The following is a 55,062-nucleotide window of genomic DNA, read 5'->3' as shown; positions in this document are numbered from 1 at the left end:
TAGGGTATAAACAAATCCTGCGAGGAAACCAAACGATTAGGGTATAAACAAATCCTACAAGGAAACCAAACGATCATGTTATAAACAAACCCTGCAAGGAAACCAAACGGTTAGGGTATAAACAAATCATGCAAGGAAACCAAATTGTTAGGGTATAAACAAATCCTGCAAGGAAACCAAACTGTCAGGGTATAAACAAACCTTGCAAGGAAACCAAACGGTTAGATAATGAATACAAACAAGTCACACAAGTAGCCTTAGGTTTAAAGGCTTGCATGAAGTTCAAACGTAAGTACCGTCCCCACTGAAGTTTAGTTGGTTCAACCTGTCCTAGATAAAGATCGGGTTCTAAGGAGCTCATATCATTGACCTTTCTCGAAGGCGCTTATCTCAGTTCGGCGATCGAATCACCAACCGAAAAGGTCCCGAAAGTCCAGTCCATATGAGTGTAGCTTCGAGTATCAACCAACTTCAGTCGGAACCAAAGTCAGCCATCTCGCTACTTTCTAAAAGGCCAAAGTTTAGTTCAATTAAGGTTCTAGGGGCGAATTAGTGCTTAATGACACCACGCGGTAGCCAAGCATTTCCTCAGGTCGGATCCCAAGGAACACCAGGACAAACCAATGTGTCACACTAACGATGGCCATCAGATCAACCACATCAGTATACGCTGTGCAGTCTCCTTGATCTCATGCCATTTACCTAAGGTACTCAGATCCGGGTGTAGGATCTTTCACACAATAACAAACCCAAGCATTTCCCTTAAAAATAAAGCATACAAACAAACAATTAAAAACATTTACAATGAACTAAGCCCTAAGGTAAACCCCTCTTAAAGAATCCCCAGCAGAGTCGCCAGTTCTGTAATACGGTGAACTGACTTTTATAATCGAAAAATGTCGCGGTTAAGCAAGAGTCGCCACCGACTTTTATTTTGTCCAATGTTAGGAAAGGTAAAAAATACAGAAAAAGACCTTTTAGAAAGAAAACGGGCTCGGGGGGTAAGTTATGAAAAGGGAAGGTGTAAGCACCCTTTTCATCCGTAGTTATCTACGGGCTCTTAATTTGCTTAGCTCATGTTTGTTTGTTTGTTTTGAAAGGAGCATAAGGACTTTAGCGTAAATGCGTAGCCTTAGTTTTTTGAAATAGTAGTGAAAAGATGTTCTTTTATTGAGCTAGGCAGGTTAAGAGCACTACCCTAACTACTTGGTCCTTTTCTATACTTTTTACGATTCCCAGGATCATCCATACTATATAGAAGTAGGAAATCCTGGTTATATTGGACGTGCGGGTCATCGAAGGGTCATCGAGGTCGTTTGAAGGCAACAGGATAGAGGTACCTTTAGCAAATTCGAAGGGGCAGTCGTCACTTTTTCGTAGGCAACAATCGAGGGATTAGATCATATCATCGTAGGCAACATCGTGGGTCATCGAGGGACTTATGATCTTTGCGATGATTTTTAATCGAGGGACTTCTGCTAATGGATACCTCTACATTCGAGGGACACGACCTTATTTCGAAAGGCAACCAGGAGGGGCGTACCTTAAGCGTGAGTGTGTGAACAGTAAAATAGGTGTGTTAGATTCAGTTATTTGATCTTTGAAATTAGTGAGCTAACGGTTCCATTTTAATCTTATCATACAATCCTATTATCATTCATCTAAGCAGTTATATAGCAGTTTATATGGTGCGGAAAGTAAAAGCAGAAAGGTAAAGTCCTAAGCTATTACATGGCTTTGGGAGAGGGGATTACAATAAAGACCTTGCGGGAAAATAAAGTGCAGAAAGTAAAGTCCTAAATTAAAACTATTACGTCCCTTAGCAGTTACAATTATATGTATAGAATGTTAAGCGAAATTTGTGAATGTCCATGAAGATAAACCAAACGCTTCAAGGTTAATACCTCACAATCAAAGATAAAATGTTAGTAATAACATATAGCAAAGTTATAAATAATTATTGATAAAAATTAAATGACAAAAGAAAATTTAAATAAAGACTGAACAAAATTTTAAAGAGAAAATAAGCATTTAATTAAAAACTAACAAAACGTTTTTGTATTATTATTATTAATTTGAATTAGATTAAACTAACTAAATGAATCTAATTAGTATTAACTTAACTGAAAAATTATAATAACTAATTATACTATTTACACGTAAAAATTAACTCAGACTAAATGAGATATATACTCTTGTAGCTTTACTTATTTTTTATTGTTGAGACCTGAGACTAAATGAGATTTGACCGGGTTTATTGCATATGAGAGGCCCACCGAAATTCAAATGAGAGAGAAAAAAAAACCTAAAGATAATTGAGGTGGTCCGCCCCCCATTATCTCCAATCTAATCCGTTTCACTCTGTTTCTCTTCAATCGACTCTCCCCTATTCTTCATCAATAAACACGTAAAAACAAACAACAATCCTAACTCAGACTCCTACTCTCTCAGTTCAACTCTCCTTTTCATCACCAACAATTCGAACAATGAAGAAATCGACACGGATAAGATGCAAAAGCGACATCAAACATACAGCAACAACAATTTAAATCACAGAGCTACAAATGAGTAAAATAGAGTTGAAAGTACCGGATCGGAGTCGAAGGATGCGTCGAGTCTGTTATTGTTGGATTCCGACGGTACTTCCACGTTGTGGATCCGGTGAGTCCGCGATGGCTGTTGTTGATGAAGCGTTGTTGAGCTTCGTCGATGAGAAGCAGTTGAGATTGCTGCGAAATTGTGAACGTGCGTATGAACCTGCAAATGTGTTGATTATTGAATCGATATTCTGTTTTGCAGGTGCTTGCTTTGCTGAGTTTGAAACATGTGGGATCTTTAGTCACAACTTCTTTGCGGCCAGATTAAGATGCACTTTTCGTGAATGTAAGGTCCTGCAGTGGCTTGAGGAGATTGTTCGGATCGATGATGGATGTTGTTGAGTGATGTGGCATCAGTTTCCAGATCTCCTTCTTGTTCGGTCTCTTCCAGTTTTATGGTATGTATTGGGATTTTGAATCTGAAACTTCTCTTCTGGACCAGGATCTGCACCATCTCCAAACTAAACGTTGCTCAGCCCTTCTTCTTATTCTTTCCTGCACAACAACAAAGGCAACAACACAAGTGATAAAATTGAATGTATTGGCCGAATAGATGTTGTATTGAATTTGCAGATTAGTGAATGGTTAAAGATTTAGAGTTTTAAGAATCTTGTGTTGTATTATGTATTTACAGATTTTACTATTAGTGAATTCGAATATGAAAAGTATTGTTAATGTTGTGGTTTTAGATAACAAACAAAATTAATTAGAGTTAGTAGATATATATAAAAAAAGATTCAATAACATTTAGATGATAAAAAAACCAGTAAGAATTATTGACGGTAGTAAAAACATAAAAATTAATACATTAGAAAGACTAGTATATTGTTAGATCAAACGGAAAAAAAACATTAGCATAGTATTTGTAATACAATATATACGTAAAAATAAATATTTTTTAAAGAAAGAAACCATCAGGTAATTGTCATCACGTGGTTAAAAGCTCAAAAGTAAAAATAAATTGAGGGGCCTCATATGCAAAATCATCGGCCAAAAAGATTGTAAAATCATTTTTTTTTTTAAAAATGAGGCCTCAGGTGTCATCATTGGCCAAAACAAGGTTAAAAAACCGTAGAAATTGTTTGTGTAAAAAGCTTAAAAAATGTGGGTGAAATTTGAGAGAATTGTTAGAAAATTGTTGGTTTGAAAAAGGTTTAGAAAAACGGTGATTGGAAGAGAATGAGAATTGTTGGTAATTGTTGATGAAAAAAGAGGGTGGAGAATGCCCTATTTATAGAATAGAATTAGGTTAAAACCACTCCTAAAAAGGAAATGATCCAACCCAAAGGCCCATGGACCTTTCTTGATGACCAAGATTGAGAACCTGGACGTCCTTGTGTCCAAGTTCGTCCAGGTACAAAAAAGATTAAAAATAGTTTAAAAAACTGATAAAATGCACCCAGCGGGATTCGTACCCGTGACCTTCAATATGCAAGCCTTTCCTTCTTACCAACTGTGCTATGTTAGTTATTTGAAATAAAAAACCAATTGAAAGTGTATGAAGCATCAGCTAGTATTTTTCTATTTACTAAAATATAAGCAATTTAAGAGTAAAATACTATATTTTTAAAATAGACTTTAAATCGAATATTTATAAAATTCAGGATGTCAGTGTAAATGAACCCAAGATTTTTATAAAACCCAATTTTTGAAATAGTTTTGAATTTTTGAAAAGTGTGGGCAAATTTTGGGGTATGACAGTGGTCCTAATGTTTGAAACCGAAACATTGTTTAATCTAAAACCCTAACCCTAAAATTTGTCTTATTCAGGCCAGCTATTGCCCAAAAAGTTAGGCTAAGGATTCACCATCGTGGTAAACTTATTCATAGTCCTGTTAAATGGTACATAGATGGGGTTGTAACAGAATTGAATTGGGCATGGGATGTTGATTTTATATTATACATAGAACTAGAGAAATTGATTCATGAGGTGGGATATACAAGTTTGAAGTGTATTTGGTATGTAAATCCTAGGTTTAGTTTTGCCAGGGGTCTGACAGCTATAGAAAATGATAGGGATGTACTAAGATTTATTAAAGATGTTGAGGGATTTGATATTGTGGATGTATATGTCAAGCATGCTATTGATATACCTGAAATAATAGATGAGGGTGCAGACATGGATGAGGATGGTACTAATGTAAATGTTGAGAATATGGCTGAGGGTGAAAATATGAGTGTTGAAGGAGTGGATAATGCTAAAGGTGAGAAAAATGCTGAGGGTGAGGATAATGTTGAGGTAGAGGATAATGCTGAGGGTGAGAGTATGAATGAGGCTGATAATAATATTGATGGTGGTACAGATGATGATGGTGACTTTGTGCCTGATTTTGATGAGGAGTCTATAGAACTGGATTGGACTACTATGTTACCTACAAATACATCAGCAATGCCAACTGAGAATGTTGTGGATAAGGACTCATATCAGCTATACACTCCACCAGGTAGTGAAGATGAAGAAGAGTATGAACATTTTCCAAATTTCCAATGTAGTGAAACTAAAAAGTTCAAGTTAGGGTTGGTGTTTAACAACAAGGATGTTATTAAGGATGCTGTCAAAGAGTATGCAATGGTTAACAATAAAAAAGTGTAATTCAAAAAAATGATGTAAAAAGGGATGGTGGTCAATTGTGAAGAGGGATGCAATTATCATATGAGGTTTAGTAAGAGGGCTGGAAATCAGTTTTGGCAAATCACCTCTTTGTATGAAGAACATGATTGTGTTAGAACTTATGTTTATGTAACTCTTTTAATTGTAACTTTATACATACATTTTCAGGGACTTGTACCAGCTGTTTAAGGTATAAGTGAACATGTTGAGCAAAGGTTGTGTGTAAAGCATCTGTATGGAAAATGGAAGAAGAAACATTCAGGGTTGGTTTTGAAAGAGGTGTTTTGGAGTGCAGCTAGGGCTACTACCATCCCAGAATGGGAAAGAGCAATGATTAGGCTTAATGCATTAAATAAAGAGGCTTGGAAATATATTAAGGAAATACCTGCAAAATTTTGGTCTAGATCACACTTCAAGACACATGTTAAGTGTGATCTTCAAGTTAATAATTGGTGCGAGGCATTTAATAGAGCTATTATGGAACACAAGGACAAACCAATAATAAGCTTTTTAGAGGGAATTAAACATTACATCACCAAAAGGATTACAAGTCACAAGGAAATGATGCAAAAGTACAATGGAGTAATATGCCCTAATATCCAAGTTATTATTAAAAAGAACAAGAAGCATGCTCATGGTTGGGCTCCTACTTGGCATGGAGCTATTCTGGAACACAAGGACAAACCAATAATAAGCTTTTTAGAGGGAATTAAACATTACATCACCAAAAGGATTACAAGTCACAAGGAAATGATGCAAAAATACAATGGAGTAATATGCCCTAATATCCAAGTTATTATTAAAAAGAACAAGAAGCATGCTCATGGCTGGACTCCTACTTGGCATGGTGATGATGACATGGCAATATTTGGAGTAACCAATGGGAGAGACACTTTCTGTATCAATCTCAAAGAGGGAACATGTTAATGCAGGAAATGGATGTTGAATGGGATTCCTTGCAGCCATGCAATCTCATGTATGTGGCAAATGAAGAAATCTCCAGAATATTATGTTGATGATTATTACAAGTAAGATTTATAGATGTTTGATATGGCTGTTATTAGTGTTAGAACAAGATTTGTTCTGATCAATATTCTTGTTTTGATGATAACAATGTATATGAATTTTGTATAAGACAATGTGGTACTCTAATCCTTTGCATTTTCTATTTCAGGAAATATATAAGGAGTATGCACAATTCAGCGCTAAGAAGCATTGACTCAGAAGGTTCAGGATTGCAACATCAGAACATGCTCTCGCAAGACATCAGAAGATGGTCAAGCAGAATCAGAACATGGTCTATGAAGCATCAGAAGAACATGAGATCAGAAGCAGAAACACTGAAGTTCTTATGGTATCACACTCAAGCTCTTCAAAGTCAGAAGACAAGAAGATGCTCTGCACCAAGCTGAGACTCTGATTATTCAAACGTTGTATTCAAACATGAGATCAGAAGTTAGTACTAGATGACAGACTATTAAGTCTAATCTCTGACTGACAAAAGGAACGTTAGAAGCTACAAAATGCAAAGTCAGTAAAAGCAGGAAAAGCATGGCTCGAGGTAGTTGACAAAATAGTGAAAACATTAAATGCAAAGCTGTCCAGTCACGCAACACATTAAATGCAATTCAACGGTCATCTTCTCAAACGCCTATAAATATGAAGTTCTGATCAGAAGCAAAATAAAACAACACTTGCAAAATACTGAAACGCTGCTGAATTCAAATCTCACGAACTTCATCTTCAACCTCACAAACTATTGTAATATTTAGTGAGTGTTAAGCTTAAAACTTAAGAGAAATATCACAGTTGTGATTATAGTTTTCTAAGAAGCAATTCATACTCTTGTAAACATTTATTTTTACATTGATTGTAAAAGGTTCCTAGAGTGATCAGTGAGATCAGTAGACTCTAGAAGACTTAGAAGTTTCTAAGTGGTGATCATTGATCGTCTAAGAAATTATAATTTCCAATAATTAAAAAAAAGTTTTTTCATTGAATAAATTTCCGCGTTCAATTAAAAAATGCTTATTTTGTGAAAAGAAAAAAATTAGTAATATATAATAAAATATTAAAATGGGGTAGTTTGTTTATATATAATTGAAGGAGAAAAATAATGGTTTATTTAATTATTTTAGTGGTATATAGTTGTAAAAATTCGTTTAGACTCGTACCGGTTAATTAAGAATAAAATTATGTTTAAATTGGAGAAATATAACAAAGCAGAATGGACTAAAATACGATTGAATAAAAATGGAGCAAAATGAAACATAGATTCTAAAAGTTTATTCTTTATTTATGTATTTTTTTTAATGATTTGACAGAATAGAACAAAAAAAATTAATTTATTCTATTGTATACACTCCAAATTGAATGAGTGAAAATTAAAATATTGGATAAAATATGATAGAATGCATTTCATTATGTTATGTTCTATTCGATTCATTTTCATCAATCCAAACAATAGAATATATCATTATTTCACTTTACTCCATCATGTTTCATCAATCCAAACAACAAAATATAACATTATTTCACTTTATTCCATCATGTTTCATCAATCCAAACGTAGCCTAAGGGGCTGTTTGAGAGTTGATTTTTGAATGATTTTTTAGCGGAAAACTTTGGAGTAGGGGTGTTCAAAATCAAACCGCCCCAATACAAAACCGCAAAACCGAACCGAACCAAATCAAAACTGCAAAAAAATATATTTGGTTCGGATGTGTTTGAGCATTTTTTAACAAAACCTCGCAGTTCGGTTCGGTTTGCAATTTGTAATTAATAAACCGAACCTAACTGCATTACGTTACAACCAACATTCACTTAACCCTCATCCAACCAATACTCAAACCTATTATGCCTTAGTCTCACGATTACAAATGATTTTTTCTTACTTACATTAAAAGTTTTAGTTTAAGTCTTCTCAAATCTCACCTAACGGCATCGTGTCTTTTTCTCATCTTCTTTTACAAGTACATATCACCTCTTCTTCTCTAGTCTCTCATCTCTTAAATTCTTTCTTTTTCATCTTATTATTTTTATTTTACTGTTCTCTCTTCCAATTACGTTTTTAATACTCCTCTTATTCTCTAATCTCTCATCTTTTTTGTTATTTCTTTTTCATCTTCTCTAATCTTTGACTCATCTTCTTTTTCTATTTCATTACAAATGTTTTTTATATTGTTTTATGCTACTATTTTATATTTTTTTTATTTCACTTTGATATTTCTGTATATTAAATGGAAAATTGTTGTCCAAATATGATGATTTTTGTTGTTATTTGATAACACATATATGATTAAATACAAAATTATGTTGTCATCTATATGTGCATGTATGGTTCAATAATTTTAAAAAAAAATCGAACCAACCCAAACCGCATTGATTTGGTTTGGTTTAGTTCAGTTTTATTACTAAAAGTCAACCGAACCAAACCAAACCGCCTAAATCGCATCGCGAACACCCGCTACTTTAGAGGGTTGCATCTATATCTAAAAATATGTGATATTTTTTAAAAATTAAAAAAAATACGTAGTATATTATTTTTTTTACTTTTTAAAAATATCAAATATATTTTTAAATATAGACGCAAACCTTCAAAAATTTTCCCTTTAAAAAAGTCAATTCCGAAACAACCCCTGAATGACCAACTATAATTGTTCTACGGCTATATATTTACGCGACCCAACTCGACCCGACCCGACCCATTTCCTTAAAGCATAGGCTTAAAACAAAACTATAAATTAAAACCCTAAAACAACGTTGGTCCGTTTGGAAGTTGTTTGCACTGAACTACACGGGAGAAACCCGCTGCCGGAATCGGTCGTTCGCCGCCGCGAAACAGTTTGAAAGTTCAGCTTTTAATACACGGTTACGGTTCAGTAGGTATGAAAAAGCATCTCACTCCATTGTTCAACTGCTTTTGGTGCTTTCATTACTTTTACCGTATACAAGTCATTTGTTAATTTTACATTGAAATTGATTCATTCATAGGTTAGAAACTGAGAATGGAGGAAGAGAATAAAGAAATTGAATCATTTAAGGATTTGGGCTTGAATGAGTCATTGGTGGAAGCTTGTGAAAAGCTGGGTTGGAAGAATCCGCTTAAGATTCAAATAGAAGCAATTCCTCAAGCTCTACAAGGTTAGATGTAATCTTTGCTTCTATATTGATATTTAAATATGTGTGGCATTGACACCATAGTTTCTACTTGTATTAAAATTATAGTAGCGTCCTAGAATTGGTCTCTAGTTAGTCATTTTCGTTCTATCGTTAGTTATTAGTTAATTTGGTCATTGTTCCGTGCTGGAACTAGAGTTAATTGGAAAATATGAATTAAGAGTTTGTTACGAGCTTCTAGTGAGAGGGGACTGACTTGTAAGTTGTAAGGTTAACACTCCAACGCTCAAGTCAGTGTGAGATTGAAAAAGTGGTGTTTGAATGAGAAAAGATTTGAATATTTGTCAAGTGGTGTACTTTCGTCTTTAAATAGGAGAAATGGTGGATAATTGCACACGCGCCGTGGAGCGGTGTGGGATGCGGTCAACCGTTGGATTGAGCTGGGCGGTTAGCAAGGCATTCGTGTGAGGGATTGCCTGCTCTACGGAGAGAAAGAGTATACCTTTTCCGCGTTCAATAACTCGTTGCTTCATCATTGGGCCTGTCTTCAGTCCTCAAATATATTATTAGTTTGTCACTTTGGTCTTTAGTTACAAATAGAAGAAACATTGAGAGATGTTTTTGTAATTTTGATGCAATCGGAGATTATAGTTATAGTAATCTGATTTTGAACCCGGAATTTTATACATGAGTATTTTAGTTTTTATATTTTCAATTTCATCGCATTATTGTGTTCAACGGTGTTCTATTTCAACCTTTATATTTTCCCCATCTTTAGTTCTTGAGGGTGGCAGTTTTAATGATAGTTAATCTATATTAACTTTCTGGCTATTTATATTTTGTGTTTATTAGGGAAAGATGTGATTGGAATTTCCCAAACGGGTTCTGGTAAAACTGGAGCTTTTGTTCTTCCTATATTACATGCACTCTTAGAATCACCATATTCTCTCCGGAACAATTTCTTTGCTTGTGTAATGTCTCCCACAAGGTTTGATAATTAGATACCCGATCATGGATTTAATATTCATATAATTCAGATTTATATGATGTAATTATTCTCACTGATATTTAACTAGTGTATTTCTTCTCTTCCAACCTTTTTTCGTAATCTAGGGAGCTTGCTTTTCAAATTGCTGAACAATTTCAAGCTCTAGGTTCTGAAGTAGGTGTCAAGTGTGCTGTGGTGAGATTCTAATGCTTTTTTCTTGCATAATTTGTTATGCATGAATTTCATGTTATTTAGTTCATTACATGTTTGTTTTGTTGTTTTGCCCAATCATATGGTGGTTATCGACATGCATTACTAAATAATCTATTTTGATTGGTATCTTTTCCTTTTTCTATAGCTTGTTGGACAGATTGACATGGTAAGACAGGCCATCGAGATTGCAAAGCGACCTCATATTATTGTAAGTGTTATTGTTTCTGTAGGCATGCTTGATTTCATTTGTTTTTTCTACGAGTATAAAATTAAGATTGTATTTTGATTTAGTGCTACTTTTAGTCTTCTAATTTTATCAGTCCTGTGTTTTGTTTTTCCTGTGTTTTGATTTAGTGCTACTTTTAGTCTTCTAATTTTATTAGTGCTACTTTTAGTATTTTGATGATGTTTTACTCTTGAAGGTCGGGACACCTGGACGAGTCTTGGATCACCTAAAAAACACCAAAGGATTTTCTCTTGATAAACTGAAATACTTGGTATGATTTCTACGATATTTTGATTTAAGCTTGAGTTTTATTTTTCATATTGAATTCTAGCAGGAACCAAATTTAATGTTCATATATATTGACATTATTTTCTGCATCATAAGGAGATGTTGATAAATTTGTGTTTGCTTTGTACAATGCTTTACACAATGTCTTTTTCAAACATGCCATATAGATGTAAGGTGTCGTGTTTCATACATAGTTGCATCTTGGACCTATTTGCAACTTTACAAAATAAAATATTTAAGTAATATTATGTACTTTTCTACCATATCATATTCTAGTCCACTTTTCTATGTATCTGGTGTTAGGTGGCCTTGTTTGATTGTTCTGCATTTTGAGCAGGTCTTAGATGAGGCAGACAGACTGTTGGATGAGGACTTTGAGAAAACGCTTACTGAATTCTTAGAATTTATTCCTCGTGAGCGGAGAACATTTCTTTTTTCAGCCACGATGACAAAGAAGGTAAATATGTAGGTTTATTAGTTATGGGGAACTTAATAGAATATTTATTGTTAACCCTTTTTCCCTTTGCATTTACCGGATGTGATATCTTAATATTCAAATGAAACCATTTTCTTTAAACATTATGAGATATGGAACCTATTACATGAGCCCTTTTTGGGAAGATTTTTAGCATCTAACATTATTCAAGTTAACAACTTTTGTATAGCTGTATAATAGTTAACGTGTATGCGTAGCTGCATAGTTGGTTATAACAATTGTTGTTTGTTACAATTGCTGTCATAACAGAATCTGACAAAGCCTCTGAAGCTCTCATTCTGTGAATATTCATGTACTAAATCAATCAATCTTTTTCTTTCATATTCACCTAACAATAACAAACGGGATTATCGTTTTTCTCTCTGATTCAATGTTTTCCTTTCCTTTCTCTTTGATTTCTTCAAACTATCTAATCATATTACTCTAGGTCAAATCTTGTTTACTCCCTCCATTTTTTACTATCAGTCGTTATGACATTTTCACTCGTATTAAGAAATATAATTATTATCGTATGAAAAAGAGAAATTATGAAGGATTTTACAAAATTGTCCTTCATTAATGATATGGAAAAAATAAATCTAAAGAATTGAAAAACGACTTATAATTCGATACAAATTTTCCCTGCAAAACAACTTAAATAAAAACAGAGGCAATATCATTTTAAATGACAAATTTTCTCTGATGGATCTTATGATGCATTATTAAATGAGAATACGGAGAGAAAGTAAAAAAAAGTCTGTTGAATTTTTTCTGTAATGTGTATTCAGTTTACAATAGAACTAGAAACAAGTATTTATACCTGTTTTCAACTGATACTAATTTAATTAGGGGCTGCGCTGACTCAGCACAGTTAGTTACAAGGCTAAGACCTTGTTTGGCTACTTACACCTCAAGGTAGTTACAAGATTAGAGCTTTGTTTGGCTATCTATCTATCTATTGTTTACTCTGTTAGCGATTGTGTAACTTATTCATTTGTAAACTTACAAGTTACAGTTGTAATAATAGAGAAATATGCACTCTCGCTATTTCAGGTCCAGAAGCTCCAAAAGGCTTGCTTAAGGAAGCCTGTGAAGGTACAACCATAAGATTTACAAATATCTTTATACTTATTATGCATAAGGAAAATTACTCTCCTCTGATTTCAGGGGAAGGAGCTGTATTTTTCTATTATGTACACAGGTGTTGTTATTCATAATTTTTTATTCTTTTTAGATTGAAGTATCATCCAAATATTCTACTGTGGACACACTGAAGCAGCAGTATCTCCTTGTGCCGGCAAAACATAAGGTTTTTCTTCTTCCTTGTCCAAAAATATTGTATCTCAAATATTTGGACTATCAATTGCACTTTGAAGTGAAACTATTATCTTATATGATTGTTTTCATTCATAGGATTGCTACCTTGTATACATTCTCACTGAAATGGCTGGAAGTACATCAATGGTATTCGCCGAGAAATGTGAGACAACATGGCTTCTGGCTTTGATTCTTAAAAATCTTGGTTTGAAAGCAATCTCAATTAACGGTCATGTGAGTCAGGTATACATATATACCACAACTCATTTATTATAAATTGTCATTTGCTCTAAACTGCCACGGTTTATGCCTAATTTTTATTTTTTTTTTACAGCCGAAGAGACTTGAAGCCTTGGAGAAATTCAAGTCTAGGGAGTGCAATATTCTCGTTTGTTCTGACGTAGCCAGTAGGGGACTTGATATTCCAGCGGTAGATATGGTGATTAACTATAGTATTCCCAAAAGCAAAGTTTATGTACATCGTGTGGGAAGAACCGCTCGTGCAGGGCGGTCTGGATTTGCCATTTCCCTTGTGAACCAATACGAAGTGGCATCGTACATGAAGATAGAGAAGTTTATAGGTGAGAGGAGTCTATCCTCTTTGCCTTTGCCTTAACATTTTAAGGAGCGAATCTAATACAACTAAACAAGTTTGTTTTTCAGGCAAGAAGCTACCAGAGTATCCTGCAGAGGAAGCGGAAGTTTTGTTTTTGAAAGAGCGCGTTAGTGAGGCCAAAAGATCAGCAGACAAGGTGAACTTTTTTGCATTTACCTTGTGTTTTAAGCTACTTTTATTCTTTCTGTCAATTTCTTAGTAGATTATGAAGGATTTGAAACAATTCTATTCTTATGTGATTTAGTTATTAATTTTCTATATACTTAATTGTTTGTATTTTGATTTGTGTAGGAAATGAAGGAATCCAGCGAGAAGAAGAAACGGAGGAGTGAAGGAGATTTTAGTGAAGAGGATGAGGACGACTTTGACAAATACTTGGGTGTCAAAAATAAAAATTCTTTCAAGAAGTTGAGAAGATGATAAATTAATAGTTAAATATATTTTTGGACTTTATAAAATTGGGACATTTTAAGTTTAGTCCTTGTTAATTTTTAATAGGTAATTTAGTCCCTCATAAAGGGTGGTTAACAAAAATGGTCCCTAGTGTTAAAATTGTACTATAAAAAACAAGATAAATATTCAATCTTGCCACATGAATACACTTTTTAAATGACTAGTGATTAATCAACTTTATTGTTTTTATATGTATTAAACAAAATTTCTCCAATTAAATATATCTGATTTTATGCATTTAAATTACAATAATAAAGTACCGTAGTCGAAATTTTGTTTCAAATTACATAATTTTTGTTTATCAACTTATTAAAATATACGATCCTAAAATTGTTAAAACTAAACAAATAAAAACATAAATAGATGAAATTTAAAAAAGCAACAAACTCATCCAAAGATAATAGTTAGGGTCTAAGCAGGTTATACAAAATTGAATAAATTGAAGATTCGAACTAAACCAAACCGAAAAAAAAAAAATTAATATAGTTTGGTTCAGTTCAAAAATTGAATCATCGAAAATTAAATTAGTTAGATTCAATTATGGATAATCCTTTTTTATAACCACAGAATCAATGAAGTGGTCGGATGTGTATAATTATTTCATTCTTGCGTTCCATGAGTAGTTGTTCCAACAAAACACAACATGCATGTGTTGCTCCATTTAATAATTTTTTTATTAGTATTCTCTCTTTCGATCTTTGAAAATGAATTAAAATTTTATCGTAATTGTATGTGTAATTTGATGATGAATCAAACTTAATTTTATGGTACTTTTATTTGTATTTTATGGTGAACTATTATCATTTACAGTAGGGGTGTACGTGGGTTGGGTCAACCCACAAAACCCGGTCAAACCCACCCAAAAAAATCCATAAAAGTGAGTTGGGTCGGGTAATTGGGTGGATATGGGTTTCAAAACTAAAAAACCCATTAAAAAATTTGGGTTTCGGGTAAAACCCAACCCAAACCCAAAAGACCCATTGGCCCACTAATCAAATATTTATTATTACAATTTTAATAATTTTGATGAATATTAACTTAGAAGTTGTAATTTTAGTCTCTAAATATTTACTATTTTAGTGAACCATGACATTAACTAACTTTGAATGTTTCACTTTTTGGTTATTTTAATGGTAATACAATTTTATGTCATGCAACTTTAATTTGTTGCTAGTATTTTATGATAATTTTTATTAGTTGATATTATCATTTATTATTATATAATGCTAAAAGATAGTAAAAATATATTATCTAATTTATTTAAGAACATATAAATTTTATATGAAAAAAAATATGACGACTCATCATTTAGTACTTAATTGTTAATAAGCGAAAAAAAAATATTTGGACAACCCACTACCCAACCCAATCCAACCCAAAAATTAGTGGGTTTGCCCAAACCGACCCATTGATGTAACGGGTGGTTAATTTACAACACCCAAACCGGAGTGTCCAATATGGGTTGGGTCTTGGGATTGGCCAAACCCAATCCAAATCGACCCATGTACACCCCTAATTTACAGTATGCAATATGAATTCATTAGTATTTAATGGTGAGTTATCTTCATTTTAAGCATGTTCTATGAATTTGTTTAATTTGAGGGTGAATGTATTAGTATTTGATGGAGTCAGATCATGATTATGTCGTATGGATTTATTAAATGAATTTGTTTAATTTAATTACAACTTGTTTGAAAATATCAAGCATGAAAAATTTGTTTGAAAGGCTAATAATTTTTGAAAAATTCATGCTATTTTATGCTATATTTTTTAATCTATCATTTTTTTAAAATAAATTTTCCATGCTCGATATTTTCATTTTTTAAACCGATCAACCAAACTAAACTAAATCGAATTAAAATAAATTAAACCGAACCATAAAAGAGACAAAATTTGTTCAGAGCCTAGTGTATTTTATCTCTAAAGCCTTACCTGGATCTTTGAGATGTTACCAAAAATATAGGTAGAATTGACCCTCGTTACTCTGGATATATGTGCTTGTAGGTACAATTATTTACGATTGTCAAATGTTCACGATGGTTTTGATGATGACAACACTATATGTCAAACGACATGATGCAGAAGTCTTCATCTGTCAAGAAGAAGCGGTGATCAAGATGTCATGTTAAGATGCTTCTGAGAGATTAAGATGTAAAATCAAATTCAATAAGGAAAGAACCTGAGGTCAAACGACGTTCGGTGAAGTCTTTGATGCTCTCTGTTCAAACAAACTTTGATGATGGAGTCTATAAAGAAACCATATTAAACCTGATACGCTAAAATAATCAAGTCCAAGCTGAAGTGGTGAACCAATGACGAATCAAGCAAGGAATCTTGAAGCTTCAAGGTTGTGAAAGAAAGGAAGTGTATGTTTACCAGTGTTTTTAGTAAACAATTACGAGTTTGGTTCACTTAAGAGATTAAACTCGAAAAAATCTCAAAGACAATTCGTGCAGAAAAGTCCTAAGAAAAGTGTTTGTGATTGAAACTTAAATCTTTGGATGAAGATAATAGACAAAAAAACATAATAAATGACATTAAGGTACAACCAAGGCAAAAAAGGTTAAGGATGAACACATTAACTCATGAATATGTACTCTTCAGAATGAAACATGAGAAAAGTATTTATCATATGCAGAAATACTTTATCCGCATTGTTAATCACATCACATGATAACTCTTGGAAAAGTTTTTCGAAATGAGTAATTGGTTGTAAAAGTCCTTAGATGCTTAAATCCTAGTTGGCAACCAAAAGTCACTGTGATCTTTGAATATATGGATTTGTCATCCATGAACTAGGATATTCTTTTTGGTAAATTGAAGGAACATGAGATGGAGCTAAAAAAACTTGTAGATGATGATGAGGGTGACAAGAAGAAGAAGAAGAAGAAGAAGAAGAAGAAGAAGAAGAATAGGGATAGAAATAGGCTGGGCCGAGCTAGGCTTTGCTAAGCCTGAGCCTGATCTGCTAAAAATTTCAAAACCTAAGTCTGACTCGTGGCCTATCAAAGGCTTGTTTTTAGGCATGAGTTTGGCATTTTCGAAGGTCTGATTGGTCTATTAGCCTACATAAAAGTCTATTTTATTAAACATTTTCAAATAAGCAATTCAACTAGTGTTAAAATAGGCTAAAAAATTAAAATATGTTTTGTGATATTTTTTTATTTGAGAGAACTTATGAAAACAACTTATGACATTATTCAAGAAGTTTTTTTTCTTCTTATTTTCATAAGTCCTTCTAGACTACTAAACTTTATTTTTGTATTTTAATTTAAAACCAAACACCATATAATAATAATAATACAATTATTCATATTTATTTAAATAGGCTATATGCTTTAAAGGTTTTTTTCAGCCTGTGACCTAACCTTTTAACTAAATAGGCTTATAAAAAGCCTGAGCTTTTTCTATTTTAAAAAATGTTTGGCCTGGCCTGGACCTATCTAGGCTAGGTTTTATACCTCTGTTATTGGCCTGACCTATTTCCATCCCTAAGAAGAAAAAGAAGAAAAGTCTTACTTTAAAAGTTACAATTGTAAAAAACATAGAGTCAACATAGAGTCAGAAGATGAAGCCTACAAGAGTTGAAGTGATGAAGACATGTTCTTCATGTTTAGAAAATTTAAGGAATCTCTAAGGCCCGAGAAACAAACTTAAGAATTTCAAAAGCAACAAGATAAACACAATAATGAAGGAAGGTAATTCCATCATACATGCTTTCAATGCAGAAAGAAAGGGCATAAATAAAACATAAATTCTCTTGGAACCAGAAAAGAAACTAGAACAAAAAAAAGTTCAAGAAACCTAAAAAAGAAGCAAAAAAGACCTATATCTCCTGGGGTGGCTATGACATAAAATCTTCAAATAATGAAGAAGATAACATTTGTCTCATGGTAGATAATGAAGAAGATGAAGTAACTTCACATTTCTCTTATCATTATTTATTATGAATTTGCAAGAAGTTAAATTAAGAAACAAGTAAGTTAAAACATCTTGTCTCCACTTCTAAAAACACTATTTCTTCCCCCAAATTTGAAAATTAAAACCTCTTGAAAGAAATAGAAAATCTTAAAGAAAGTCAAACTTTTTTAACTGAAATCTCTACCCCTTACCACAAATTATTAGATTAATCTATCAAGTCAAATCAATGAAATATTTTAAAATGTGAAAACAAGGATTTACAAAATACACTGGATAAGTTCACAAAGAGAAGAGGTAACTTGAGTCTTCATCTTGGAAATCAGAGAGAATCATCTAATAAGGTTAGTTTAATTTATGAACATGTTGTAGATAAATGTACAATAAGCGTGACAACCTCTAATGGACAATGATTGTCAGAGACTTTAAGGTTATGGTGGTATTGAGAGATAGATTATGTAAGGTAAGAATATACTGTATATGGGTGTTTCTCTCTGTGTTATTGATTCATTTATTTAGTATTGTGGTACTCAAATAGTTATAGCCCTCATGGATCTTTAATTGAACGAACCAAGTTTCCATAGAATATTACAATCTTCACAGGAATGGGTGGTTGATTCCCTGAAGTCTAGGAGGTGTATTTAAGCCCTACGAATTTCAAGGTACCGACTGTTGATGAAATGTATTCAAGGTGGGTAGATTATTTTATATCTTCTTCACATGGATTAGTGAGATATCACCGTTGTTTCACAATTACTATTAGTTTTAAGGTACATTTTATAAGGGTTTCAATTGTGAAAAAGTAACTTATTAAATTTCATGCAAAAACGGTAAGGGTTTGGAAATGTAACGATTAAAGAAACATGTCGGGATTAGATTTCATCAACCTATCTCTATGTATTATATTAATTAAGCATGTGAACTTATTTTATTAACTGATATAATCATGTATCACTCTTCAATACCGTTTATGTTAACCGATATTGTGATACTTTATTGTATTGTTTAATCGATGATCTCTCGACTAATTAAATAACACATTCAGCTCTAAGACTTGATACAAGTTAATATCAAACTCCAAATCTATGTCTAGAGTCTGGACTTTGATAGATGATGATCTTAGATCAAGATTTGATATATATTTGTCACTAGTAAATCAAACCAAAGAAATAATATTAAAGCAAAGATTAACATCTATATTGATTAATAACTAGTACACAAAACAAGAATTAAAAGAAATACATACGATCAAGATCGACTACATCCAATCTGGACACAAAGAGTTTATCTATCCATAGACAAGGTAGCTTGATTCACACGAAAGGTGAGAAGATGAACAAGCATCGAGGTTTATTCCTCGACTCTTGATGCGTTATCCAGCTTCGATTCTTCACTTCTGAACTTTCATAATGTATCTTTCTTGTTTCTCTCTCTAAAAATGGGTTTTGTTCATAAAATATCTAAAGAGATTACCTTCATGGGCAAAGATAAAAATAGTTATCGAAATTGCAGGATCTACCCAAGAGACATAAGTATCCTATTTTGCTTTTTAATACATAGTGGACACCACTTCCATCAGTCAAGAAAATAGTATGTTACAGAAATACATATGACCAAAAGACCAAAGGTAACACCCCAAGAAAATGCATAACTGATTCCATAAAGATTATGCAATGTCTTACCAAAAGAAAGATGACATGCGCTATCAACGATCCAGATTGCCTCAGAAAAACACTTAAGTACTCAAGTTTCTGAAGTTCCTCATAGTAAAGCATATGAAAAGATATCTAAAGCATTAGGCGCATTTAAGTTGCGAGTTTCCAATGACAATAATGCCATATATAGACTTTCCATTTATGTTGGGCTATGACCGACATCAAAAGACAAACACAACAAAACCCTCACCCTACAGATCTCGGGGGAAACTATTTTGAGCCTGTCAGAAGGCCCAATAAATGCTTCATAAAGAATACAATGATCCATTGCGTCACTCGTAGAGCAAATGTGCTATCCTAGGTTAGAGTGCATGTGATATATGTCCAAGATCCATCCAATGGACCACCATTTCCCACATCTAAAAATTAGCAAACTGTTATAAACGCTCTAATATAAGGATGAAGCACATCATTTTTAATGTATGATTTAAATTAAAACTTCATTCTCTCATCTTACTCTCATACTGACTTAAGCGTTGAAGTGCTAATTTTGAGGACTGACCCCTCTCCCAATGTACCAGAAACTCGAGTCTGCCGTTACAATCTACAACCTTTGTTCTCCAATCAAATTTGGTTCCCTCGTTAATCATCATTTATTATATGTATTATTCAACTATAACATTTTTAGAAAATATTGTGTTTACAATTTCAAATTTATAATGATAAGAGAAATCTTATTTGAATTAAAAAAATTAATATGATATTCAATACCATGAAAAATATATTTCAAATCAGTTTACCTTTTAATAAAATTGAAAAAAAAAACAATAGTTAAAAAATTCAACTTGTAAATTTATACACGTCACATATTTAAAATTGTGTTTATATTATATTCTTAAAATAGTCGACAATTACATATACTTAATATATGTATAAAATACAAATGAAAATCAAATTCATAGTTATTTAATATTTCTAATAATAACTATATTATGTTTGATAAATATTTATGCATAAAAATAAATACAAAAATAATTAATATAAAATAAAATTTGGTAAAGGTGAGTATATGTTTTCTAGTATCACCCAAATATAAAAATATACTTTATGTGAAAATATTATTTGAAAATGTATTTTTCCCACCCGGTTACTGTTTTTACTAATTTTTTTTTGTTGACAAAACTGTTTTTACTAATCTAGAGTTAAAAACAAACTATCAGCGCTCAATTTCAACGCTTAAATTAACAATTACCGCTTAAAAACACTTTTCCATATGAAAAACGATACTGACATAACAACATTACATAGTAGCCACACACACTTTACAATTTTCTCAACGCAATAAATTAAGTTTACTTTCAGCTTAATTAAGATTAATTAGTTAATAGTTACTACTTAACAAGTTAGCGTTGATTTCAATTCAACTTTCCTTGAACGAAAGGGAAAGAAAAAAAATGTGGAAATTCGGCGTCGTTTCGGTCTCCAAACTCGCCAGATCGCGGCGTTTCTCCACCGCGATTCCCGGTCCTTGCATTGTTCACAAACGTGGTGCCGACATTCTTCACGATCCCTGGTTCAACAAGGTCTTCCTCTCTCTCTTTCTCTCTACCTGCAAATTTTGAGTACAGTTTAGTTTAGCAGAATTGAAAAGGATGCTGTTTAGTTTCTGTTATTGTAGTTCCGATTATTTTTTGAATTTAGTTTATCTGTGATTTGATGAGTGAGACCATAATAAGCTGAGTTTTGAATCAGCTTAATTGTAGTGTAGTTTAGTGTGAATGAGTAATAGAGGAAGTAGAAAGTTATTTGATGCTGTTTACTTTCTTTTGTGTTATGGATGTTCATCAGAATTTTTGAAATAAATATTTGTTTTGAATTTTTGGCTTTTTAAATTCTTGGAATGCAGGATACGGGGTTTCCTTTGACTGAAAGAGATAGATTGGGGCTTCGCGGGCTTCTTCCTCCTCGTGTTATATCGTTTGAGCAGCAATATGATCGTTTTAGTAAGTTTGAGGCTGATGCTTTTGATATTGTAGTGTGTTTGGTTTCATGTTTTTTTATCTATTTTGTTGAGAGTTTAACATTGGATAGTGATATGGTTTGAAATTTTGAATAGTGGTTGTAACTTAAGGTAATCCTCATCCTAAGAGCTAGCTTTTTTCGGTTGAGTTAGGTCAAACCAAAAATTTAAGATAGTATTTTAAATCTGTTGGGCCTCCGGCATTTGTCAAATACTGCAAATTTAGTTCCATATGTCCAGTTTGGGATACAAAAGGGGCGTGCTGAGAGTCTCATATAGACAATGAGATGATCTTATTAGTAGCTATAAGTGAAGGACAACTCTCATCTTAAAGATAGCTTTTTGGGGTTTGATTAAGTCCAACTCAAATTTTCAGGCATTTGTAGTTTTATTCTTCACTAATATTTGATAGCCATGTATTATTATTATTATTTTCAGTGAATTCATACCGATCTTTGGAGAAGAATACTCAGGGACAACCAGAGAAAGTTGTTTCCTTGGCAAAATGGAGAATTTTAAATAGACTGCATGACAGGAATGAAATTTTGTACTACAGAGTGAGTTTGATGTTGAAGTTTGCTTTTTGTTGTAATCATTGCTGTTGCTCTTTTGAACTTTACATGCTTGGTGATTTAGGAGTATATCTGATTTTGTGTTTGATTCTTATGTTGCTATTCTTCAGGTTCTTATTGACAATATTAAAGAGTTTGCTCCAATAATATATACACCCACAGTCGGATTAGTGTGCCAAAATTATTCAGGGTTATTTAGACGGCCACGTGGAATGTATTTTAGTGCCAAAGACAAAGGGGAGATGATGTCAATGATCTATAACTGGCCAGCTCATGAGGTATTGCATTCGTTTCAGTAATACAAGATCATTTTCTTTTTAATTTCATTGTTGAAGTTCGAAATAACTCTTTGGCTTTCATTCTTCCCATCTAATCCCTATAGCTTACTGTTAAAGATTATGAACAATTGAATCATTTAAATTTTCTAATCCTTAAATATAGTAAATTTCCACTCCCTTGAGTAATAAACAGAAAATCGATTGATCTGGTACTGCAATAGTTTCTTATGAAGTAGTTTAATAAAAGAAATCCTTTTGTAAACAGCATGTCAATTTTTTAATCCTTTGTACAATCATTTTAGTTGCAGAGCAAATACATACCATGAATAGAGTTGATATTTTCTGTTTGTATAGATTTTTTTGATGACTTAGATCTCGTACTCCAATTGTGGTTACTTTTTCATCACTCAGTTCATTAAGTGAAAACAGATTGTCTTACATTTTTTCATATATTATGTTTCGTTTCAACATCTTATTGCTCTTTTACAGGTAGACATGATTGTCTTGACAGATGGAAGTCGAATTCTTGGATTAGGTGATCTTGGAGTTCAAGGAATTGGAATACCCATTGGAAAACTTGACGTGTATGTTGCTGCTGCTGGTATCAACCCCCAAAGAGTATGCTTCTTTTTATGTCTGTATCTTTTTAGCAGTCTTAATCTCTGTCTGTTACTGCTTTTGTGTTTTCTAAAATACATCTGGCAAGCATCAACAAGCATTTAAGCCAAATATTAGATGTGCTAGGATAATACTAGCCATATATCATCTCATTATTGCTTTTAATTTTGTAATGTGTAGTTATGTGTCTTTTATATATGAGTTAACAATATTTTCGTGACATTTTGTCTCAAGATCAGTCATGTGGAATAATATGTCAATTAGGTTCCTTTTGTTTAATCACCACTTGGTAAAAACAGTAATAAATCCTGTTAGCTCAACCTATGTTGTATTTTCAAATATGGCAGATACTACCAGTCATGCTAGATGTTGGCACCAACAACCAAAAGCTACTTGAAGACCGCCTTTGTGAGTAAAATTATTCTTAGATCTTGTTTGCTTATTTATAGCTGTTATACGTTTCATACTTTTATTTATTGGGGAGCAATGGAGCATGGATGAAAATGAAACCAAAAGATTCATGTTGGGCATGTCAATTAGTTTAATTTATCATCGACATTTAATTACAGTCTAAAAATACAAAGACTACCATGAAATATAGCATGCTAATTTATCTATATTTTGAAAGACTTTGGATTTTCTGGTGTTGTTTTCATGTGATAGATTTAGGACTTCGGCAACCAAGGCTGGAAGGTGAAGAGTATCTGTCAATAGTTGATGAATTCATGGAAGCGGTTCATGCTCGATGGCCTAAGGCCATTGTGCAGGTTTGTTTGTTTGTTTGTTTGTTTGTTTGTTTGTTATTTTTTGTTTTTTCTCCGGTGATTTTATGGTTTGCGTTTATTCTATCATTTTATATTTTATCAATTATTTAGTTTTGTAGCTAAGTTACCGTGCCAATTTATCAGTTTGAAGATTTCCAAATGAAGTGGGCTTTTGAAACCCTAGAACGATATAAGAAAAGGTTTTGCATGTTTAATGATGATATACAGGTGAGAAAGTGACATTAAATATTGTTGATATAGCATATTTTTAAGGTGTTTCCAATACTCTGTTATTGAAGTTGCTGCTGAAACATCAATATTACTGTGTGATATAGGGCACTGCTGGTGTTGCACTTGCTGGATTATTGGGAACAGTTAGATCTCAAGGTCGACCATTGTCTGATTTTGTGAACCAAAAGATAGTCGTGGTTGGAGCTGGGAGGTACTTGCAATGCTGATCATAATGAGCATAATATTGAATGTCCATTTTCTTTTGTTTTATCACATGCCTCATTATTGCTACTTTTTTTTTTCTTTTGGCCTTGATTCAGTGCAGGGCTAGGGGTTCTGAAAATGGCCATCGAGGCAGTTGCAAGAATTTCTGGGTGCAGTGAAATAGCTGCCAAAAGTCAATTTTTCCTGATTGATAAAAATGTATGCTTTCACAATCTATACCAGCATTTTCAGTCCATTAAGCTGCGATGCTTGAAAATCATAATTGTCTTGGTTTTCATATGCATAACAAACTGTCTAACTTGATTGTGATTAACTGAACTGTGTAATACCAACAGATTTTTTTATCATCACAATCTTTGTCTTGATTGGTTTGTTTTCATACCTAATGCTGTTTGCATATACAAGAAATAGATAACTGTGTTATGTGCAATCAATTTCTAAATGCTGCTATTTCATGTTCTGCTATTGATTTAAGTCTAATAACAACACCATCTTGATATGCAGGGTCTAGTCACAACAGAAAGGAAAAATCTAGATCCAGCTGCAGCCGCATTTGCTAAAAATCCAAGAGACATAGATGGGCTTACTGAGGGTGCTAGTATAATCGAAGTGGTAAATGTTATAAGATTCATCGAGAAACCTCTACTATTATGATATTGAAAAGAATCATTTTGCTATGAAAGGACTAAACTCCTTCTATTTAGTGATGGTAGTTTTAATATTTATGCATTCTTTTCTTATGTTTATCCTTTACTTGTCGAACCTACCGATCTCTAGGTTAAGAAGGTTAAGCCACACGTGCTCCTAGGTTTGTCTGGTGTTGGTGGTATTTTCAATGAGGAGGTAATTACTTTCTACAGTTTCACTTCAATTATGTCAAATCCCTCAGTGAAATGTATTAAATAGATAAATGCAATAGATATCTTTGTCATGAACTTTTCTTCAACTTTTCTTTAGTTGAGTTCTTAAAATTTAATGGTTGAGATTCAGCTCAGGTGCTTAAGGCAATGAAAGAATCCGTTTCAACAAAACCTGCTATCTTTGCCATGTCTAATCCCACCTTGAATGGTTTGTTTGTACCAAGCTTATTAAGCATTCACATTTCCATAATAACAATGTTTATGTTTTTTTTGTCTTGACATTTTTTGTGTATTACGGGGACAGCTGAGTGCACTGCTATTGATGCTTTTAATCATGTCGGGAAACATATAGTGTTTGCAAGTGGAAGCCCTTTCGAAAATGTAGATTTTGGTAATTACCTCTTTCATTGGTTTTGAATTTTAGATATATCTCATATTTCAGATTTTCATTAGCTATTGTTTTTATGCAATTAAAATCTTGTGCAGGTGATGGGAAAGTAGGGCATGTAAATCAAGCAAACAATATGTACCTTTTCCCAGGGTAGAGCACGCTTTTTGGATTCTATATACTTACAATTGAGTTATTGGTGTAACTTTTATTTTGAACTTTACATTTCAGAATTGGTTTGGGAACACTTCTGTCAGGTGCTCATCTTATTACAGACGGAATGTTGCAGGCAGCTGCTGAACGGTATGATGTTAATTTAAACAATTGTTTATTTCTATTTATTAAAAGCTATTAAAACTTGGCAAAATATCTTTACATTTATCAAGTCTTATCATAATAGAATTCAATACGCTGCCATGACGTCTGAGTCAATGAGTCATTGAGCAGTTTGTCCATTGTTTGGGTAGTTTATTTTGTCACAAAGAAGTACTTGTGAACTATACTGTGAGAGAACTTTTTACTGCTAAAATTGTGAACATGATAACTACATGGCAGGCCCATGCATTTGCTGTAGGTTTTAAGGCTTCTTATCATTCAGTGCATTTGTTAAACAAGGCATATGATCAAAATTTCATTAATAATTTCATTGGATTTAATTGCAAATCCTATTTTATTTTTCCATTTCTGTTGTGATGTCATTGGATGCATCCTGTCATATAAATTACTAACATTACATGCTGTCATTCTAACAGCCTTGCTTCATACATGGCTGAGGAAGATGTCTCAAAAGGAATTCTATATCCATCCGTTGACAGGTAATATTCCTTTTTCCCTGTGTTATGTTTTGATTTTTTTATATGTTGTTTGGCTCTGCTTTTCCCGTCTCTTTTATGATGAACAAAACAAATGAAGTTCCAACTTTTTATATGAAATTAAGATGTGGTGTTTTGAATGTAATTTGGGATTTAGAAGCCAAGTTTGATATCATAAATATAATAGTATAGACGTTGATTCACTCTCTTGTCAACAACTTTCTTATATGAATAGAATCAGTCTTGTTGATTTGGTTGTTTATTGAGAAGATAAATACTACGGTAGTTGAAATTATGAGCAGTTGTCAGTAGTTGAAATTAAGGTACTCTCTTATTAATCTGCTTGACCCACTGCAGCATTAGAGATGTTACGGCAGAGGTTGGAGCTGCTGTGCTTCGAGCAGCCGTTGAAGAAGATCTGGCAGAGGGACATGGTGAAGTAGGGGCTAAAGAACTCGCACACATGTCAAAAGTATGCAACTTTTTCCGTTTACTCGAAATTTGAATATATCTTTCTTTTTTTGGAAGAATGGACCGCAATAACCTTTCATGCTATCAGTGTAGAATGTATTAACATGTGAACGCTGCACCAGGATTGAGCCCCACCATTGTTCATATGATAACATTTTGCCATGGCTTATTGTTGCAGGAGGAGACTGTGGAATATGTCCGACACAATATGTGGTACCCTGTGTATGCTCCACTTGTTCATGAAAGATAGAATCATATGGTAAAGTACAAATAAAGACTGTGCAATCGACATTTAAAAATTCTGCAGCCAAGCTTTTTATATAAGGTTTCTAATCTAATGTTCCTCATTCATAACTAGCAAAGTTGAATGTTGAAAGGCACTTAGCAAAAAGAGAAGCTATATGTCTCCATTTGGTTTGGCCGTGAATTATGCTTATTATCATTTGGTTCCATATTATAGTGTCTATAATGGACATTTGTAAATGACTATAATGTTGATGATCGCTACCCTGGATAGTTTCATTGTTAACATTATTTATATGTACACTATCAGCAATTTTTTTTGTAAAATGGTAGCAAGGCAAGAAGGATATGGCCACGACTCTCGCTTTGCCATCTCTTGTATTGTTTTTGGTCTTTCAATTTTGCTAAAACAACAAAATATTCAAGAGGTCCATCACCGCACAACTACCATTTTCGATATTTCCGGAGTAAAATCCGATAGTATACTTTTGAAAACTCTCTTCCTCGTACCCTCCGGCCTTATTTATAAGCAAAAATTCTTTTTTAGGTTCATTGAATAATGAATATATCTTGTCTTTTATGTAGACTAGATACATTCATTATTCAATAAACCTAAAAAGAGCATTTTTTCTTGTAAATCAGGCAGGAGTAGTACCAGTTTGCTTAACTTTTTTTTTTGAAACAAAACATGTTCCATACATACTATAATCAACCAAGACAAAGTTCCATGCCATTGTATGATGCCCCATCAAATAACACCAATTGCTTCGCTTGAAAGTACCAAAGATCAGATATGTCGGATCTATCTGTGCCACTGTGAAAAAATGTGATTAGCACATGCATGTACAAAAGGGATTGAGTAATTGACACATGTGGATTTCTATTTAAGCCAATTTTGAGATAATCACTTTATATTTGCCCTATCATTGAAGAGGTAAAAATGATTTATCCTCAAGCAAACCAATCCCTTAATCACTTTATATTTGCTCTATCATTGGAGAGGTTGAAAATGATTTATCCTCAAGCAAATTAATCCGTTAATAATATATCAATGTATATGTCTTATATATAAGTATTTTTAAATCATCCTTTAACTTATAAATTATTTAATTCGAGTTATCTTTTTAATAAAAAACAAGATAGATGTATTTAACAACCTGTAAAAGATTTTAAATTAAATTAAAAGAGGAAAAATAATTCTATAAAAGGTATAGTAAATAGAGCATGTGACTTACTCAATTCAGCATTATCAAATCTCCCAACTCCCAAGTACAACATTATTGTCAAGTTTCAACAAAAGATGGGAGAACAGACAGAAAGGTAAGTAGTATCAAATTTCCTCTTCTTCTTTTGTGTACTTTCATACACTTATTCAAACATGTTTGTAAATCTTTTACATTTTTCTTCCTCAGGTATGCAGTGGTGACAGGCTCAAACAAAGGAATTGGGTTAGAGATAGTTAGGCAGTTAGCTTCAGCTGGGATCAAAGTGGTGCTTACAGCAAGAGATGAGAAAAGAGGTCTTCATGCATTGGAAACACTCAAAGCATCTGGTTTATCTGATTTTGTTGTTTTTCATCAACTAGATGTGGCTGATGCTTCAAGTGTGGCATCTCTTGCAGATTTTGTCAAATCACAATTTGGAAAACTTGATATTCTGGTAACATCCAAAAATTGGCTCTCCATTCATTTTCTTTTGTCGTGAATAAAGTTTGTCTCAACTCACATGTTACATTACATTTTACATGTGAGTTGTTCTACATGCATGTTTGGTACTTTTTCTTCTTAGGCATTATTTGATTAGTCTCCAAATATTTCTTACGATTATCAGTTTCTTTTGGCTTGATTATAGTTTTAGTCCTGTTATTCTCACTGAATTAGAAATTAGCCCCTTTTTTTATAATTAATGTTTTGGCCCTCATTCATATATATGTTTGTTGGGAGAATTTTGGGTGCAGAGAGGGTTAATGGGCTAAACCTTTAGGATACAAGAGACCTTGACATTACATGTACACCCAAAGTCCAGGATCTAAGAGATATTGACACTAAATATCCACCAAAATCTTTGAGTGGGTCTGTTTGTTTCAGCTTTAAAAAAATGAATTTTTTCTTTGTATTTTTGAAAATAGATTTTTCAAAACCGTTTTTTAAAATATTACGATTTTTTTTATTTTCGTTTTTTCTAAAATGAAACACTAATTTTGACATCCTATAACATAAACATACATTATTGAATACCAAAATTTAGTTAAAATCTTAATTTTTTTAAAAAAATTGTATTTCAAAACTGATTTTTCTAAAAATCTATTTGAAATAACTTCAAAATTAAGTGATTTTTTGAAATTTTGGTATCCAATTTTTTTTCCATAAATAGGTGAAATACCTAAAATCAAATTTTAAGAATATTCAAACAAAATTTTCATTTGAAGCTTTTATATAAAGTTTCTTTGTAAAATTTTTTTTCACAAAATTATATGTAACACTATAAAAATCATTTTTAAAAAAAGCCAAAACAAACGGGTCCGTAGTGCCAAGACACTTGGATCTTGTACGATTAGCGCGTTGACGCTCCCAATTCTCTTTGTTCGTTCTCAAACAAGTGGTCTGAGAGTCCAAGTTTGCCTCTGTGGAGAAGCGGAAGTGAGATTCTATAGTGTGGATCAAGGCTAATAATGTGAGTGAGTCACACTTGTGGGTGAGATTGTTTGATTCAAGTGTGAGTGGTTAACTCACACATTGACTGTAAATGAAGAGCATGTTGGATATATAAGAGAGATGACTCATATATCTGATATCTTATAATTTTAAATGGATATGTTGTGTCAAAGTATCTTAAGTCTGGACGTTTAGCTCATTGACACTTCGGGGCTCCCCAACCGATCCAAATCTTTAATATAATACGCCACATTCTCAAAATATGCATGAGACAGAGAAACTATTGTTCTAAATGTTGTATTGCTTGGAATTTCTCTGGTTCTTGTAATTCAGGATATTTCATTATTTATTTGGTTCCTACTAACTATTTTTGAGGTCTCAACAAAGATCCATAGGGGTCTGGAAAATGAAAACATGATAACTTGAGGTTGATGACGCGGAGTCGGGAGTACTTGTAGTCCTCTCCTCATTGTCTCCCCTAGTCATATATACATAGGCATGTTGCATATAAGCATTATAAATTTCTTTTTAGAGTTGATAAATGTTGCTTGTTTAATTTATATATATTTCATGATCAATGATTGTATTGTGTAGGTTAACAATGCTGGGATTGGCGGAGTTGAAATTAAAGACCGTGATTTATTCACTTCAGCGATCATTACAAACGGGGTTAGTATATATCAAAACATCTTAAGAATGAATCTAGTCAAATATAGATGCAGAAAAAGTCTGAAACTTGATTCAACCTGGATGCATATGTACTGGAAATTGTACTAAGAATTTCTATAATGGTTTTGACATTTGAGTATTGTGTTGTTCTTACCTTGCAGCAGGCATTATCTGACGATGAATTGAGAAGGACAATGACGCAACCGTACGAATCAGCTAAAGAATGCTTACAGATAAATTATCGCGGTGCTAAGAGAACATTTGAATGCCTTCTTCCCCTCCTCCAGCTATCAGATTCACCGAGAGTCGTCAATGTATCATCAGCATTGGGCAAGATAGAGGTAATCTAACTTTTACATCAATATCGTGCTTAATTAAACCAGCATTGTCACTTATATTGTTTATTGATGACAAATCAGTGTGTATCAAATGAATGGGCTAAAGGAGTGTTCAGTGATATCGATAACCTTACCGAAGAGAGAATTGAAGAAGTGTTGAAGAAGTTTATCAAAGATTTTGAACAAGGGTCCATAGAAAAAAATGGCTGGCCTAGGTATACAGCTGCCTATATTGTTGCTAAAGCTTCAATGAATGCTTATACAAGAATTATTGCAAAGAAATATCCAAATTTATGCATCAATTGTGTTTGTCCTGGTTATGTGAAGACAGATATAACTGCTAATACTGGTTTCTTCACTGCAAAAGAAGGTGCTGCTCATCCTGTTAGGTTAGCATTGCTGCCCAATGGTAGTCCATCTGGTCTCTACTATATCCGAAATGAACTCTCTTCATTTTGAATGATTTACACCATAGGTGTAACGATTTTATACAGTTAATAAAGCGATGAACATAAGCCATGAAAGTAACCAAAAATGCTTGAAACCAGATACAACAAATGCTTGAACGTCAGTGTTGATTTTGTCAAGTGGCTGATGCATTTATTCCTTTCCATCTTTTTGACATTGCATTGGTGCAATGACAACCAAGTGGTTACTTTTGTCAATTTATGAATGAATGGTAGTTTATCTCTCTCTTTTGTTTATGGTTTTTATCAATTTGAAAAAAAATTATGTTTTAGATTTCAAGGTTTTATTTGGTTAAAATCGAATTTAATTTCCATCAATTCGGATCTAAAAATTAAATGGTCAAGCCCAAGACTGGTCAACAGCAGGCGCACGTGTTATTGTTCTCTCCCCTTTGGCCTTAGGGGTGGCAAAACGGGTCGTGGCTCACCTGGCCGGCCCGCGCATCCGCAATAAAATGATGGGTTGGGTTGGGATTTTGGTCCTGCAGCCCGCCAAAATCCGTCTCGTTTATTCGTTCATCCTATCCCGCCTTAAGTCTGATCTTTTTTTAGTTAATTATAATAATTCTAATTTTTGATGACTTAATTTATACATTTATATGTGAATATATAAACAATATTTTTTTAAGTGAAATTTGTTAAAAAAATGCTTTATAAAAAATAAGTGAAAATTTTAATCGAAAGGTAAAAAAGTCTATTAATCTATTAAATAATGAAAAAATAAATTTATAAAAAATGCTGGCGGCGGGCTTGCCCCCCGCCCCGCTATTTTTTTGGCAGGCGAGGCTCGTTTTGCCATTCCTATTTGGGTCCAATCCATTTTTCTCACTTGAAATATATAAACACTACTAAAGTGTGCTCTCTCCTATGTGAGACTTTAATGAACATTTTCAAATTAACCGGTACAAGATTTCATTATTCCAAAAGTTCTAACATTTGATCTATCGATTTCAAAATCAAATACATGTACATTATTTTAAATTTCAATTTCAGTTTCTTTTTCTTTTTTTTTGATGTGAAAATACTGCACAAATGATGTCTTAAAATAAAAAGTCGATTGGTTTTAATGGGATTGAACAAAAAGTGTTTTAAATTATTATTGATATATAATTTTATTTTAATTATTTCCCACATATTTTTTATGTGATCTTTTATGGATTTTTCAACCAACTTAGATGTGAACCATAGAAAAATGACTCGCTGGCTGCTGTGTTGTTGTATCGAAACCGCTCTTTTCTTCAACACTTTAAACAAGATAAAATCATGGCGACGCCACTTTTGAAAAATGTGCTCCACTTAAAATCAATCAGGTTGACCAAAACATCTCTTTCTCTTGTTAAATAGTAGCACCTTCAAATATTCTCTCAAGTGCAACGTTTTTGGTAAGTTCCAACCAAAGATGGGAGAACCAACACAAAGGTACTAGTTGTACCAAACTTTCTTTCATTAGCATATCCAAACATGTTTTTGAATCTCATACATTTTTCTAATCCTTATGTTTCTCTTCCTTAGGTATGCAGTGGTGACAGGATCAAACAAAGGAATTGGATTTGAGATAGTTAAGCAGTTAGCTTCAGCTGGAATCAAAGTGGTGCTTACATCAAGAGATGAACAAAGAGGTCTTCAAGCATTGGAAACACTGAAAGCTTCTGGTTTATCTGATTCTGTTGTTTTTCATCAACTAGATGTGGCCGATGCTGTAAGTGTAGCCACTCTTGCAGATTTTGTCAAATCACAGTTTGGCAAACTTGATATTCTGGTAACCTCAAATTATTCTTAGTCATATGTTGCATTTCTAGATGTTATTATTTCATGAACTGATAGAACCTATTGTTTTTGTAGGTTAACAATGCCGGTATCGGTGGAGTTGAAATTAAAGATAGTAATTTATTCAGTTCAGCGCTCATTACGAACGGGGTTAGTATATATCAGCATCTTTATCTTTATGTGAATCGAAGGGTTTTGTTTGATTTGAAGAACTTGTATAATGGTTTTGAATATTGAGTTGTTGTTACTTTGCAGCAGGCACTATCTAATGATGAATTGAGAAGTTCAATGACACAAACATATGAGTCAACTAAAGAATGTTTGCAAATAAATTATCATGGAGCTAAAACAACATTTGAATATCTTCTTCCTCTCCTCCAGTTATCAGATTCTCCAAGAGTAGTCAATGTATCATCAACATTGGGCAAGATAGAGGTAATCTAACTTCTCTTTTATGTTCTTTTCCCCTCGATTTTAAATTTGCTTTATTACTTATATCGGTTATTGATGTCTAATCAGCATGTATCAAATGAATGGGCTAAGGGAATTTTTAGTGATGTTGAAAATCTTACAGAAGAGAGAATAGAGGAAGTGTTAAAGGAGTTTATCAAGGATTTTGAAGAAGGGTCTTTGGAAAGAAAATGCTGGCCTAGGTATTTGGCTGCCTATACTGTTGCTAAAGCTTCAATGAATGCTTATACAAGAATTATTGCAAAGAAGTATACAAATTTGTGCATCAATTGTGTTTGTCCTGGTTATGTGAAGACAGATATAACTGCTAATACTGGTTTCTATACTGCAAAAGAAGGTGCTGCTCATCCTGTTAGGTTAGCATTGCTTCCCAATGGTAGTCCATCTGGTCTCTACTATATCCGAAATGAACTCTCTTCATTTTGAATGATATACACCATTGGTGTAATCATTTTACATTGAATAATTGTAATTGTTGGATTATACTGTAAAAGATATTTGACTTCAATTATAATTAGATTTAACCTGTTTTTTCATATTTTCTGTGTCACAATTGTTTATCACATGAGTCTTTTATTTTAGCAATAAAGTAATTAATTAGTGTTTTTACTTTTTAAGAACTGTTTTTCCATCTTAGTGTTTTAAAAAGCAATAAAGTAAATTTCATTTTAGTGTTTTTTTTTTTTTTGACAAACAGAAATTCAATTCATTTCATTAAATAGAAGTTGTTCAATACAAAGAGGTATCATATGAAATAAACTACGCCTAGTCCAAGAATCGGCCGCCTTTGCTAAAGAGTGAGCAACCGCATTCGCTTGGCGATTAACAAACTTCACCTCGAAGTTAGGAAAATTAAGTAACAAACTATGAATAGAAGAAATAATGCAACTAAATTCAGAGACACCTTGGTGATTGCCATGAATAGCTTGAACCGTTCTTAGAGAATCGCTTTCAAAAATAACATTGTGCACCGCCATATCAATAGCACCTTGAATAGCTTCCTTAAGAGCCAAAGCTTCCGCTTCAAGAATCGGATAATGACCAAAGTCCCAAGCCGCACCTGCAATCATAAAGCTCCCCGTATGATCTCTCATACACCAACCCCGGTTAGTAGTACCCCGAGTGTTATTATAACCCGCATCCACATTACATTTGATACTTCCTTCCACCGGAGGCACCCACCTCATGTTTGAAGATCTATTCCCCACGTCGGTACCATGCCGTTGTGCCAGGAACCACTCTTGCCAACTACAAAACGCATTTAAACCAAGTTTAGAGTATTCCTCCTTCTCATTGTTCCAAACCATATTGTTACGGTTTCTCCACAAAATATCAATCATTACCGCAACTCTACCCGCAGTCTTACTATCCTCCTTACTACAGATATCAAGAATCAAGGATTTTACATCATGGAAATTTTGTAAACGAGGATTAATAATGTGGGACAAACCTGTAATTTGCCAACAACGGTTAGTAGCATTACATCCAAAAAACACATGCCACGAATCCTCCAGCGTATCCTCACAAAACGGGCAACTAGAGGGACAAGAAACATGATAATGCCGCAACCTTAGTCTCGTTGGAAGACAATCACGACAAATCCGCCAAAGTAAATGTTTAGCTCTTGGTGGAGCCTTGATATTCCAAAGACTACACCAGTCGCCATCCACCCCACTTGAACCCGATCTCACTTGATCCTTTCTCCACAACCTATAGCCAGACCGAACACTATAACACCCATTTTGCTCCTCTTTCCAATTCCACACTTCCTCCTGAACCTCCTCAACTAAAGGAACTTGCAGAATGTCCTCCGCCACTACATAATCAAATAATTCCCGAATTAATATAGCATTCCAAAATTTCCCATTAGGAGATAAAAGATCACTAACAGACATACCATAAGCATCTTGCCTTTGCGGCCCATACAATCTCCCTTCCTTTTTCCCCCGAAGCCAAGGTGAACCCATCACAGAAATGTTACTACCATCACCAATACTCCACCTACATCCAATAGATAAAATATTACGAGCTTGCCAAATACTACGCCAAACAAAACTAGGATTATTCCCAAGAGGAGCTTCAAAGAAAGTAGTTCTAGGGAAATACCTTGCTTTAAATATTCTGGAAGAAAGCAATAAAGTAAAACAGTTAAAGGAGGAAATTTCACTTATGTTTGATTTTATTTTTGATTTTTTTAACTAATGGGCTAGAATGATGCACTGCTCATGCAGAAAGAGAGAGAGCGAGAGTTTAACCAATAATGTACAAGCTTTGTTTGCTTTGCATTTCATTGAGTTGATTTTCATTACAAGAACATTCACTCTTATATACACTATGACTTTTTGAGGAGGTTGTAACTAACTCAAAGTTAGTTACTCACCTAACTAACTACATTGCATGGTCATGAACATTAGTTAATAACAGTGTTGCAATAATTAACAAAATGACACACAAGCATTAAAAGATCAAGAAATGTTACCGTTAAAAGTGATACTTCTTGTCACCTGCTTCATCTTCCACATACAACTTTTAGATAATTTAGAGTACAAGTAGACCAAACAAGCGGCCCTCCAGTTGTACTCATGAATCTGCTCAAAGTCCTCAAAGTACCGCAACTAAATGACATCCACATAAGTGACACTCTTGTCCAAAAAAATGGCAGTGCCAACCAAATACAACAAGTATGCTCTCATAGCATACGCTCTGTACCATGCTACCTGCTTGGCATCACCATTATCCTGTCGTGCTTTCACTATCTCATCATCAAACACCTCATGTAAATAGCTAAACCAAACATGAGTGTTAGAACAAGATTTGTTCTGATCAATTATCTTAGTTTTGATGATAACAATAATATGAATTTTGCTTAAGATAATATGGTACTCTAATCCAATGCAATTTCCTTTTCAGGAAATATATAAAGAGTATGCATAATTCAGCGCTCAGAAGCTTTGTCTCAAAGGGTTCAGCATGCAACATCAGAACATGGTCTGGCAAGACATCAGAAGATGGTCGAAGCAGAATCAGAACATGGGTCTATGGAAGCATCAGAAGAACATGAGATCAGAAGCACTGAAGTTCTGATGGTATCACGCTCAGAAGCACTTCAAGGTCAGAAGATCAGAAGATGCTTTGCACCAAGCTGTTTGACTCTGATGATATTCAAACGTTGTATTCACAAACATCAGATCAGAAGGAAGTACAAGTGGCAAGCTACGCTGACTGACAAAAGGAACGTTAGAGGCTATTAAAAGGCAACGTCAATAGACACAGCGTGAACAAGGCTCGAGGTAGTTGACAAAAGCGTATAACATTAAATGCGATGCTGTACGGAACACGCAAAGCATTAAATGCACTCAACGGTCATCTTCTCCAACGCCTATAAATATGAAGTTCTGATGAGAAGCAAGGTTAACGATTCTGAACAAAACAACTCATATTAACTTGCTGAAACTCTGTTCTATTCAAAGCTCAGAATCTTCATCTTCATCAAAGCTCACTACATTGCTGTTGTAATATATTAGTGAGATTAAGCTTAAACGTTAAGAGAAATATCACAGTTTGTGATTATAGCTTTTAAGAAGCAATTGTAATACTCTTAGAATTGATTACATTAAGTTGTAAGGAACTAGAGTGATCGTGTGGATCAGAATACTCTAGGAAGTCTTAGAGGTTATCTAAGCAGGTTGTAACTAGAGTGATCGTGTGGATCAGAATACTCTAGAAAGTCTTAGAGGGTATCTAAGCAGTTGTTCCTGGAGTGATCAGTGTGTGATCAGAAGACTCTGGAAGACTTAGTTGCTGACTAAGTGGAAAACCATTGTAATACGTGCGATTAGTGGATTAAATCCTCAGTTGAGGTAAATCATCTCTGCGGGGGTGGACTGGAGTAGTTTAGTTAACAACGAACCAGGATAAAAATAACTGTGCAATTTATTTTTATCGGTCAAGTTTTTAAAGCTACACTTATTCAAACCCCCCCTTTCTAAGTGTTTTTCTATCCTTCAATTGGCATCAGAGCGCCGGTTCTAAGGTGCAAGCACTTAGCCGTGTTTAGAAAAGATTCAGGAAGAGAAAAACGCTTCAGTAAAAGATGGCTGATGAAACTGCAAAGTCTACATCTACATCTGGCTCTGCTGAGCAACACAACGGTAACAATGGTTATACTAGACCGCCGGTATTTGATGGTGAAAACTTTGAATACTGGAAAGATAAACTGGAAAGTTACTTTCTTGGTCTAGATGGTGATCTATGGGATCTTCTGATGGATGGTTACAAACATCCGGTAAATGCCAGTGGCGTAAAGCTGACAAGGCAAGAAATGAGCGATGATCAGAAGAAGCTTTTCAGGAATCATCATAAATGCAGAACTGTTTTGCTGAATGTTATCTCTCATGCTGAGTATGAGAAGATATCTAACAGGGAAACGGCCTATGACATATATGAGTCCTTGAAAATGACTCATGAAGGAAATGCTCAAGTCAAGGAGACTAAAGCTCTTGCTCTAATCCAGAAATATGAAGCCTTCAAGATGGAGGATGATGAAGACATTGAAAAGATGTTTTCAAGATTTCAAACTCTTACTGCTGGATTGAGAGTTCTTGACAAGGGATACACCAAGGCTGATCACGTAAAGAAGATCATCAGAAGCTTACCCAGAAGATGGGGTCCTATGGTGACTGCATTTAAGATTGCGAAGAATCTAAATGAAGTCTCTTTGGAAGAGCTGATCAGTGCCCTGAGGAGTCATGAAATTGAACTGGATGCAAACGAGCCTCAAAAGAAAGGTAAGTCTATTGCATTAAAATCCAATATCAAGAAATGCACTAACGCTTTTCAGGCTAAAGAAGAAGATCCTGAAGAATCAGAATCTGAAGAAGAAGATGAACTGTCCTTGATCTCCAGAAGGCTAAATCAACTCTGGAAGAACAAGCAAAGGAAGTTCAGAGGCGTCAGAAGTTCAAAGAAACTTGAACGTGGAGAATCTTCTGATGACAGAAGATTTGACAAGAAGAAAGTCATGTGCTATGAATGCAATGAGCCTGGACACTTCAAGAATGAATGTCCAAAACTTCAGAAGGAAAATCCCAAGAAGAAGTTTCATAAGAAGAAAGGTCTTATGGCAACCTGGGATGAGTCAGAAGATGATTCAGACTCTGAAGATGAGCAGGCTAACTGTGCGCTGATGGCGACAGAAGATGACGGATCAGAATCTACATCAGAATCAGATTCTGAAGAGGTATTTTCTGAACTTACAAGAGATGAGTTAGTTTCCAGTCTAACAGAACTTCTGGAATTCAAGTCTCAGATTAGTCTCAAATACAAAAAGCTGAAAAAGCTATTTGAATTTGAAACAAAGAAGCTTGAGTTGGAAAATTCTGAATTAAAAGAAAAACTTTTAAAATTATCCAATAATGTTGGATCTCCTTCTGATTCAGAAAAATCCACTCCTAGTCTAAACCATATTCTGAAAGAATATGATTTAAGTTTCAGGAAGTTCTTATCTAGAAGTATTGGCAGAAGTCAGCTAGCTTCTATGATATATGCTGTGTCTGGAAACAAAAGAGTCGGCATTGGTTTTGAGGGTGAAACCCCATACAAACTTGAACCTGTTGATGAAATGAAAATCACATACAAGCCATTGTATGATCAGTTCAAGTATGGCCACTCCCATGATATTAGGCACACTTCACATGCTCAAAGTTTTCACATAACACACACCAAAAAGCATGTGACACAATCTAGGAAATATCATGAAACTCACATTAAGAATTATCATGCTGTTCCTCCTATTGCTTACAATGTTAAACCCAAGTTCAATCAGAACTTGAGAAAATCTAACAAGAAAGGACCCAAGAAAATGTGGGTACCTAAGGATAAGATTATTCCTATTGCAGATATCCTTGGCTGCAAAAAGGACAAAGCACAACATGTCGTGGTACCTGGACTCTGGATGCTCACGACACATGACAGGAAGAAGGTCTATGTTCCAAGACCTGGTGCTTAAGTCTGGAGGAGAAGTCAAGTTTGGAGGAGATCAGAAGGGCAAGATAATTGGCTCTGGAACTATAAAGTCTGGTAACTCTCCTTTCATTTCTAATGTACTTCTTGTAGAAGGTTTAACACATAACCTCTTATCTATCAGTCAATTGAGTGACAATGGTTATGATATAATCTTTAATCAAAAGTCTTGCAAGGCTGTAAATCAGAAGGATGGCTCAATCCTATTTACAGGCAAGAGGAAGAATAACATTTATAAGACAGATCTGCAAGATCTTATGAGTCAGAAGGTGACTTGTCTTATGTCTGTTTCTGAAGAGCAGTGGGTCTGGCACAGAAGATTAGGTCATGCTAGTTTGAGAAAGATTTCTCAGATTAACAAACTGGATCTTGTCAGAGGACTCCCTAATCTGAAATTCAAATCAGATGCTCTTTGTGAAGCATGTCAGAAGGGCAAGTTCTCCAAACCTGCATTCAAGTCCAAGAATGTTGTTTCTACCTCAAGGCCACTAGAACTCTTGCACATTGATCTGTTTGGCCCAGTCAAAACAGCATCTGTTAGAGGGAAGAAATATGGATTAGTCATCGTAGATGATTATAGCCGCTGGACGTGGGTAAAATTCTTGAAACACAAGGATGAGTCTCATTCAGTGTTCTTTGATTTCTGCATTCAGATTCAATCTGAAAAAGAGTGTAAAATCATAAAGGTCAGAAGTGATCATGGTGGTGAATTTGAGAACAGATCCTTTGAAGAGTTCTTCAAAGAAAATGGTATTGCCCATGATTTCTCTTGTCCTAGAACTCCACAGCAAAATGGAGTTGTAGAACGAAAGAATAGGACTCTGCAAGAAATGGCCAGAACCATGATCAATGAAACCAATATGGCTAAGCATTTCTGGGCAGAAGCAATAAACACTGCATGCTATATTCAGAATAGAATCTCTATCAGACCTATTCTAAATAAGACTCCTTATGAATTGTGGAAGAATATAAAGCCCAACATTTCATATTTCCATCCTTTTGGATGTGTATGCTTTATTCTGAACACTAAAGATCATCTTGGTAAGTTTGATTCCAAAGCACAAAAATGTTTCCTTCTTGGATATTCTGAACGCTCAAAAGGCTACAGAGTATACAATACTGAAACATTGATTGTAGAAGAATCAATCAATATCAGGTTTGATGATAAGCTTGGTTCTGAAAAACCAAAGCAGTTTGATAATTTTGCAGATTGTGATATTGATATATCAGAAGTTGTTAAGCCAAGAAGCAATGCATCAGAAGCAGAGCTTCTCAGAAGCAAAGAATCTGAAGATCAAGTATCAGCTTCTCTGGAGAATCTAAGCATTTCTGAAGAACCATCTGTCAGAAGATCATCCAGACTCATTTCTGGTCATTCAAAAGATGTCATTCTTGGAAAGAAGGATGATCCAATCAGAACAAGAGCATTCCTTAAGAACAATGCAGACTGTCAATTAGGTCTTGTATCTTTGATCGAGCCAACTTCTGTTGATCATGCTCTAGAAGATCCAGACTGGATAATTGCTATGCAAGAAGAACTGAATCAGTTTACAAGGAATGATGTTTGGGATCTTGTTCCTAGACCAGATGGATTCAATATAATCGGTACAAAATGGGTCTTCAGAAACAAGCTCAGTGAGAAAGGTGAAGTGGTAAGGAACAAAGCCAGACTGGTGGCTCAGGGTTATAGTCAGCAAGAAGGGATTGACTATACAGAAACCTTTGCACCAGTGGCCAGGTTAGAATCTATTCGTCTATTAATTTCATTTGCCACTCAACATAACATCACTCTTTATCAGATGGATGTTAAGAGTGCCTTCTTAAATGGTTATATAGATGAAGAAGTTTATGTCCATCAACCTCCTGGTTTTGAAGACTCTATGTCTCCTAATCATGTTTTTAAACTAAAGAAATCGTTGTATGGATTGAAACAAGCTCCCAGAGCTTGGTATGAACGCTTAAGTTCTTTCCTTCTGGATAATGGTTTCACTAGAGGAAAAGTGGACACTACTCTCTTTTGTAAAACCTTTAAAAGGGATATTTTAATTTGTCAAATATATGTAGATGATATTATTTTTGGAACATCTAATGCTACACTTGGGAAGGAGTTTGCTGAGTCTATGCAGGCTGAGTTTGAAATGAGCATGATGGGAGAACTCAAGTATTTCCTTGGAATACAAATAAATCAAACATCAGAAGGAACGTATGTTCACCAAACCAAGTATGTGAAGGAACTTCTGAAGAAGTTTAATCTTCTAGACTGCAAAGAAGCCAAAACTCCTATGCATCCAACATGCATCCTAGGTAAGGATGAGGTAAGTAAGAAGGTAGATCAGAAGTTATACAGAGGTATGATTGGATCTCTTCTATATTTGACTGCTTCTAGACCTGACATTCTGTTCAGTGTTTGTTTGTGTGCTAGATTCCAATCAGATCCTAGAGAATCTCATTTAACTGCTGTTAAGAGAATTCTAAGGTATCTGAAAGGTACTACTAATGTTGGCTTAGTTTACAGAAAATCTAAAGAATACAACTTAGTAGGATTCTGCGATGCTGACTATGCTGGAGACAGAATTGAAAGAAAGAGTACTTCAGGAAGTTGCCAATTTCTTGGAAGTCATTTGATCTCCTGGTATAGCAAGAAGCAAGCAACTATTGCTCTCTCAACAACAGAAGCAGAATATGTCGCTGCTGCTGGTTGCAGTACACAGATGCTCTGGATGAAGAGTCAGCTAGAAGATTATCAGATATATGAGAGTAACATTCCTATATTCTGTGATAATACTTCTGCTATATGTTTATCTAAGAATCCTATTCTTCATTCAAAAGCTAAACATATTGAGATTAAACATCATTTCATAAGGGACTATGTTCAGAAGGGTGTTCTATCTTTAAACTTTGTGGATACAGACCATCAATGGGCTGATATCTTTACAAAACCCCTGGCTGAAGATAGGTTTAAGTTCATTCTGAAGAACATCAGTATGGATTTAAGCCCAGAATGAGAAGATGAGAAGTTCTTATGTATGAGTATCTTCTGAAATGAAAGTGGATTATTTTTTAATCAGAAGTTCTGATTGAAATCTTTTAGAAATTATGATTCGGTTATTACTAACGTTTCATTGTCTAAGTTGATTCAGAACCTCTTTTAAAGCAAAACAGCTGTAACGTTTTATCTCGGGATGGTAAACCTGTCGTTACTGTTCATGGATAAGCGCGCGTGCAGTTGAAGGGACGCCGACCATAGGTAACTGTGCTAGTCACCTCATTTGTCTTTATTATCTCTCCTCATGTCACGTAACATTAAATGCTATCCATCATTTGTTTCATTTTTTTTAAATACTCTTCAAACGCTTCTCCTTCTCTCTTATATTTTCTCTATTACACTCTGTCTCTGTTTTCTTTCTCTATCTCTTTGCATTCATATCAAACCCTAGTTGTTCATTATCTGCTAATCCATCATGAACTCTTCATCAAGCTCAGGAAACCATGAAAATAATCAAAACAAAAAGAGAAAAGCTGTTGAAACATCTTCTTCCAAACCCAAAAAGATAAAGATCACCTATGACCCTCTCAAGGTGAATCCATTCGAAGCAAAGTTGTCTGGAAACTATTCTAGACGTGTGTTTCAACCCCCTGGTGAAAGCCCTCCATCATCTCCATCTTCTTCCTCATCTTTTTACCTTCAAGACTCAACTTCCTCTTCATCTAACCTTTCCTCTCCCTCAACCCATTCCAAAGAAATCTCTTCATCTTCACCTACTGAGAATGTTGTTTCTGATAGAGATTGTGGAAAATCTGCATCAAGTCTCCCTGACCCCTCGCCTGGAAGCCCAAGAAGCAGTCAATGATGCTTTTCACTCCTTCATGGCAAGGGAAACTGCAAATTATGACAGGGTTCAAGACATACTGGCGCAGATTTTGTCTTAGCTAGGGTCTTAGTCTTTTGTCTTAGTAGTTTTTCTTTCCTTGTTGCATCTGCTTGTTAAACATCTTCTCATGTAATATCTTTTGATTATCAATGAAAAGTTTCTTTGTGATTTTATTTGTCGTTTTATACATCTGAATCTTTTGAAATATTCTTTTTGATGTTATGACAAAAAGGGGGAGAAGATAAATGATAAATGATTTGATTAATCTATCAGTTGCTGGGTAAAGCTCCCACACATTTACTAACAAGAACTGCAAGTTCTATATGGTTTAAGTGTTTTGCAGGTATAAAGAAGTGAAGAAAATCTTCAAAGCAAACACAAGAAGCAAAACCATAAGAAGCGTTATTCTGTAAAAAGAATAAGCTCATGGAAACTAAAGCAAGCTGAGTGCTGTCAAGCTTCAGAAATCAGAAGCAAGAAAGAAGAATGAATCAGAAGCACTGATAATAGAATTTGATCCATATTTGTCTATTTGCTCTGACAAAATTCTATTTGCTCTGATACATTATTTTAGCCTATATGGCTCTGATACATATCATGTGTTCTAATATACATTTTATGTTCTGACTCGTTCATGCTGACTTTTGTCGTTTAGTTTTTGTTCTGTAACATTTCAGGATGTAACTGAAGGATAGAAAAACACTTAGAAAGGGGGGGGTTTGAATAAGTGTAGCTTTAAAAACTTGACAGATAAAAATAAAATGCACAGTTATTTTTATCCTGGTTCGTTGTTAACTAAACTACTCCAGTCCACCCCCGCAGAGATGATTTACCTCAACTGAGGATTTAATCCACTAATCGCACGGATTACAATGGTTTTCCACTTAGTCAGCAACTAAGTCTTCCAGAGTCTTCTGATCACACACTGATCACTCCAGGAACAACTGCTTAGATACCCTCTAAGACTTTTCTAGAGTCTACTGATCCACACGATCACTCTAGTTACAACTGCTTAGTTCACTCCTAAGACTTTCCTAGAGTATTCTGATCCACACGATCACTCTAGTTCCTTACAACTTAATGTAATTCTAAGAGTATTACAAATGCTTCTAAAAAGCGTTAATCACAACTGTGATATTTCTCTTAACGTTTAAGCTTAATCTCACTAATATATTACAACAGCAATGTAGTGAGCTTTGATGAAGATGAAGATTCTGAGCTTTGGATTTGAACAGCGTTTGAGCAAGTTAATTTGAGTTGTTTTGGTGCGGAATCATTAACCTTGCTTCTCATCAGAACTTCATATTTATAGGCGTTGGAGAAGATGACCGTTGAATGCATTTAATGCTTTGCGTGTTCCGTACAGCATCGCATTTAATGTTATACGCTTTTGTCAACTACCTCGAGCCTTGTTCACGCTGTGTCTACTGACGTAGCCTAGAATAGCTTTTAACGTTCCTTTTGTCAGTCAGCGTAGCTTGCCACTTGTACTTCCTTCTGATCTGATGTTTGTGAATACAACGTTTGAATATCATCAGAGTCAAACAGCTTGGAGCATAGCATCTTCTGATCTTCTGACCTTGAAGTGCTTCTGAGCGTGATAACATCAGAACTTCAGTGCTTCTGTTCTCTTGTTCTTCTGATGCTTCCATAGACCCATGTTCTGATTCTGCTTCGACCATCTTCTGATGTCTTGCCAGACCATGTTCTGATGTTGCATGCTGAACCCTTGAGACAAAGCTTCTGAGCGCTGAATTATGCGTACTCTTTATATATTCCCTGAAAAGGAAATTGCATTGGATTAGAGTACCATATTATCTTAAGCAAAATTCATATTATTGTTATCATCAAAACTAAGATAATTGATCAGAACAAATCTTGTTCTAACAATCTCCCCCTTTTTGATGATGACAAAAACATATATAAATGATATGAATTTGCGATCAGAAAGAACGGACGGCAAAAGACAAATTACACAGCTATAGCATAAGCATATGAATATGTCTCCCCCTGAGATTAACAATCTCCCCCTGAGATAAATAATCTCCCCCTGAAATAAATACTCGAAGAACTTTAATAAAAGACTTCCCTGATTATTTCGGTAGAGACGATCATATAAGCTTCTTGTCTTCAGAGAATTCCTAGCTTCTGACTTCTGCTTCCATTGGACAGCTTCAGAACTAGAATTTCCTTAGATCCCTAGAACACTCATAGCTTCTGATTCCTGCTTCCATCTAGGACAGCTTCAGAACTTGAATTTCTTTGATCTTCTGAACATTCACAGCTTCTGACTTCTGCTTCCATCTAGGACAGCTTCAGAACTTGAATTTCTTTGATCTTCTGAACATTCACAGCTTCTGATTTCTGCTTCCATTTAGGACAGCTTCAGAACTTGAGTTTTCTGGATCTTTAGAACATTCGCAGCTTCTGATTTCTGCTTCCCTCGGATAGCTTCAGAGCTTTGAATTTCTACCAACATCACTTCATGCTAGATTTGTATCAGAACATTGTTGAATGTACCAAAGCATCATCTGAGCATCTCTACATCCTGAAATGTTACAGAACAAAAACTAAACGACAAAAGTCAGCATGAACGAGTCAGAACATAAAATGTATATTCGAACACATTATATGTATCAGAGGCATATAGGCTAAAGTAATGTATCAGAGTAAATAGAATTTTGTCAGATCAAATAGACAAATATGGATCAAATTCTATTATCAGTGCTTCTGATTCATTCTTCTTTCTTGCTTCTGATTTCTGAAGCTTGATAGCACTCGGCTTGCTTCAGTTTCCATGGTTTTGCTTCTTGTGTTTGCTTTGAAGATTCTCTTCACTTCTTTATACCTGCAAAACACTTAAACCATATAGAACTTGCAGTTCTTGTTAGTAAATGTGTGGGAGCTTTACCCAGCAACTGATAGATTTAATAAAATCATTTATCATTTATCTTCTCCCCCTTTTTGTCATAACATCAAAAAGAATATATCAAAAGATTCAGATGAATAAAACGACAAATAAAATAACTGGAATGTAAACAAGGAAACTTTTTATTGATAATCAAAAGATATTACATGAAGATGTTTAACAAGCAGATGCAACAAGGAAAAGAAAACTACAAAGACCAAAGCCTAAGACCCTAGCTAAGACAAAGTCTGTGCCAGCATGCCATGAAGGAGTGAAACGCCTCATTGACTGCTTCTTGGACTTCCAGGCGAGGGGTCAGGGAGACTTGGTTCTGACGCAGATCTTCCACGATCTTTATCAGAGACAACATTCTCAGCAGGTGAAGATGAAGAGATTTCTTCGGAATGGGTTAAGGGAGAGGAAAGGTTAGATGAAGAGGAAGTTGAGTCTAGAAGGAAACAGGATGAGGAAGAAGATGGAGATGATGGAGGGCTTTCACCAGGGGGATGAAACACACGTCTAGAATAGTTTCCAGAAAGCATAGCCTCGAATGGATTCACCTTGAGAGGGTCATAGGTGATCTTTATCTTTTTGGGTTTGGAGGGAGATGTTTCAACAGCTTTCCTCTTGTTGTTTTGATCTTTACCATGGTTTCCTGGGCTCGATGAGGAGTTCATGATGGATTTGCAGATAATGAACGGGTAGGGTTTGATATGAATGCAAAAAGATAGAGTGAATAGAGAAGATATGAGAGGGAAGGAAAAAAGTTTGAAGAATATAAAGAAAAACTGAAAGAGAGTAAATGATGAAAAGCATTTAATGTTACGTGACGTGAGGAGAGATAATAATGACAAAAGACGTGACTAGCACAGTTACCTATGGTCGGCGTCCCTTCAACTGCACGCGCGCTTATCTATGAATAGTAACGACAGGTTTACCATCCCGAGATAAAACGTTACAGCTGTTTTGCTTTAAAAGAGGTTCTGAATCAACTTAGACAATGAAACGTTAGTAATAACCGAATCATAATTTCTAAAAGATTTCAATCAGAACTTCTGATTAAAAAAGAAATCCACATTCATTTCAGAAGATACTCATACATGAGAACTTCTCATCTTCTCATTCTGGGCATAAATCCATACTGATGTTCTTCAGAATGAACTTAAACCTATCTTCAGCCAGGGGTTTTGTAAAGATATCAGCCCATTGATGGTCTGTATCAACAAAGTTTAAAGATATAACACCCTTCTGAACATAGTCCCTTATGAAATGATGTTTAATCTCAATATGTTTAGCTTTTGAATGAAGAATAGGATTCTTAGATAAACATATAGCAGAAGTATTATCACAGAATATAGGAATGTTACTCTCAAATATCTGATAATCTTCTAGCCGACTCTTCATCCAGAGCATCTGTGTACTACAACCAGCAGCAGCGACATATTCTGCTTCTGTTGTTGATAGAGCAATAGTTGCTTGCTTCTTGCTGTACCAGGAGATCAAATGACTTCCAAGAAATTGGCAACTTCCTGAAGTACTTTTTCTTTCAATTCTGTCTCCAGCATAATCAGCATCGCAGAATCCTACTAAGTTGTATTCTTTAGATTTTCTGTAAACTAAGCCAACATTAGTAGTACCTTTCAGATACCTTAGAATTCTCTTAACAGCAGTTAAATGAGATTCTCTAGGATCTGATTGGAATCTAGCACACAAACAAACACTGAACAGAATGTCAGGTCTAGAAGCAGTCAGATATAGAAGAGATCCAATCATACCTCTGTATAACTTCTGATCCACCTTCTTACTTACCTCATCCTTACCTAGGATGCATGTTGGATGCATAGGAGTTTTGGCTTCTTTGCAGTCTAGAAGATTAAACTTCTTCAGAAGTTCCTTCACATACTTGGTTTGGTGAACATACGTTCCTTCTGATGTTTGATTTATTTGTATTCCAAGGAAATACTTGAGTTCTCCCATCATACTCATTTCAAACTCAGCCTGCATAGACTCAACAAACTCCTTTCCAAGTGTAGCATTAGATGTTCCAAAAATAATATCATCTACATATATTTGACAAATTAAAATATCCCTTTTAAAGGTTTTACAAAAGAGAGTAGTGTCCACTTTTCCTCTAGTGAAACCATTATCCAGAAGGAAAGAACTTAAGCGTTCATACCAAGCTCTGGGAGCTTGTTTCAATCCATACAATGATTTCTTTAGTTTAAAAACATGATTAGGAGACATATAGTCTTCAAAACCAGGAGGTTGATGGACATAAACTTCTTCATCTATATAACCATTTAAGAAGGCACTCTTAACATCCATTTGATAGAGAGTGATGTTATGTTGAGTGGCAAATGAAATTAATAGACGAATAGATTCTAACCTGGCCACTGGTGCAAAGGTTTCTGTATAGTCAATCCCTTCTTGCTGACTATAACCCTGAGCCACCAGTCTGGCTTTGTTTCTTACCACTTCACCTTTCTCACTGAGCTTGTTTCTGAAGACCCATTTTGTACCTATTATATTGAATCCATCTGGTCTAGGAACAAGATCCCAAACATCATTCCTTGTATACTGATTCAATTCTTCTTGCATAGCAATTATCCAGTCTGGATCTTCTAGAGCATGATCAACAGAAGTTGGCTCGATCAAAGATACAAGACCTAATTGACAATCTGCATTGTTCTTAAGGAATGCTCTTGTTCTGATTGGATCATCCTTCTTTCCAAGAATGACATCTTCTGAATGACCAGAGATGAGTCTGGATGATCTTCTGACAGATGGTTCTTCAGATATGCTTAGATTCTCCAGAGAAGCTGATACTTGATCTTCCGATTCTTTGCTTCTGAGAAGCTTTGCTTCTGATGCGTTGCTTCTTGGCTCAACAACTTCTGATATATCAATATCACAATCTGCAAAATTATCAAACTGCTTTGGTTTTTCAGAACCAAGCTTATCATCAAACCTGATATTGATTGATTCTTCTACAATCAACGTTTCAGTATTGTATACTCTGTAGCCTTTTGAGCGTTCAGAATATCCAAGAAGGAAACATTTTTGTGCTTTGGAATCAAACTTACCAAGATGATCTTTAGTGTTCAGAATAAAGCATACACATCCAAAAGGATGGAAATATGAAATGTTGGGCTTTCTATTCTTCCACAATTCATAGGGAGTCTTATTTAGAATAGGTCTGATAGAGATTCTATTCTGAATATAGCATGCAGTGTTTATTGCTTCTGCCCAGAAATGCTTAGCCATATTGGTTTCATTGATCATGGTTCTGGCCATTTCTTGTAGAGTCCTATTCTTTCGTTCTACAACTCCATTTTGCTGTGGAGTTCTAGGACAAGAGAAATCATGGGCAATACCATTTTCTTTGAAGAATTCTTCAAAGGATCTGTTCTCAAATTCACCACCATGATCACTTCTGACCTTTATGATTTTACACTCTTTTTCAGATTGAATCTGAATGCAGAAATCAAAGAACACTGAATGAGTCTCATCCTTGTGTTTCAAGAATTTTACCCATGTCCAGCGGCTATAATCATCTACGATGACTAATCCATATTTCTTCCCTCTGACAGATGCTGTTTTGACTGGGCCAAACAGATCAATGTGCAAGAGTTCTAATGGCCTTGAGGTAGAAACAACATTCTTGGACTTGAATGCAGGTTTGGAGAACTTGCCCTTCTGACATGCTTCACAAAGAGCATCTGATTTGAATTTCAGATTAGGGAGTCCTCTGACAAGATTCAGTTTGTTAATCTGAGAAATCTTTCTCAAACTAGCATGACCTAATCTTCTGTGCCAGACCCACTGCTCTTCAGAAACAGACATAAGACAAGTCACCTTCTGACTCATAAGATCTTGCAGATCTGTCTTATAAATGTTTGTTCTTCCTCTTGCCTGTAAATAGGATTGAGCCATCCTTCTGATTTACAGCCTTGCAAGACTCTTGATTAAAGATTATATCATAACCATTGTCACTCAATTGACTGATAGATAAGAGGTTATGTGTTAATCCTTCTACAAGAAGTACATTAGAAATGGAAGGAGAGTTACCAGACTTTATGGTTCCAGAGCCAATTATCTTGCCCTTCTGATCTCCTCCAAACTTGACTTCTCCTCCAGACTTAAGCACCAGGTCTTGGAACATAGACCTTCTTCCTGTCATGTGTCGTGAGCATCCAGAGTCCAGGTACCATGACATGTTGTGCTTTGTCCTTTTTGCAGTCAAGGATATCTGCAATAGGAATAATCTTATCCTTAGGTACCCACATCTTTTTGGGTCCTTTCTTGTTAGATTTTCTCAAGTTCTGATTGAACTTGGGTTTAACATTGTAAGCAATAGGAGGAACAGCATGATAATTTTTAATGTGAGTTTCATGATATTTCCTAGGTTGTGTCACATGCTTTTTGGTGTGTGTTATGTGAAAACTTTGAGCATGTGAAGTGTGCCTAATATCATGAGAGTGGCCGTACTTGAACTGATCATACAATGGCTTGTATGTGAGTTTCATTTCATCAACAGGTTCAAGTTTGTATGGGGTTTCACCCTCAAAACCAATGCCAACTCTTTTGTTTCCAGACACAGCATATATCATAGAAGCTAGCTGACTTCTTGCCAATACTTCTAGATAAGAACTTCCTGAAACTTAAATCATATTCTTTCAGAATATGGTTTAGACTAGGAGTGGATTTTTCTGAATCAGAAGGAGATCCAACTTTATTGGATAGTTTTAAAAGTTTTTCTTTTAATTCAGAATTCTCCAACTCAAGCTTCTTTGTTTCAAATTCAAATAGCTTTTTCAGCTTTTTGTTATTTGAGACTGATTTGAGACTTGAGTTCCAGAAGTTCAGTTAGACCGGAAACTAACTCATCTCTAGTAAGTTCAGAAAATACCTCTTCAGAATCTGATTCTGATGTAGATTCTGATCCGTCATCTTCTGTCGCCATCAGCGCACAGTTGGCCTGCTCATCTTCAGAGTCTGAATCATCTTCTGACTCATCCCAGGTTGCCATAAGACCTTTCTTCTTATGAAACTTCTTCTTGGGATTTTCCTTCTGAAGATTTGGACATTCATTCTTGTAGTGTCCAGGCTCATTGCATTCATAGCACATGACCTTCTTCTTGTCAAATCTCCTGTCATCAGAAGATTCTCCACGTTCAAATTTCTTTGAACTTCTGAAGCCTCTGAACTTCCTTTGCTTGGTCTTCCAGAGTTGATTTAGCCTTCTGGAGATCAAAGACAGTTCATCTTCTTCTTCAGATTCTGATTCTTCAGGATCTTCTTCTCTAGCCTGAAAAGCGTTAGTGCATTTCTTGATATTGGATTTTAATGCAATAGACTTACCTTTCTTTTGAGGCTCATTTGCGTCCAGCTCTATTTCATGACTTCTCAAGGCACTGATAAGCTCTTCCAGAGAAACTTCATTCAGATTCTTTGCAATCTTGAATGCAGTCACCATAGGACCCCATCTTCTGGGTAAGCTTCTGATGATCTTCTTTACATGATCAGCCTTGGTGTATCCCTTGTCAAGAACTCTCAATCCAGCAGTAAGAGTTTGAAATCTTGAAAACATCTTTTCAATGTCTTCATCATCCTCCATCTTGAAGGCTTCATACTTCTGGATTAAAGCTAGAGCTTTAGTCTCCTTGACTTGAGCATTTCCTTCATGAGTCATTTTCAAGGACTCATATATGTCATAGGCCGTTTCCCTGTTAGATATCTTCTCATACTCAGCATGAGAGATAGCATTCAGCAAAACAGTTCTGCATTTATGATGATTCCTGAAAAGCTTTTTCTGATCATCATTCATTTCTTGCCTTGTCAGCTTTACGCCTCTGGCATTTACTGGATGTTTGTAACCATCCATCAGAAGATCCCATAGATCACCATCTAGACCAAGAAAGTAACTTTCCAGTTTATCTTTCCAGTATTCAAAGTTTTCACCATCAAATACCGGCGGTCTAGTATAACCATTGTTACCGTTGTATTGCTCAGCAGAGCCAGATGTAGATGCAGGTGTAGGTGTAGACTTTTCACTTCATCAACCATCTTTTACTGAAGCGTTTTTCTCTTCCTGAATCTTTTCTAAACACGGTTAAGTGCTTGCACCTTAGAACCGGCGCTCTGATGCCAATTGAAGGATAGAAAAACACTTAGAAAGGGGGGGTTTGAATAAGTGTAGCTTTAAAAAACTTGACAGATAAAAATAAAATGCACAGTTATTTTTATCCTGGTTCGTTGTTAACTAAACTACTCCAGTCCACCCCCGCAGAGATGATTTACCTCAACTGAGGATTTAATCCACTAATCGCACGGATTACAATGGTTTTCCACTTAGTCAGCAACTAAGTCTTCCAGAGTCTTCTGATCACACTGATCACTCCAGGAACAACTGCTTAGATACCCTCTAAGACTTTTCTAGAGTCTACTGATCCACACGATCACTCTAGTTACAACTGCTTAGTTCACTCCTAAGACTTTCCTAGAGTATTCTGATCCACACGATCACTCTAGTTCCTTACAACTTAATGTAATTCTAAGAGTATTACAAATGCTTCTAAAAAGCGTTAATCACAACTGTGATATTTCTCTTAACGTTTAAGCTTAATCTCACTAATATATTACAACAGCAATGTAGTGAGCTTTGATGAAGATGAAGATTCTGAGCTTTGGATTTGAACAGCGTTTGAGCAAGTTAATTTGAGTTGTTTTGGTGCGGAATCGTTAACCTTGCTTCTCATCAGAACTTCATATTTATAGGCGTTGGAGAAGATGACCGTTGAATGCATTTAATGCTTTACGTGTTCCGTACAGCATCGCATTTAATGTTATACGCTTTTGTCAACTACCTCGAGCCTTGTTCTCGCTGTGTCTACTGATGTAGCCTAGAATAGCTTTTAACGTTCCTTTTGTCAGTAAGCGTAGCTTGCCACTTGTACTTCCTTCTGATCTGATGTTTGTGAATACAACGTTTGAATATCATCAGAGTCAAACAGCTTGGAGCATAGCATCTTCTGATCTTCTGACCTTGAAGTGCTTCTGAGCGTGATACCATCAGAACTTCAGTGCTTCTGTTCTCTTGTTCTTCTGATGCTTCCATAGACCCATGTTCTGATTCTGCTTCGACCATCTTCTGATGTCTTGCCAGACCATGTTCTGATGTTGCATGCTGAACCCTTGAGACAAAGCTTCTGAGCGCTGAATTATGCGTACTCTTTATATTCCCTGAAAAGGAAATTGCATTGGATTAGAGTACCATATTATCTTAAGCAAAATTCACATTATTGTTATCATCAAAACTAAGATAATTGATCAGAACAAATCTTGTTCTAACAGTAAGAGATGCTCTGATGATGCTCTGGTACATTCAACAATGTTCTGATACAAATCTAGCATGAAGTAATGTTGGTAGAAATTCAAAGCTCTGAAGCTATCCGAGGGAAGCAGAAATCAGAAGCTGTGAATGTTCTAAAGATCCAGAAAACTCAAGCTCTGAAGTTGTCCTAAATGGAAGCAGAAATCAGAAGCTGTGAATGTTCTGAAGATCAAAGAAATTCAAGTTCTGAAGCTGTCCTAGATGGAAGCAGGAATCAGAAGGTGTGAATGTTCTGATGATCAAAGAAATTCAAGTTCTGAAGCTGTCCTAAACGGAAGCAGGAATCAGAAGCTATGAGTGTTCTAGGGATCTAAAGAAATTCAAGTTCTGAAGTTGTCCAATGGAAGCAGAAGTCAGAAGCTATGAATTCTCTGAAGACAGAAGCTTATGTGATCGTCTCTACCGAAATAATCAGGGAAGTCTTTTATTAAAGTTCTTCGAGTATTTATTTCAGGGGGAGATTATTTATCTCAGGGGGAGATTGTTAATCTCAGGGGGAGACATATTCACATGCTTATGCTATAGCTGTGTAATTTGTCTTTGCCGTCTGCTCTTTCTGATCGCAAATTCATATCATTTATATATGTTTTGTCATCATCAAAAAGGGGGAGATTGTTAGAACAAGATTTGTTCTGATCAATTATCTTAGTTTTGATGATAACAATAATATGAATTTTGCTTAAGATAATATGGTACTCTAATCCAATGCAATTTCCTTTTCAGGAAATATATAAAGAGTATGCATAATTCAGCGCTCAGAAGCTTTGTCTCAAAGGGTTCAGCATGCAACATCAGAACATGGTCTGGCAAGACATCAGAAGATGGTCGAAGCAGAATCAGAACATGGGTCTATGGAAGCATCAGAAGAACATGAGATCAGAAGCACTGAAGTTCTGATGGTATCACGCTCAGAAGCACTTCAAGGTCAGAAGATCAGAAGATGCTTTGCACCAAGCTGTTTGACTCTGATGATATTCAAACGTTGTATTCACAAACATCAGATCAGAAGGAAGTACAAGTGGCAAGCTACGCTGACTGACAAAAGGAACGTTAGAGGCTATTAAAAGGCAACGTCAGTAGACACAGCATGAACAAGGCTCGAGGTAGTTGACAAAAGCGTATAACATTAAATGCGATGCTGTACGGAACACGCAAAGCATTAAATGCACTCAACGGTCATCTTCTCCAACGCCTATAAATATGAAGTTCTGATGAGAAGCAAGGTTAACGATTCTGAACAAAACAACTCATATTAACTTGCTGAAACTCTGTTCTATTCAAAGCTCAGAATCTTCATCTTCATCAAAGCTCACTACATTGCTGTTGTAATATATTAGTGAGATTAAGCTTAAACGTTAAGAGAAATATCACAGTTTGTGATTATAGCTTTTAAGAAGCAATTGTAATACTCTTAGAATTGATTACATTAAGTTGTAAGGAACTAGAGTGATCGTGTGGATCAGAATACTCTAGGAAGTCTTAGAGGTTATCTAAGCAGGTTGTAACTAGAGTGATCGTGTGGATCAGAATACTCTAGAAAGTCT

At 34.8% G+C, this 55,062-nt stretch overlaps 4 protein-coding genes across 10 annotated transcripts; all 4 read left to right on the top strand.

Moving 5' to 3' along the window:
- Positions 1–8,941: 8,941 nt before the first annotated feature.
- On the top strand, positions 8,942–14,078 carry LOC131618348 (DEAD-box ATP-dependent RNA helicase 10-like). The gene is made up of 13 exons (XM_058889592.1): positions 8,942–9,093; positions 9,202–9,351; positions 10,180–10,315; positions 10,441–10,510; positions 10,674–10,736; positions 10,951–11,025; positions 11,380–11,499; positions 12,571–12,612; positions 12,752–12,826; positions 12,931–13,077; positions 13,169–13,415; positions 13,498–13,586; positions 13,742–14,078. The coding sequence occupies exons 2-13, from the start codon at positions 9,216–9,218 to the stop codon at positions 13,868–13,870; spliced, it is 1,329 nt and encodes a 442-aa protein (XP_058745575.1). The 5' UTR covers positions 8,942–9,093; positions 9,202–9,215; the 3' UTR covers positions 13,871–14,078.
- A 6,693-nt stretch (positions 14,079–20,771) lies between these two features.
- Positions 20,772–27,330, top strand: LOC131616664 (NAD-dependent malic enzyme 59 kDa isoform, mitochondrial-like). 3 transcript variants are annotated; one of them, XM_058888054.1, is made up of 20 exons: positions 20,772–21,059; positions 21,383–21,479; positions 21,935–22,053; positions 22,179–22,346; positions 22,836–22,964; positions 23,312–23,372; positions 23,628–23,731; positions 23,873–23,956; positions 24,064–24,170; positions 24,280–24,382; positions 24,689–24,796; positions 24,962–25,027; positions 25,180–25,252; positions 25,349–25,435; positions 25,531–25,585; positions 25,664–25,735; positions 26,185–26,247; positions 26,602–26,716; positions 26,894–26,974; positions 27,079–27,330. In XM_058888054.1, the coding sequence occupies exons 1-19, from the start codon at positions 20,931–20,933 to the stop codon at positions 26,963–26,965; spliced, it is 1,812 nt and encodes a 603-aa protein (XP_058744037.1). In that variant the 5' UTR covers positions 20,772–20,930; the 3' UTR covers positions 26,966–26,974; positions 27,079–27,330. The 3 variants fall into 3 exon arrangements, with proteins under 3 accessions (XP_058744037.1, XP_058744036.1, XP_058744035.1); XM_058888053.1 differs by having other exon boundaries at positions 27,074–27,330; XM_058888052.1 differs by having other exon boundaries at positions 20,773–21,059; positions 26,894–27,330.
- A 148-nt stretch (positions 27,331–27,478) lies between these two features.
- On the top strand, positions 27,479–31,786 carry LOC131616665 ((+)-neomenthol dehydrogenase-like). Of its 4 annotated transcripts, none has more exons than XM_058888058.1 (6): positions 27,479–28,278; positions 28,371–28,477; positions 28,580–28,617; positions 30,207–30,281; positions 30,446–30,622; positions 30,701–31,786. In XM_058888058.1, exons 1-6 carry the CDS (start codon positions 28,259–28,261, stop codon positions 31,076–31,078), a joined length of 795 nt encoding a protein of 264 aa, XP_058744041.1. In that variant the 5' UTR covers positions 27,479–28,258; the 3' UTR covers positions 31,079–31,786. The 4 variants fall into 4 exon arrangements, with proteins under 4 accessions (XP_058744041.1, XP_058744040.1, XP_058744039.1 ...); XM_058888057.1 differs by having other exon boundaries at positions 30,443–30,622; positions 30,701–31,781; XM_058888056.1 differs by having other exon boundaries at positions 28,371–28,617; positions 30,701–31,778.
- A 488-nt stretch (positions 31,787–32,274) lies between these two features.
- On the top strand, positions 32,275–33,860 carry LOC131618347 ((+)-neomenthol dehydrogenase-like). 2 transcript variants are annotated; one of them, XM_058889591.1, is made up of 5 exons: positions 32,275–32,505; positions 32,599–32,845; positions 32,929–33,003; positions 33,112–33,288; positions 33,373–33,860. In XM_058889591.1, the coding sequence occupies exons 1-5, from the start codon at positions 32,486–32,488 to the stop codon at positions 33,748–33,750; spliced, it is 897 nt and encodes a 298-aa protein (XP_058745574.1). In that variant the 5' UTR covers positions 32,275–32,485; the 3' UTR covers positions 33,751–33,860. The 2 variants fall into 2 exon arrangements, with proteins under 2 accessions (XP_058745574.1, XP_058745573.1); XM_058889590.1 differs by having other exon boundaries at positions 32,276–32,505; positions 33,109–33,288.
- Positions 33,861–55,062: the final 21,202 nt, after the last annotated feature.

The sequence above is a fragment of the Vicia villosa genome, linkage group LG7 (genome assembly GCF_029867415.1).
Source record: "Vicia villosa cultivar HV-30 ecotype Madison, WI linkage group LG7, Vvil1.0, whole genome shotgun sequence".
NCBI lineage: Eukaryota > Viridiplantae > Streptophyta > Magnoliopsida > Fabales > Fabaceae > Vicia > Vicia villosa.
This window is presented reverse-complemented; position numbering and strand designations above follow the sequence as displayed.

Coding starts and splice junctions, on each gene's coding strand:
- LOC131618348 (XM_058889592.1), top strand. CDS start 9,216: ATGGAGGAAGAGAATAAAGAAATTGAATCATTTAAGGATTTGGGCTTG. Junction 13,078..13,168: donor TTAACGGTCATGTGAGTCAG/GTATACATATAT, acceptor TTTTTTTTACAG/CCGAAGAGACTTGAAGCCTT. Junction 13,587..13,741: donor CCAAAAGATCAGCAGACAAG/GTGAACTTTTTT, acceptor TGATTTGTGTAG/GAAATGAAGGAATCCAGCGA.
- LOC131616664 (XM_058888054.1), top strand. CDS start 20,931: ATGTGGAAATTCGGCGTCGTTTCGGTCTCCAAACTCGCCAGATCGCGG. Junction 23,373..23,627: donor GCTACTTGAAGACCGCCTTT/GTGAGTAAAATT, acceptor TTCATGTGATAG/ATTTAGGACTTCGGCAACCA. Junction 26,717..26,893: donor AACTCGCACACATGTCAAAA/GTATGCAACTTT, acceptor TTATTGTTGCAG/GAGGAGACTGTGGAATATGT.
- LOC131616665 (XM_058888055.1), top strand. CDS start 28,259: ATGGGAGAACAGACAGAAAG. Junction 28,279..28,370: donor ATGGGAGAACAGACAGAAAG/GTAAGTAGTATC, acceptor TTTCTTCCTCAG/GTATGCAGTGGTGACAGGCT. Junction 28,618..30,206: donor TTGGAAAACTTGATATTCTG/GTAACATCCAAA, acceptor TGTATTGTGTAG/GTTAACAATGCTGGGATTGG.
- LOC131618347 (XM_058889590.1), top strand. CDS start 32,486: ATGGGAGAACCAACACAAAG. Junction 33,004..33,108: donor CAGCGCTCATTACGAACGGG/GTTAGTATATAT, acceptor GTTACTTTGCAG/CAGGCACTATCTAATGATGA. Junction 33,289..33,372: donor CAACATTGGGCAAGATAGAG/GTAATCTAACTT, acceptor ATGTCTAATCAG/CATGTATCAAATGAATGGGC.